This window comes from Apus apus, chromosome 1, assembly GCF_020740795.1.
Source record: "Apus apus isolate bApuApu2 chromosome 1, bApuApu2.pri.cur, whole genome shotgun sequence".
NCBI lineage: Eukaryota > Metazoa > Chordata > Aves > Apodiformes > Apodidae > Apus > Apus apus.
In genome coordinates this window covers 70,266,330-70,337,085 of record NC_067282.1, presented here as the reverse complement: position 1 = coordinate 70,337,085, position 70,756 = coordinate 70,266,330, and the positions used below count along the sequence as shown (strand labels likewise).

Sequence of the window (70,756 nt, the reverse complement as noted above, 5' to 3'; positions counted from 1 at the left end):
AACGACTCCGCCGAGGTAAGCAGCCTTGACAATATAACCCTTCTCCAGGTAGCACGGGCAGGGGGGTACTGAAATGAAAAAAAAAAAAAACAACACCAAACAACACACACACACACCAAAAAAAAACAACAACAAAACAAAAAACCTTTCTCTGGCTCAGCTCTCCAAAAGCCGCCTGGGTAAACCCAAACAGAAGGGGAAAATTCAGCACACACCGCAGAGAAACCTTTAAACAACTTTCTCCAGGAACCACTTCTGCCATTGCTCCTTTCCACGCAATCCCTCTGCAAATCCTCCCTCAGTTAGTGTGCTTTCGCATAAACCCCATCACTTGGATCTAAGCTGAAAGGTGAATTTAAACCTTCCCTTTTCATTCCTCCCTCCCCCGTTAAATCGCTGATCCCTGACCTGCGCGCTGGCCGGGTTATTCCCTGCCGTTGCTTTGTGGGCCTAACGCTCCTTATTAAAAATAGAAGAGCAAGCGCTTCCGATGGCCCTGGCAAGCGGCAGCCCTTTTCCGGGGAAGTCAGCGCCCTGCTATCCCCTTCCTGAGACCTTTTCTGCTGCCCGCCCTGGGGGGGTCGAGCCCCGGCTCCTGGCCGAGCCCCGCCGCCTGGCCACGCGTGTCGCCGCGTGGGGGGAGGCTTGGCTCTACCTTGCCTGGGAAGTGTTCCTCCTGCCCGTAGTTTCGTGCATTGTTGTTGTTATTATCATCATCATCATCATCACCATCATCATCATCAATCCATTTTTCCCAATCGGGTCTGAGACCCGAGGTGGGGGGTGTTTTGCCTGGAAACTTCAGGTGGAGATACTTGGCGATCAGAATTCGGGGGAAGGAGGGGAGGCCATGCACCCTCCTCCCTCAGGCGCTCTCCCCACCTCTCCCGACACCCCAAGCCCTGCGCGCACACACACACGTTTCTGTCCAAGGTTATTCCCTGCTTGCCTGATGTATTGTTTTATTACATGCCGGCATGTCCACGGAAGCGCTCGGGTTTGTGTTGCTGTCTACATGACAGATGGTGCTCTGTGAGGCCGCAAGAAGATACGATTCAATTTTCTTTTGAAAGGCACGTTCGCGTTTATTTATTTATTTATTTATTTACACCTCCCCCCCACCCCCGCTTTTCGCGCTGGGAGGGGAAAGAGGAGGGAAAATTTAAAGGCATGGAAAAAGTTCGGCCGCCGCTTTGGCTTCTGTTAAAATCCCACGCTTAAAAAAACCGGAGAATCTCCCAAACGTTGATCGCTGGCGAAGTCACTACCTGCACAATTATCTGTGGGAAAGGAAAAAAAAAAATAAATAAAATAAATAGGCAGAAAAATAAAAAGACGGGGGGAGAGCCCAGCAGATACAGCAGGTCGCGTAGTTTTCACTGGGGAAATAAATTTCCCCACCGGCCTTGTTATGTCTGGGGAGCCTTGAGCTGTACGTTTAAAAGCATCATCATGTCTGTAGCTCGGATCCCAAAGATGGTCACCGAAAAAGAGGTGGTTAAGCCGAGGCTGGCAGGGAACGAAATCCGATATTAAAACCGGGGGCGGGAAAGAAAAAAAAATATATCGACCTAATCTTGAAACACTGGATATTAGCTGGTTTGGGAATATATGTGATATCTATCATTGCTTTATAATTTAATTGCTTTTCGGGCCTGTTCCTGCGCCCCAGCAAGCGTGGGGAATAACTGGAGGAAGGATATTGGGTTGAAGCTGCCGTCAGACCCTAGAAACGGGATGGCAGGTGTCAGAGCACACGTCAACCCAGCCGCGCGGTCGCTCCCGCAGCGCTCCCTGAAGGAGCAGCTCCCGCTCCCGCTGCTCCCGGCTCTCCTGATGCCCCGGCCGGGCGGAGCGGGGCTGCGGGGGCCGAAATGTCCCCGTTCCTCCTCCCCGTGCCCCTTGTCCCTGTGCCCACCCCCCGCCCCACTGGGGTCCAGGTGATGAACCGCTCTCTCTGCTTCTCTGTCCCGGGAAGGCTCCTCCGCCCCCTCCAAGATGATGCTCAGCCCGGACCAAGCTGCCGACTCCGACCACCCCTCCTCGGCGCCCTCCGACCCGGAGTCCCTGGGCGGCGCGGACGCCCAGGCGCTCGGCTGCTGCGTCTCCGACCCGGAGCCCGCCGAGGGCGGCGGCGGGGGCGGCGGGGAAGGCCGCGGCGGGGGCGGCGGGGAGGCCCGCGGCGGGGTCCGGCCGGGGCTGCACCCCCCGCCGCTCAGCCGGGAGGAGAAGCGGCGGCGGCGCCGCGCCACGGCCAAGTACCGCTCGGCCCACGCCACGCGTGAGCGGATCCGAGTGGAGGCCTTCAACCTGGCCTTCGCCGAGCTGCGCAAGCTGCTGCCCACCCTGCCCCCCGACAAGAAGCTCTCCAAGATCGAGATTCTGCGCCTGGCCATCTGCTACATCTCCTATCTCAACCACGTCCTGGACGTGTAGCGCCCGACGGGCCCCCCCCCGTCCCGCGGCACCCGCACCCCCCGTCCCGCACCACCGGGCCCGGGGGCGAGGGCAGCGGCTCCCGCAGCCCCTTGTCCTCTCTTCCCGAGGGTGCGACCCGTTTTGGGTTCGTTGTTTGTTTTTTTTTCCGAGAGAAATGTTAAAACCGGATTGTCTCTTCAGGCTGTCAAGTGCCCCTTTTATATATATATCCAAAAACATCTACTTGTGACCTTAAACGTGTGACCCGTGGGTGCGGTTAAAAAAATAACTATTTTTTATTTATGGTAGAAGGAGTTGACAATTTATTTTTTCCAAGATTTATTTATTTTTCAGAGTGGTGGCAATTTTACTTTGGATACTTTGTGCCAATTGGTTTCTATAGTCGAGTGTTTACACTTTCTCCCGTGGAACATTATGTTTATGAGTGTTTGTTGGGATCAATACTGTGTTCCTTTACCCTTTTTTTAAAGTTCATTTTTTCCCTCCGATTATATTGCACTTGTGTACTACAAACCTCCCCTTCTTCCCTGTTTACAAGTATATTTTATATATATCAAGGCATTTGTTCTTGACCTTTTTTTTTTTTAATTTTGCTTTTTTCGTGTGGGATCGACGACCACTAGCACTTAACTAGAAAAAGTTTTTTTTTAAACAAAACAAACAACTTGTTGTTATTCTGATCTATAGTTACGTCTGAAAAGTACTTTGCAAATCGTTTATAAGGGAAGTAGTTTCTTTGTGGGTGTATATGTGTGTGTGCCTATACATGCATGTGTGTGGGAGTGAGCGTGGGTGTGTATGTGTGTGGTATATTTTTAGGAAAGGACGTTTTTCCTAAATAAAAAAAAAAAAAAGAAAAAAAAGAGGGGAAAAAATAAAAAGAAAAGTAAATCCAGGACTGCTTTCCTTTGTGACAACCAAAAAAAATATTCTATAACCTGAAAATGTTTCATGTCCTTTGCTGTGAATCTCTTAAGACAAGAAGAACATTTTACGGATGAAAGAAGAAAAAAAAAAACACATCTGCTATCCAAAGATTTTAGTCTTTTTCAGGGTTTTTTTGTGTGTCTCTGTTGCTTTATATAATGCAATATTTTGTAGTGAAAATAGATAAATCTGGTTTCTATCTGATGCGTTTTTCATATCTCTCATGAATGGTGAACTGTTTTGCATATAAATAAAAGTATCAAATAAAAGCTGTTTTTTCCTAATTATTTTTCCCTGCTGGTCTTTCTGTAAGATGGAGGCCTGATGCCCTTACGAATATGGACTGCAAAGCCTCCTGAAGTCGTGAGTGGGAAAGCTCCAACAGGTCACCTGGGGAGCCTCAGCCTGCAGCCCCTCCACCACTGCTCCCCTCCTCCAGCTGCTCTTAGCTGGCTGTGTCCCCCCCAGTGGAGGGAGCACAAGGCCCTCTCTTCCACTTTCTCCTGGTCACGACTGGCATCTGGTCACACATTGCAAACAAAGTTCAGGCTGTAAAATCAAATCCCATGCTTGCAAGCACCTGCTTTACCGTGTTGCTCTCTGATAGGTCTGACCTCGCAACCAAAATGATAGTGTTTTGTCCTGCCCGAGCGCGCTGGATTTTCTTTCTCTTGTTCAAATTCAGGTTTGATCTCTCTCTGGCCAGGTCCAATTCTACTTGGAACCAAGTAAAAATCCTGGGCCCTTCCTCTATTTTTGAAAACCACAACCATGTGCCTTCATAGCCAAGGCTTAACTACCAAAGCTTGTCATTTGGAACACGGCACAGATACAGACTCCAAAACAAACAGTTTATTACCTGAGTAACGTGACACCTCTGTGCCATCTCATTTATTAAATCCTTCTCTTGTTTACTGCAAGGGGTTAATTTCCCCTATAATTTGAATATTGCCATTGACTCGGGTGTCTGCCTTGTCCATTGTTACTTGCTGGAGAGATAAAACCCTCCCCCTCCTCCCATTTTTATGGCTGACACTTTGCACAGTGGTTTAATTAAGTGTGGGCTTGACCAGCTGAAAAGCTCCATGCAGAAAACCTGTCAGAGAGGCTGTTAATTCCACTTTCTACCCGTGCACGCTTCCCACTTCCCAAGGGAACACATGTGGGGCTGGTAGTTGGATGCACGATTTTCAAATCCTGCACCTTTCTGGGCTGAAATAACTCCACCAACTTTGGAGCTCGTTTTCTTTGGGACAGGCTTGTTCCTTCTGTCAGCATCTGGACACTGGGTCAAGCTCAATGCTAATTGGCTGAGCGATATTATAAATCCCACCACCCAGGCAGCCTTCATGCTACCAACACTCGGGAGGACTTTGTTCATTAAAATATTAACATATCCTTTCCTTCTCAAATGTGGAAGGCACATTTTAGGGAAGAGAGTGCTCTGCATTGCCTTATTACAGTGTGTGCAGTCACTGGTGGTTGATTCAAGCCCACAGAGCATGGAATAAGGAGCTGTGAACCCAGTGTCCACCCAGCCGCATTTTCCCCTCTGGGTGTGTTGCAAACATATCAGGTCACAGGTTGAGAGATGCTCAAGTCAGGTCCCTGCAGGGAACATTGCTGAAGACCCAGCACCAGTCATTAGCCCAGGGCCTCAAGGCCCTAGTCATGAAACCCTGCGCCTGAGTGAGAAGTCACTAAGCCCCCTGTACTGTGAGCATAGGAGAGTGTAGCGTGAAAATGTCTGGGAACAGCTCAGGTTTGGAAGTAAGACTATCCCTGGGTCATCCCTTTCCTACCACCCTCTGGGACACTGGAGAGCCTGCATGAACTCAGAGAGATTGCAGGAAGGGCTTTGCTTTTGGTGCTATCCACAGGACTGACTCCCAGGTTTAACCTCCAAGACGGGCAGGAAACTTGACTCGAAGGTGTGTCCTTTTCTTCCAAATGTTCATCTGATGGAGGAAATTGCTTCTCCCTACAAGCCCTGTCTCACTTCCATCTGCTCACCACCTTGCTTATACCCTCTCATGACACCAGCCCAACCACTTCTGTTTTTCCTGCTGGCATCAGGTAGGAAACCCATTTTCATCTAGCAGTTAATGACTGTTGAAAACAAAATAGAGGTTTTGCTCCCCCACCCCTGTTTTTGTTCTTGAGAAAGATATGAGTAGAATGTACAAGCTACAAGGCCAATGCAGTAGAAAGGCTGTATGGCTAAATGCTCAACAGTGTGGATTTATGAAGATCAGGTAAACAACTTTAACTACATCTCGTTGCAGGTCTGCACTAGATAGCAATAAAGTCTAATTATATAATCAAAGTCACTTTGCCTACTTCTATGTTCCCTTAGTGATACAGGAATGAACGACCTTGAATAATAATATTACAGGAGGAATGGGGTGGAACTGCTCAGTGGAAGTTATATATCATGCACAGCCAGTCCAACAATTGTCAGGGAAGAAAGACAGAGTTAATATTTCCTCTATTGTTAGGGTCTAAAGGTAAATTAAAGATACATTTAGATACCATTCATTCACATTTAAAGGAAAGCTCATCCTAGAAACCATGAAAGAAGGCATATACCAAGACAGGAAAGTCAGAGCCCTACCTCTGAACCTTTAGCTCAGGCTGAAAGAGGTGCTTGAAGCCTGACTCAATCCCAGATATGAAACATGGCACGGAAACCTCCAGTATTCACAGGGAGGAAGTACTTCCAATGGATAGTACAAGAGATATCCAGCACACCCTTAGCATAGGGTGTCAACAACTGTTATGACATATTTGCAGACCTGTATGAACATACACATGCAATACATATTCACATCACTGTAATTAGGAAAAAGGGCATCTAATGCCTTCATCTGAACCCTGGGAATGGATCCTGACCCTGACACAGCAAACAAGGACAGACTGCAAACCAAAAGCAACTTCTACAAACAGGTGTACTGATTTCCATGGGACTTTGCAGCTAAGGGGGAACTATTTCTATGAGTATTCTATACTTCTCTCAGAGAGCAAAACTTCTAGAGCACAGAATATTCCAAAATATAGACTTGCATTTATTGGATAGGCATATTAAATATGCGACAGACTTGCTATCAGATCAGCATATACACAAAGAAGGATTTCTAGACACAGACCATCACTCACCAGCAAAGTGTGTGGCATGTGTGCGTTCAGGATCACCACTACTCATCAGCCACAAAGTAATGCCTTACTGCTTGCATTAGAGAGGGGGTGAGCCGAGCAGGGTATTACAACTGATTCTTAAAGCAGAGAAATTCTGAGGGTCTTGGATGTGATTTGATCACTTTGCTGTATTTCTAGAAAACAGCATGTGTGCATATTGGAGAGAGAGACTGGGGGGGAGGAGGGGATGCTGTATATGAAATCCAACAAAGAAATTGATCTTGTCCATTATATAACCATGAAGAAATACCAGTGACATTCTATCTATTCATGTATCTATCCATCTAGCCATCTCGTAACCCAATTAACCCAGTCCTTTTAGGGTGAATAAATGTGTTCAAATATCAGCCATTATTTTTTCAGTACTCTCAATTTATTCTCCAGGGTGGGACGGATCAATAACCACAATAGCAACCGACCCAAAAGGAAAAGGCAATCTCCTGGCACTTCTTATTTACTTCTTCAGAGGCAATTTTGTTTTTCCTGCCTCTTCCCCTGGTGGCGGATTTTGCCTTTCCTGCCCAGAATGGCCATGTTTTGATTGTTGTTGTTGTTTGGTTTTTTTTTTTATCCTTGGCTTTATTTGCATGTGGGCTTCAGATTCGTCTTTGGCTCCTTGCACGGTTTGGGATGAGACCCTCCCGTCCCCAGAGAGGGGGGCAGGTGTTGCTCCAGTCGAGCGAATGGAACCAAATTACAGGACCGTCTGTCGCCTCCTCTGGGAGCCGGCGGAGGGAGGGGAAGAAGGGGAGGGGAGCGGGATGCCGTATGACAGAAAAGAAAAGCAGAACATCATACTGATGCCGATAAGGGCTTGAAAACATGAGTCACCCCAACCCACGGCCCCACCCAAAACCAGGCAGCAGCCACCTGAAAGGGAAATGTCAGGAGCAGAGGCAGAAATAAATTGAGTCACTGGGCTGGAATAACTCGGGCTTAACATGAAAGAGAGCTCAGAGCCTGTCCACTTTTCAGACACACAAGAGGAGGCACAAAGTTTGGCCAGCTAATTCCGCTGTTTTCTCAGCTCCCTGCTGAGAGGGCGTTTAGATGCCCCCTCCTCTGTCCCCCCCAAGTGCAGGCTCCACTGCCCACCGTCGCTCCAAACCAGCTCCTCATGGCTCTGCAAGCAGCTCCTCGTCTGCCCTCCTGCCTCCTCTCCCTCTAGCTGCTCCTCCTGGCCTCCCCACAGCCACCCTTCCCTTTTCTCCACCACCGCAAGCCCAAGCTGGTCCTTGCTTCCACAGGGAGCTGCTTAGTGCTCCACCCGAGGGGCAGAGGAACAGGGCTGGTCTCTCACTGCTTCTCTAATCTGTGCAGACTTTTACCCAATCAGTCTGAGAGAGCAGGTGATGTTACAGAAGTTGCACTCTTCTCATACCTTCCTGGCTGCTTCAGGGATTCTTAGCAATGCAATAATTTAATAAAACTCCCCCCAGTCCCCTCCTTGTTTTCAGTGCTTTGTCCTCCCAAGCTTTCCTACACACACACAGATTTGTGTGTGCAATGATAGCTCTTGGAGTGGCAGGGCACAGAGTCCCGTGGAAAGCAACAGGTGACAGTTGTTCTGTTCTTCCTCACTGAAACATGAATATGGTCAGACAAGGGAAAGATGCTCTGGGGAGAATTCAAAAGAGACGTGGGAGAAGGGATGAAAAAAGGTGTCACTCAAAGCGCTTAAATCAAAGCAAAAGCAGCACAGGGTGAAAGAGAGAAAGGCAGAAGAAGCCAGGTCACGCAGATGGAGGTTCCACATCAGTCAGAGAATGGACATACTGGGAGGGATTTTGCATGAGGCTGGTGGGGTGTATAAGGGAAGCTGGGGCATATGCAGGTGGAACAATGAGCAAAAAAAGTACATGAGAAGGCAGGCAACAAACATGAGAAAAGGTGAGAGCAAAAGGTTTGAGGAAAGGGAAGGATATGAGCACTTGGGTAGAGCTGCCAGTATGGGCAGAAGATGCTCTGGCAAGCCAGAGGCAGCATAGCAGCTTACTTGGGGTTCAGAAGGGAGTTCAATCCAGGAACAGACTGATACCAGGCAGGGGGGGAATTGGAAGGAGTCATTAATTAGACATTCCAGACTCCTGAAGAGAGATCACGATAACTTTAATCATGGTCAGAGGGATGGACTGGTGTAGAAACATTTTTTCAAGGACCAAAAGACAAGGGGTTTGTCATATAACATCTATCTTTCAGGTAAATCCTCTGTCTTTTTCCGTGCTCAAAACTATTCTGTGCATGGAAATGGCAGAAAGATTTGCAAATCCCAGGCCTAGAGTTCAGCACAGGCTTACAGACAAGATAAACACAAAGAGAGAAAGAAAAGAAAGGCAGAGCATAGCAGAAGAGAGCAGAATTCAACCATGTGCAGACACAATATTCTAAGACAACTCCTTCCCACATCTCAGTCTCAGTATTCCCAACATCAAGGGTCTTCTGTTCATTTAAGCAATTTGAAGATTTAAGTCAGGCTTCAAGACTTATCCCAGAAATAGGGTAGAGCCACAAACCTGTATTGGACTTTTGTTATTCCAGATAATACAGACAAGGGCTGACCATGAAAAATTGCAGAAGGACTGTGCAAGACTGATAAAATAGCACAAGAAATTCAATCTAAATAAAGTGATAAAGTGATGCATGCAGGGAAGAACATTTCTAACTTCACGTGTAACTGATAGGTCCTGAGCCAACCACAGAAGCAAGATCTTGTAGTTATGATATATTGTCTCACGATAACATCAGCTTGTTCTTGGGGGAATGGAAAAAGAAAATGAAATGTTAGATACTATTACCTTTGGAGAGAGAAAAGAGCAGGAAGAGAATAAGGCAGAGAACATCATTATGCCATAGCAAAAACTGAAAGTAACTTTGTATTCTGAACAGGATGTGCAGCTCTGGTCCTCTGGTTTTTCAGTAAGAATACAGTAAAAGTCCAAAAGCATCTGAAAATGGCAGCAAGGATAGCCCAAAGCACGGAATAGCTCCCTTACAAGAAAAGACTAAGTGAAAAGGACTGAGTCAGTGGTGATTTTACAGAAAGCTATTGTATCCCAGTTAAGAAGTGGATGGAAGAAAGGGATCAGTTTTTCCCTGTCTCAGTATAATTTGATAGCAGGAGGTGTCAAATTAAACTGTTTGGTAACATGTTCAAAACAAACAAAAGGAGGTGTCTCGTCGCACCATGTGCAGTAAAGCTGTGGAGCTTCTGCCTTGGGATGCTGTGAAAGCAAAAATATTCTAGAAGTTCAAGGACAGAAGCTCACAGAAGATAAATTTGCTGAGGATTTTTAAACATGTTGAAGTTGCTTCCAACTCAGGCTCTCCTCAAACCATAAATGGCTGAAGGCCAGCAGACTTCTAGCAGGGATTATCATATATACCTCCGCTGCTGTGATATTCTCCAGAAACACGGGTTTGGCCCCTGTTGGAACTGGGATGCTGGGTTAGATGGATGCTCAGTCTGGCTCAGTGCAACTGCTCCTATGTACATCTTCATGATCTGAAGGAAATGGATCTTTGACAGATGACAACTTCTTTCAAGCCTCAGTATCTTTGGTCCTCAACACAAAAGCTCTTTGTATGGTAAGTCTCCATGACAAGATGATGATCTTTTGGATTGGGAGGGAGTAGGACTTGTTGCCTGGGGCAATAAGCAAAACAAATGGGGTTCTCTTGAAAGCCAAAAGTGTTGGAGTCTGATGTCAGATCCATAAAGGTAAATCTAGAGTAGTTTCACTGATCTCAAGGGAATTTCTTAGGATTATCACCAGAGTAACACTCCTAAGAAGGATACTGAAGATAATGACGATCATGGTACAGTAGGATGGTCATATGCAGGGTGGAATTGTGCCTTGAATTCGGTCCCAACCTTCTTGTTCTGACACTTTTTTCAGTCCTCACTTGGGCAGGATTACTTTCTGAACAGGTAGGTCCTATTAGTCAAGGTCACGAGTTCTTACCTTGCTTGAATTACCCCAAGCAAGCCTAAGCTCAGGAGAACCTAAATAAAACTAATCTAGCAATTGGTCCTAGATGACAACTGGAAGTGTTTAAAGAAAGGAAGGACTAATAAGAGACTTGAGAGTTTAGATTCAGCCATCCTAGTCATCAAAACCTACCAAAATTTGACATAGTTTAGATTAAAGCTCCAGGAGGGAGAAAGAAATAAGGAAGAGAAAAAAGAAGGGGAGGTTAAAATGGTGACATAACAAAGAGAAATGAGAACAGGGGAGTACATGGACTATGGGAGGAACATCTTCTAAGAAATTCAAAGGTGTCCCGGACAGACAAACAGTCATGTAGTGACACCATATGTAGTTATCCAGACAACCCCAGTATAAACAGACCAGCTTAAATTTTGTGGTCAAGGGCCATCTCCAGTATGAGCCCAGTCTTGCTTCTCAGCTAGGTGTGGAGTCTCCAAAAGTGGTTTGGGGATGCTCAATCCTGATTTCTTGATAAGTAAACAGAACATAAAAAGGATCCAGAATTTCAGAAACCATCTTTAAAGGCAAAAATCACTTTCCTGTACATAATAATATGTCTGTTTCAAAGTCTAAACTCTCTAGTTCAGCCTGTATCAGAAAAAGAATGGTTTTCAAAAAAAGTATGTTATAAAATCTGCAAAGCAGCCCCCCTGGCTCTCCCAGTCTGGGACTCCTGACACGTAGCTCATCAATACCAAAGGATTTCTTGAGAAGGAACTACCAGATTTCTTGACCCATGAAGTAGCATCAGACAATGTACAAAATAAATCAGTGCATGACTTCCCTACTTCATTCACCCTGTAACAGTATCCAAGATTTGATCCTTACTCTGTAAAAGTGAATTTACCTCACTTAACCTTTTATTGAATCACTCTTAAAGCAGCTCTCAATGGTAGGTTTACAGTGCATACTTGACTTACTGACACTCATAATACCCCTTCCCTATAATTTCAAGACATTCCGAACTCTTGCTACCAAACAACTTGCTTCTCAGTAGTATACAAAAGGTGAAGAATGAAAAAAGGTTCAGAGTACAGATTTACAAGATCCTAGAGCACATAGTGTTATCAGGGGCTAGGGTCAAGTCCCATCAGTTCCACAGGGATTCCAGCACCAGGCTGCACTGCAGCCAAAGGGTAGAACCTCTTTGTAACCTTTTTAACCATGCAGATGGTGTCAGTAGTCTCCTCAATAATTCTATCACAAATAGAGGTTCAGGTGAGAGCCAGTACAGTATGAGCTATTGAGGCAGACCCTAGAGGGATGAGTATTTCAAAGTCTCAGAATCTGAAACCTGAGGGGCATCCATCAGCAGTCTCAGAAGACAACCAAAGGGCTAAATGCATGGTGAAGCTTGCATACAGTCTAAAACACAGTCTCTCTAAGGTAGGGTTAAGCCACAATGGCTGGATGGCACAGAGAAACCTGTTCTGCTTGCTAGCATAAACAAGCAGTAATAGTATTCTTTGCCTTTCTCCTCAGACAAACCACATTTAATTACTATGCGTCCAAGTTGCAGTAATCTGGATGCAGATGGATCTGAAATAAATTGAAAGGAAAAGGATTTTACGTGACAATGTAGAAAGGAAAAGCATATCAAGATAAAGATGACTAGGTGGATTGGAAGAATCTTGTAAAAGATAATTGCATTCAAAACAATAGTGTCATCAGCAGGGGAATTTCTGTCAAGTGAAAGTTATACCATGGCCACACTCAGAAAAATGTCCACAGTAGGGTCCTTCTTATTGTGCATGGTGGCTCCTGGAGTTTCTCTAAGTTGCAGCTTCTGGCTTGGCTGACACCAGCAAAGCCATTTGTCTGAATCTCCAAATCTTGCAGCCAGTCTGGTATTTCTTTGTGTCTCACATCCTCCTGGGAGACAACATATGCTTCCCTTTTCCACCCTTTACGTGTTTAGATTGCAAACACTCTGTCAGCAGTTTAAGGACCCAACCTACCCAATGAGAGGATCTGCAACCTGCCCAGTCCCACCCTGTCTCTGAGGGTGACCAATCCCACCTAGCTCCATCCCACCATGAGAAATATATAAACCCTTGGCTAACACAGGTGCTGGCTTAGTCCCGTGAGGTGACTGAGCTATTCTGGTATGTGCCTCTGGAGAAATAAACACTGGCTCTTACTGTTTTAGAGCAGTTGTACAAGAGTCTAATCACTGTTTCTAGCAGTGACATCTAAAGGAGAAAAAGGGAGCTGAGCAGGACTGTGTTCGTCCATCTGTAGTCAGCCAGCTTGTTAAGGTGTCATTAGATCCATGCACCAGACTAGGAGCCAGCTTTCAAGCAGTTCAACACCCAGGCTGTTTTGATCCAGAGCTGTGAGTTAACCTCTGCTTTACTGCTCACCACTGAGTTAAGACAGCAGAAACTAATTACTTAGTGAGAGCATAAGGTTGCACCCTTGAGCTAGCACTCAGAAGCAAGGACATCACCATCATCCACTTCTGGAGTGCATGGTACAGTATGATACGAGTCTCCACATGTGCTGCACCACAGCTGTTCTTGCCTTCTTGTCTCAAAAGCCAGTTACTGACATGGTTCATCCTATAACAGGAACCCTGTTTGACATCCTTGCAGCACAGAACTTCAAATAAATACCTGCAAAAACCAGAAGTATCCACTGAGTCTCTGGATTAGTTTGTCCAACAATGCTGAGTCTGTTGTGTCTCCAGGTCTCCTTTGAGAGACCAACAACATGGCTGTTAAGCAGCAGTAAGTCTGCTTGTTCTGGTCACATTACTTCATCTCTCTCATCTTGATTCTACTGTCCTTCTCTGAGGCCCTTCCAGAAAAGATGGCTGCCTCTCTCCAGCCCTATTTTTACTGGTGGTGTGAGAAAATGCTCTTTATTTCTTCACTGTAGGCATCTATGTGACAAGACTATTTGACAACAGTAGTGGTAGGGCTAATCTTGTTTGTAATTTTTCCTCCTATCATAAGGAGCAACTCTTGTGTCCCTAAATCACATATTAATTGTTTTATCTTGGCTTTTTGCATCTTAGAGTCCCCATGGACTCTGATTCTGAGCATTTTTATTAGCATTTTTCTTGTTTCTCAGTTTTCTATTGACCATGTGACAACCCACACTATTGTGGTACCACTTTGAACGGCAATAGTGCTGAGCATCCATCCAAAACTGGATCTGTGTCTTTCTTCAAGAAGTACCTTACTAGCCAATCCAATAGATTGGGGAATACAGACATCTTTGTGTCAGGTATGTTGCATCCAAGAAAAATCACTTTCATGCACATAGAATCCTCTTGATTGCTGACAGACAGTTTTTGAACAGGTCCTTTATACCTTTTCAGAGTCTGCAATCTTTACGGGATGAGTTTGTACTTCATAGTCTTGTTCACTCCATAAACCTTAGGCACAGTTGGTGCCCAGAGCCTCTGATTCCTCATTTTGGGCATCTCACAGTTATATTTACTTGCCTTCCTGTTGGGATAACAGGACGTTGACTGGCACATTCACTGAGCTGTAACCTTGCTGCCATCCTCCTGTTACCAGAGCCCATTACATTCTGCAGAGATACCTGTGCTGGGGCCCAGCTGAAGTACAGGCTTGACATAAACAGCAACTTCCTCAACGTTTCCAAAATTTGATTAATCTATGTCATACCCTTGGTGCTCAATATGGACATTTCAAACCTTGCTCTACTTTTTCTCCATGGTGTTTCACACAGACCCGTGTTTCTGTTCATACTTCACTCACAGTGATCTTACCATTTCAGTCATGGTAACCCTGCTACCTCTGTTCATTTTCTCTAAATATTTGACTAGCTTCATCTGCCTCCTTGATGCCACTGGCCTTCTGATGCCAGCATGAAATATGTTTGGCTCTTTCTTAAAAAAAAATATTTCAGCTTCTGAATACCTTTGATGTATCCCTTTGAACATATTTCTCTTGCCTACCAGGCTGTGTTAACTTGTCTTTCAGGCACATCATTTCCATCCAAAGAAACATATGGGTTTTTCTTCTTCAGATGGAAACTCTGGCTTTTTCCAAAGTTGCTCCAAGAAATCAGTCATCTGGTCTTCCCCGTATCAACTTATCACCTCTGTAGACCTAGGTATCTTTATGCCACCAGCTTTGCTACTGTTTTCCTGGGAGGGGGGTAAGATGTGAAGCACAGCCTGAACGACTAGAAAGGCTGTTGAACATATGTCCATGTGCACTCTGTTTTTCTAAAGCCTTGTGCTGGAAGCCTGTTGATACATCAAGTTCAGGTAATAAATCTGAGGATCACTAAAACTGTTTCTGATGGATTACAGTAAAAAAGATTCCCTTTAGTTTATTTGTTTCACATAGAATCATCTGATAGAATCATAAAGTGGTTTGGGTTGGAAGAGATCTTAAAGACCACCTGGTCCCAACTCCCCTGCCAGGAGCAGGGACACCTTCCACTAGACCATGTTCCTCAAGGCTCCATACAACATCCTTGAAGACTTCCAGGGAGGGGGCAGCCACAACTTCCCAGAAAAATCCTGTGCCAGTGTCTCACTACCCTACAAGTAAAGAATTTCTTCCTAATATCTAATCTAAATCTACCCCCTTTCAACCTAAAACTGTTATCCATCATTCTATCACTACATGGCCTCGTAAAAAGTCCCTCCCCAGCTTTCATGTAGGCCCCATTTAGGTACTGAAAGGCTGCTTTAAGGTCTCCAATAATCAAGAACTAAAGGAAGAATCTTATGAATTTCACCTATGACAGCGAATATACCAACTTCACTGACTTTCTCCTTGCACAGCAACTCCTGAAGCTGTAAGTCGATCAAACTACGCTTTTGGTCACTGGTGAAATGCAAAAGAAACTTTCCTGTGAATGCCTCTCAGCTGTATTCCCATGCTCCACACTCCATGTTCTCTTATGGTACCCAGCACCAAAGCAGCCCCGCACGGTTAAGGACCTTGTAAGGAAAACGCAGCTCAAGACTGCACACTCTTTTGCTCCACAGGGGTGGGTAACACACAGACGCATGCATGCCAGGGGTAGGTAGACAACCCGGCTGTTAAAGTCTGACAAAACTCTATTGGGCAAGTGCAAATGAGATTTACTCTGGTTTTCTTTGGTGACTCACAATCTGGCCAAACTGGGACAGTTTTTCAGGATATGACAGAAGTCATATCCCCCAGAGTGGAGGCCCTTTCAAGCCAAATTTCTAGTTGCTGCTCCACAGAAGCTTTAGAACTTCATAAAGAGAGGCACTGTGAGTCAATTTTAAACTACAGATACATCTGTTTCTTTTTCTCTAGCCTTGTTCCTAGGAACTGCTTTTGAACAGCTTCAGATTAAACTCAGCTCCCCCAGTCCAAACCACCAGAGACATCCATCACGGCAGATCTCAGTCTCAAGGCTTATACTTGGCTAGCTTGTAGAGACTGGGAAAAGATTCTTATAAATGCAACCAGCCTTGTAGAAAGCGTTGTTAAAACCTGTGTTTTCTTGGTTTCTACAAAGAGCTGCAGCAGGAAGCAAAGAGAGGAGCTGAAAGCATCAACCTATTGATCTATACCTATCTGCAATGCTAAGAGTACTATTTCTGCCACATTCATTTTTCTGTCTTTTCAGTAAACCAGCTACTACCGTGATCTCTTCTCCTTTCAACCGCTGCATGCACCCACCAGAGTAATAATCCCTGGAAACCACCTCTTGCGGTTGCCTGATGGATTAATCCAGCAGAGGCAAGTCCTGCTAATGTATCAATAGTGAGCCATCAGGCCGGGCTCAAGGGGTCTGCTTCTGGAATGATAGACAAGAGAGCAGCTATAGCGTCCACTCGACGTGCCAGATGGATCCCCTGTGAGAAGAGGTGAGGAGATGACAGGGGATGTGCTGCCCCATGCAAATTTCCTACGTTATATTAGCCACCAGTGTCTGTGTGCAGGTTGCTCCCGATTGCTAGGATTCAAAAAGAAAGGGACAGGGCTGGCCATTCCTATGATCCCTACACCATGTTTATTTTCACCCTGGAGCAGAATAACTGATGACTGCTAGAATCAAACCACTCCTGTCTGAATGGAGCATGTACCTGCCTCACTTGGAGATATATATGCCAACCAAGGGAGGTTTCATCCATAAGGAAACCGCTCCACCTGTGCGACTGAAAGGAGATGTGAGACACTTAGAAAGATTTCTAAAGCTTATGTGGGCATAACCACCACTTATACTAATTGCTTTTTTAGATGTATTTGTTGGCATTTCCATTGACACGAAAAGATCAGCTTCAGCTTGTTCATTGGTTTTGAGCAGTTTCATTGTTTCATTTTTTTTTGGTTCCATCTCTTTGAGCTAGTGGGAGTCCAGCACCCCACTGCTCGGCACCCACACACAGCTCAATAAACCTGCTGGATTGGTAGGGGATGATGGACATATTTGATGGGATCTGTTGTGTGTCACTTCTGAAAATGAGGCAGAGCCACTAACACAGCCCTAGAAATTGAAACTTTAAATTACTGCTTCTGAAATTTTTTGCCAGGACCAGATTCTGTGTTTTGCAAAACTCTCTCTTCTCCTCCCCAAGACTTACTGTGACCTTCCTGTGTTTATTGCCACCTGGTTGCAATCAGTTCTCTTGGTGAACTTTAACCATCCTACACCGATTACTCGTGTGCTACCTGCTCACTGGCAAACAATCAGTGAATCTCATTTCTTTGCTCGCCAAAGATTCCCCTGCCTTCCTTTCCATCACTACGTTTCTGGAATGCCTTTTCCTCCTTTTTATTTTAGTCCTGGGTGTCCCCTGAGCTCCGTGATTGCATTTAAAACAGACACAACGACATTATGAAGCATTAAACTAATGGCATTTGAGACCATTTTTCTCCCGTAAACCATTACGATGTCCCTGGAACGGCTGGCAGAGCGCTGAGCACCAGTGCTGCCATCCAGGGCTGCATCCCTCTCTGCCACTCGCTCCCTGCTTTGGGATTCAAGGTGCCATCTCTCCTGCTACTCTCACTGTAACAGGCCCCCAGAAAGCTGTTTTGATCTTCAGATGAGTTGTTTGGCACGACCATAATGACAAATATGTGAATGGGGGGTTAACCATGAATTGCAAAGTACCCATCAAATCCCCAAGGCGGAGAGGAATATATCGTCCTTCACACCCTTTTGATGTATAGTTAATTACACGAATCTGGAACTGTTACCATGTGCAAACACAGTGAAAATTGACTTTATAAGCTGAGCTTGGCCCCTCTGCATATGTCACTCGCTCACCCAATACCGTGCTCTGTCTGCACACACACAAATATATAATCAATCAGTGCTGCTTCATAGTCCTTTTTTATAACCCAGCCTTCTAAAACGTTACAGGGATAGAACGGAATGTAGCATTCTTCAGGCCTGATGCAGCTTTTTTCAAAAGAAGAAAAAAACAAACTTATTTCATATTGGTTGTTCTTTCTCTTGCCTGAATAAAAGCTTTAGCACAGCTTGAAAGGGTTGCATGTGCTGAAATGTAGCCCAAGGATATGTGTTATTATCCATCCCCTCTTGACCAGCAGGGTCTCGGCTCTCTCTCCCTTTCAGCCTTTTGTTTGAACAGATGGGATTGGGGAACGAAGGGAAAGAAAGGCAGTCTGTTCTCATTAACTCTCCCAGTACACAAACACAAACCTGAGCACAGGGGACCTACAGAACAGGACTGCTTCCACTCCATACACATCCACTGAGACCATATGTACCCGCACACAAAGGCAGACAGAAGACCCACATTGAGCCAGCTACTAGGCACTTACCCAGGATGACTCCTCACCAACTAATTAAAATTTTTTTTTCTGTTCAAAAGACCTCATAGATCATCTTGTTTTTATTCAGCTGCACAATTTTAAAAATAACCTTCAACCGATGTGGTGTTGAGGCTGTTTTAAAAGAAAGATAGTCATCAAATCAGCCTACAACCTGGGCTGGGAACATTTGTTGTGTCTTGGTCTGATTTGAGGTATGTGAAGAGGTTTCAGGCTGAATCTGCCAGACCAGGGATGAGGTTCATTCTGCCCAACTTCTTGGCAAGGGCCAAGGCTTTGTCTTCTGGAAAAGGTGCTCAGAAACCTGCTGTTTGCAATGATGGACTATCTGTCCTTTGAGAACAGCTCTTCAACAAATTCTGCAGCCAGGGTTGACTGTAATACTTAAAAGTTGAGCTCTTCTGTTTCCATCATGGCTCTTGCACATATTTCATATTTCCATTCTAGTGGAAGGTTTCCCTGCCCTTGGCAGGGAGGTTGGAACTAGATGGTCTTTAATGGGCAGCATGTCAGGAAACATCTTTTTTCAGCAAAGCTTGACTCCTTACTTTGAAGAAGGACAAAGCACCCACAAGCTCTGCAGCCTGGTGGCTCACCACCCTTTGGCAGCTGAGAACAGGTGACAGACCACAGCTCATGAAAAACCCAAAGCCACTTCAATTAGTTTGACTTGCGAAGATGGGGAGGGGGAGGCAGGCTCCTCAGCACCTTGCTGCACACCACATATCCATCTCGGGTGCAGGACACACACAGATGGCTGCTGTGGCATGACTAAGCTCATGGCACACAGCAACTCATGACTCTGCTGTACTGCAGCCACACATTGGGATCAGACCATGGTTGGAGTCGCAGCAGAACACGTCTCTGCCCAAGTACTGCAAGCTCCTCCAGATAGAGAGCTTCTCCTGCTGCCCTTCTTGGGTGCTGATCCTCACCATAGTGTGGGAAGGGTTTTTGGGCAACTTTGATCTCAGCGCCTTCTCCTTCCTCGCCAGATCAGCTCTGGCTCTGTGTGTGCTCACCTGCCCTTCTCCGCTCTAAGAGGGTCAGGCCTGAATGGAAGATGTGCCAGATGTCTGCAGCTGCCTAATAAGAAGCCCTCAAATCAGAAGCATAAAGGGCATTTGGTGGCTCTGAAATAAGGACCGGTGAAAATGAGTACAGTCAGGAACCAATTCCCCAAGTAGGGTCCTTGGCTAATGTCCCTGATTGATCTTTGTATTTGATCATATTCCCCTGGACCCCCCACTATACCCTAACGAATATCATGTCTTTATTTAGCTGTTGGATAACGAGGTGAGTGAAGCTCCAGAGCAGCTCTCCTCCAGCTGCAGTAGGCTGCTGTGCACTGGAGACATGGCAGACTCATTCCTCCAGTGTACAAGGAAACACCCATGTATTACCTCCAGCATCAGGAAGATCTATATTTCATTACAGCCCCGGGCATTTGACATGTAGTTTCAAGAAAAGAGAGCTGTCATTTTTTCCCCAGGTATTGCGAGCCTAGGGAACACAGACCAGAAAATGAAGTGGTTCTCCCCGCAGGGCTGTTTGCAGAAAGATCACAGGGGGGGCATGGTGGAGAAGCATTAGTGCCTCTGCTCGCAAGCTCTCACGTGCTCTCTGGGCATGCAGAGGCAGGTTTCCATAGCCGCACACCTCCTTGGAACATCATCCCAGCCACATGTGCTCTTCAGGTTATTACCAAAAGATGAGTGGCTGGCAAGGGACCCTCTGCCGACTTCTTTCCATGCACAGTTGCCCAGTTTTCACAAATAAGAGCAGCAGGGGCACAGCCCAAATGCAGCCCCCCTGCTACCCCATCCATGGACAGGCACAGAGTGAGCTAAAGTTTTCCAGGTGGCTCTGTGGGTGTTGGGTTCAGGCTGCACAGGAGCTACACCACAACGGTGGAGGCCTCTGGGCTACCTCCACGGCGAGCCACCTCAGGCCCAACTGCTCTCATTAGCTGAAGCACAGCTTGTGTTCTGAAGCAGCACAGTCACTTCAGCACAGTGCAGAGCACAGCTAATAAACCTTGATGGGCCCAAACCAGCAGCAAGCAGGCACAGCACAGCCCTCCTTGGATCACTGCCAGTCAAGACAGCATGAGTAGCATGGCAAAAGGAGCCAGGGCCAGAATACATCACTTGGTACAAAGCAATGTCCAAAAGAAACCCCTGCCTGTCTCTGCAGCACATCTCCCAGCCCTCCCAGCCCAGGGTTGGGGTGGCAACGCACCAATACCTGCAGTTAGCAACATTCCCCCTAAGGTCTGCCCACACCTCACAGGCAACAAACAGCTTTAATTGTGCAGCACTTTTAGACAGGCAAGGGTTAGCAGAAGAGAGCAAACCACCAACCACCATGTTCAGCAGCCTGTAAGAACAGCATCATTATCACTAACCTGATGCTTTGCCCATTAATGCATGGCACCAAAAAGAGAAAATAGATCCTGCTCTTAAAACCCCAGGCAGCCAACCAAGGAATAGAGCCCCTCAAGCTTTTTAAAGCAAAACACTTGAAGTTTGGGCTTTGCACAGCTCAGCAGCTTTCACTCTTCCCAGAACGAATGGCAATACTTTCAGCCACATCATTGCAACCTGTTTACAAGGAAAGAAAATAAAAACAACTCAACAATAAAAAATAATCAAAACTTAACAGTCAGAAGGGTCAGCTAAAGTCCAGGAGGCCTGAGGCTCCTTAGTTTTCCTCTGTCTTTTTGAAAGAGGCAATTCTACAAATTTAACTCTTGCTTTCACCCCATACCAGAAAAGCAGCCTGGAATTTGAAGTTTCACATCTAGCAAAAACCCTTTGCAAAGACACGAGTTTCAGATCAATGAAAATATTCTTTTCACCTTAAAAAGAACCCAAACCTAATTGACGAGCTGCTTGAAAATGAAATATTGAAACAAAGCATTTCAATAACTTGGAGATATTCCATCTTTAGATTACCTATAGGGGAAACACTGCCTGTGTACAATCAAAAGGAGCTCACAGGGCAGCTGCAAAGACAGCAAACAGCTTGGGCTGTGAATGGTCCTCCTTCAGTTGTGCTGTGTCATAGGAAGACTGGTCAGACTCCTCTCTGTGGGTATTTCCAAAGTGTCCCAAAACTGTAAGCCTGATAGATACAAAGTGATCCTCCACCTGGTAGCTATACCTTTTTCCTGCGCACCTGCTGCTAGCCAAGCTTGGACATGGGATGTGGAAGGACAGCTCTTTGGTCCAATGAAGCACAATGGAGTCTCCTTCAGACCATCTGTGCCTCAGAGCACAGGACAGCGCTGTGGCATCCAAGCTTGCAGTGCCATGGGAGAGACCAGCCTGTGTCAGGCTGTGTCCTGGTGCCACCAGACAGCTGCTGCTTAAGCTCCATCCTTTGACACTTGCTTGGGTCAGCAGCTGTTGGTGGCTGGATGCACCTTGCTGTACCCCAGCTCTCACATCATTTCAGATGCCTGGAACAGAAAAACGGACCAACACTCAAGGTACCACCACCAGTGGAGATGTGAGGGCCAAATCCCAAAAGCCAGCTAGCAGTGGGGGACCACCAATGCCATGGGGACTCAGGGCCAAGGAGCACTCCTGGTGGTGCCTGTGTGATCTGTCAGTGTAGATGTACCTGTTTATACCCAGCTGAAAAGGACCAAGGGATTACAAGTGGACGCCAAGCAGAGTGACCTCACTGCAAATAATGCCATCCCCATACTGGACTACCTTAGGAAGAAGGTGGCAAGCAGATCCAGACAAGTTACTATCCGAATCTGCTCAGTGCTGGTGAGCTGCACCTAGATATTTTGTCTTGTTTGGAGTTCCCCAGTTACAGAGGGATGTCAAAAAACTTGGAAGCATCAACCAAGATGTAACCTGTGAGCAGGCTGCAGGAGATGGGCTTGCACTCTGGTAAAGAGAGACTACTAGGCAATGTAGTAGCAGCCTTCACTTACTTCAAAGTGAGCTCCAAAGACAATGGTGCCAAACTCACACAGCCCTACTCACCCACAGGGAGACGATGTGGAGAAGCTAGAGGGGGAGACTTCAATGTGACAGTTCCTAAAAACAGGCGGAGCCATTCAGGAGCCAGAGCTACTGCAGGCAGAATGTGACTGCCCTCTGTAAGTTTTTCCTGGGATCAATAGCCAAGGTCTCAGTTCAAGTCAAAGGTCAAGTGTTTTCACTGAGATTTAGAACTTGGGATAACTCCTCTGTGAAAGAGAGGCTGCTCCAGAAATATCTCAGCTGTGCAGGAATGCTTTTCAACCAGTTCTGGCTCTAGTTTTGCATTATTTCACTCCATCTCCCTGCATAATTCCCTTCCAAACAAATGTGGCACCATGACCATCATAATTCATCTACAGTGTTTAAACTTGGATCACAGCTAATACAAAGGGGCTGATGGCAGCAAGTAAAACACCATATGTTAATTAGCTTTGAAAATTGCACAAGTCCAAAGCCAAAAATTCCCTTCATCTGAACTCTGCAGAACTGCTGATGTGGATGGAGATCTGAATCTTCTGTCTGTCTGGTCCAAGTGCTCCTAAGTGGCAATCCACAATTGATGGGGGAGGATGGGCTGGTGTCTGGATTGCAACTGCCAGCTGCTGCCAGTTCCCAGTACTTTAACTCTGTCCAGCCTGCCACTTGCTCTCTTATCACTGAAATAGCTGAAACTGAGATGTTCGGCCTGAACAGATCTTTAGCTTTGCTGCTTCAACCAGTTTCTACCTGACTCCTCACTCTTGCTTCTAGTTACACGGAAAACCAAGGCACCCAGTACAGCTATGGCACGGGCTGGCACAGACTGGAGCTTAGGTGCCAAGCTGTGAAAGAAAGGGGAAACTGAGGTGGGTAAGGAGGTCCACCTGAAGATGGGCTCCACCTCACTCCTTGCTCCAGGGCCCAGATCCATGTCATCAGTAATCACAAGAGCTGAGCTCCCCAGCAAGCTACCTCTACAAGTCTGCATTCAAGACTTACGTGTGAACGTGATTTAGAGTCCTCAAGAAAAACATGGTCCTTTGGTCTCAGATGGTGGGTGCACAGGGAGGACAGTGGAGAGAACAAGCAGCCCTCCTTGCAATCCTAAATGAAATAGGAGGGCTGGGCAGCAGAAGTACTGGCAGGAGGAGCAGCAGCCCCTCCATGCTGTCTGGACTATTTCCCTGAAGGGACGGCAAGGCCTGTGTAATCAGGCTCAGCTGGTAATCAGACGAAGTCCAAACTAGCATAAAGACTAAATTATCCCTCAGTTCTTCCAGCTCAGGGGAAAGGATATTGATAGGGGAGGCGAGGATGGCTGCTGGACTGCAGCTGCCAGCAGCCGCCCATGCAGACAGATCAACATCATTCCACCTAACCTGCCCCTCGCCCCGTTGTCATTCAAATTGCCGGTGCCTGGCCCACAGGGCCATGCAAATCTCTCCTCAGCCCCACAGCAGCATAGCTGCGGGCACCCTGCGGCCCTCGGGGGGGGACGGGAAATAAAGCCATCTGTGCTCACTGAGAGCTCCCTGAAGAACCCGCTGCTTGCTCACTCATGCGGTTCACCCCGACTTTCTCCTCTCTCTCTGGTTGCCCGTCTGCAAAAAGGGGGAGTGATGCCAGGCTGTCTGGGTCTGGGTAGTCTAGGCTAAACCTGAGCCTAACTGGCTGAGTGACCTTGTTTCCATCAGTGCTGGAAGAGTGTGCAAAATTCTGTTGTAGGAAAGGTACAGGTCTGCTTTGCTGGTGGATTCGGCCTTGGGAGAAGCCTTTATCATACTCTTAAACCCCAGCAGACACCCATTCCCACCTGTTCAAAAATCACAGCCCTCAGAATTACACAAACGTGTTTAAATAATGAGATTAACTTAACAGTTTTAAACAGAAAGAGGATAGATTAAGATTAGATATGAGGAAGAAATTCTTCACTGTGAGCTACTGGCACAAGTTTCCCACGGAACCTGTGGTGCCCCCTCCCTGGAAGTGTTCAAGGCCAGGCTGGATGGGGCCCCGAGCAACCTGGTCTAGTGCAAGGTGTCTCTGCCCACAAGGAGGGGTTGGAACTAAATGATCTTCAAGGTCCCTTCCCACACAAACTACCCTGTGATTCTATGATCTCTGCGTATGTTTTGGGTTGGGAGGGGGGCGAGTTTTTATGCTTTGGTTTCTGGACCTTTAAAACCCTGTCACGGATCACGACTTCCAGCTGCGCTCTGCAACCGCTGGGGCTGGGAGGGGAACCTTACGTTTTAAAAATGGAAAGCAAGGACCTGAATTTTCCTGCAGCGGACACCTCCCAAGCCCTCTTGACTCTGGGCCCCTCCACCTCACATAGCAGCCACCCTGTTGGCTGTGCAAACGCTGCCTTCACAGAACCACCCTGGCTGCAAAAGACCTTCAAGGAAGACCATCCATCCAGCTGTTCACCTAACACCGACCAGTCCTTAACTAAACCACATCCCGAAGTACTATGCCCATATGGCAAATGCCTCCAGGGGTGGCGACTCCCTGTTGGCCTGGGCAGCCCGTTCGAATGCCCGATAACCCTTTTCCGTGAAGAAATTACTCCGAACATCCAACCTAAACTTCCCCCTCCCTGCTTTAACCCCCTGGCTAAAGCTCCCACCCCGAGGCCGGGGGAAGGTCCATCGCGGAGCGGCAGCGCCACCTGGCGGCCGCAGGCGGCGGCGGCAGCTCCAGTGCCCGGGCGGCGGGAAGGGGCTGCGGGGGGTGGCGGGACGCGGGGCTCTGCGGGGACACCAGGGGCACCGGAGGGGCGGGCCGCGGCCCTGGCACTGCCGGGAAGCCGGGAAGGGAGAGAACTACGGCCTCTCTTTGCTGAGCGGCGGGTTCCTGAGGAAACGCCTCTGGGTAGTGACCCCAACAAGGGGTGATCCAATAGCTTCTGAGTTGCTGGGTGATTTTATCTAAAATGGATGAAAAGGGGAGAGTTTAAAAACAAACAAACAACAAAAAAAAAATCCCCCCCAAAAACAAACAAACAAACAACAACAACAAACGTGAAGTAAAGCCTAGGGGATTAGGAAGGAAAGGTGGCCGGGCAGAGGTAGAAGCCTTGTTACAGCTTGTGTTACTGAGCTGCTCTGTGAGCTCAGCCCGCCTTTGGGGTGATGTCTTCCCCTCAGAAACACGCTCCCAGAAACACGCTCCTAATCCTGACAAGGCAGGGCATTGTCTGCGTTGCCTCACGAGAAACCAGCGTCTCTGTGTCTGCGGGACAGGAACATAATTTCTGCATCCTCATGCACGTCCCTCGCTGTTTCCTGCATCAACTGGGGCAGCAGCTCTCTCGGTCCTGCGTCTGTGCAGCGCCTGGCACTGCAGATGTCTCACTCTCCCATTAGGGCTCCTCCACGCTCTGGGAATGTGAGTGAGAGATCCTTCTTTGCTGTGGCGCTGTTTCAAGAAGAAAACCATGCAGGTGAAGGGAGAGAAGATAAGGACAGCAAGCTGCAGGGAGCAAGAGGGCAACTTCATTGGGAAGATGTGGTCATCCCATAATTTACTTTGCCTGTGTCAGAGGAGATGGAGAGATCTGTCCCTGTCTCCTGCAGTGGCAGGCACACCTTCACCTAAGTGACGTGAGGGCCTGTATCCCACTGGACTCGGGGGCCACCAGCTCAGTCTGATGACCCATTCACACTGCAGTAACTGTGCTCAGTCTTCTTTCTGACAGCTGAACCTCAGCCACTTTTGAGCTTCAGTGTTTCGGTCCTAGACCTCTGCAAGCAGTCTGCAGGAGACCTACAAGAAGCCGTGGTCTTGATCAGCTACAGAAGGCACCCCAGAAGAGAGGTCATTAACTAGAAATTGCTGATGTGTATATATATAGCTGGTAGTTTTGCAAAAAAACTGTTGCTGAATGCTTCTGATCAGCCCAGCCCATCCATAACTTATCAGCCACTGATAGGAAAAAAAATAATAATAAAAAAAGAGCAGAATTCCCTTACATTAATTGCACTGTGTCATCTGACAAGCTCTATCTAGCTATATCTTGAAGAGCCTTCAGGAGTTGGGCTCTGATCCAGGAAAACAGTGACCCACATGCTTAACTTCCAACGCAAGGGCAGAACTAACGAGATGCAAAATTAAGCACAGGCCTAAGTGTTTTTGCTGGGTTCAGGGCTATACAGGCTAATACTTCAGAGAAGGTCAATGTCTTGCAGTGTGTCAGCATCAGCAGGGAGACAGAGGGAATGCTGCCTCCTAATTTTACTTATGCTAATTAATTCCACACCTGTGTCCAGTAATTTACAGCAAAAAAAAAGCCAACCTACTATCACTGGGTAGCTAAAGATAGCAGCTGGTCATCGTGTCTGGTTCACTAGAGTTCAATTAGGTGGTCTCTCAGGGTCTGAGGGCCGTGGGCAGGTTCCTGGTACCCTAACCCCACCCCTGGGTATCAGAGTCCCTAGGTTTCCTTCACAATATTCCCAGTGGATACAGAGGTTTCGGGTCTGATAGTCAAGCAGTGGTCTCCCAGCTCTCATCTGAGATGCAGGTTAAGTACAAGAAGGAAATTTGTGATAAAAGTTAAAGTATTGCAATTTAAAAGGTCACCAGAAAAATTTTCACTGTTTTATCTGAACTCTTTTGTCAATTTAAAAGACAACGTAGAGTCCTTTATGTTACAGAAACTGTGCCTTCTGTCACTGGAGGATTTTGGCTGGATACTTTTTGAGTAGCACTTCAACTAATGTGATCGAGGGTCTGCCTGAGATGATTCTTAGGTACTCTTCCTTTTTTTGGCATGTGCAAATCTTTGGGTTTGTGCTGTCAGTGTAAACGATGCCATTCAGCCACATACTTCCTCCTATGTTCACAGTGCATGAAAGTCAAGAGGCCTTAAGGACTTGAGGTCTCCAGCAGATTTGCAAAATGTTAACTGCATCAGTGAATCAGGCCCTGTCCTGAGTCATTTGGCTGCCTAAATCTGTTTTGTGGATCTAATCTGGACAAACAGTAACCAGAATGAACTGTGGGAGTGACAAAATAATAGAAGTTTCTCACCTTCACAAGACTAAACTTAAGTATCTAATTGCCTGTTTAAACACTGAAAGTCTGCTACTTGTAAAGGAAATAGTGATCCAGAAATGACAGCAGCCTGAAATTGGTCTTTGAAAGGGCATTGTGTTTATAAATCTGCAGGCTTTAACTCAGCCAAAATAGTAATATAACTAGTCCAGAAAACATTACTTTGTGGCAAGGCAGCAGTTTGTAGCTTGGTCAAAATGTCCCGGATAGCGTAAGGAATGGTCAATACTCATCCTGGGAATCTTTCCCTCTGCACTGGATTGCAGTGGGAAGAAAGAGAGAAAAGAGAGAAAAGAAGAGAGAAAGGAGAGGAGAGGAGAGGAGAGGAGAGGAGAGGAGAGGAGAGGAGAGGAGAGGGAAGAAAAGAGAGAAAGAGAGAAAGAGGGAAGGAAGGAAGGAAGGAAGGAAGGAAGGAAGGAAGGAAGGAAGGAAGGAAGGAAGGAAGGAAGGAAGGAAGGAAGGAAGGAAGGAAGGAAGGAAGGAAGGAAGGAAGGAAGGAAGGAAGGAAGGAAGGAAGGAAGGAAGGAAGGAAGGAAGGAAGGAAGGAAGGAAGGAAGGAAGGAAGGAAGGAAGGAAGGAAGGAAAGGGAAGGAGGGAGAAAAAACAACCCACATAGGGAAAAAAAAAAAAGACAAGCAAAGATCTGGATGAAGGAATAATCAGGATCCATTATACTTACTAAAATAAAGCTACCTTTCTTTCCTGCTGCAGCGCAAACTGCTGTGCTAGATCATTTTAAATCCTCTTTTCACATATGACATTTGCCTAACTGCGCTAACTAACAGTAACTCCAGCTCAAATTACTCCATCCCTGCCACGTATATCCACACCTGCTAATCTGGGGGGCTTTGTAGGAGCTTAGCTGCAGCCTTCAGCGTGCAGATGGTGCACAGAGCCATGAGGTGTGGCTCCCGAGAGGCGGAAGAGCCCAGTTTGCAGTGCTGGTTTCTGGCACTGCATATTTGCTGGGAGGAAGAAGAGGACGAAGAACACCATCGACGTACAGCCTCACGTCTTACCTAAAACATGTCCCATCCTCCAATCTGACTTGTATCTCCTGCCCACCCAAACGCCCCCCATTCCAGCCTTCACTAGGTCCGTAGCACTCACTAAGGGACCTATTGAGAGCTGCATAGTAGTTTGCTCTTCCGGTAAAACTGTGAGGAATATCTGAATGGTGGCATCTGATGGTCTAATCTCTTCGGCACAACTCTGCTTGGAGTGTATCATGTTGTACAGCAGCTATCCAAGTAAGTCCAAAGTCATCTTTGCTGAACTTAGAGAAGAAGGGCCCAAGCCATATCCAGTGCAGGAGCCATACCCAGGTTCTAGAGATTCTCCTTACTAGTTGTGCTCACTAAAATGCACCTGAAGAAGACAACTCTTCACTGGCCTGGAGGCAGCCTGCCTCCTAGGGGCTTGTAGTGGCTCAGGCTTTCCCTGCATCACTAGAGAAAGCCACACATCTCCTAGAGCTTACACTAGAAACAAAGCACCCTATCTCCTGCACACAGGATTTGCCCAGTCCCCTTTCCCCTGCTGTGACCCCCACTCAGCCAACCCCAGGTCCTGCCTGCCAGCGGGTGGGAGGCCTCTTGGCACAGGGAGATGGAAACAGGAGCACACGGTGTGGAATGACTCCCTGGGCTGGGGAAGAGCTGACCTCTGCAAGCTGGCACGTTGCAACCAAGGCAAGCATTATAAATACAAGTGATCCCAGCAGCCCTTTATGGAAGCCACGGCACAGGCTGCAGCTTGGGGTTGCTGCCAGGTGGTGCTTGTCTGGAAAACTCAGGTTAGAAAGAAAAGCAAAGCCATGCTCCATGTGCTGGCCATGGGCTTGGAGATACACAGCTACTGCCTTTCCTCCTGGAGAGAGCTGCCTGCCTGGTTTTGAGCGTGTAGGGTTATTTTTGTTGTTGTTTGCATCCCACGACAGGGCTGGTGCAGGAGGCTGTTGCTGGTGTCTCTTCTTTCTAGCAGGACTCCTCTGAGCATTCAGCCTCACTAGATGGAGCCTCAGCCTCCACCTCCCAACCTCCCACCATAAGGGTCAGAAGTGCTCTGTCCCAGGAAGAGGAGATTTTTCAGCAACACAGGCTAGTGTCTCTTCAAGCATGGGTGACAATTGCTAAGTCAAGGTGCAAAAAGATTCAAAAGGAGCCCTGAGATATTTCCTCCAGCCAAAAAGCTGCCAGCCATCTGTAATTGCTCATAGCAGCCCATTTTCAGTAAGGCAGAGACATGCAGTTTTTGGCCATCCCTAAGGAGGGAGGTGAGGTCTCCACCTCTTTGCTGACTTCCACTGTATAATCATACAGTTTGATTTTCAGGTCCTGCAGTGGCTCTTGATGGCAGGATTAAAACCACTACTGAAGCATTTCAGCTTCTATTTTTCAAATAGGAAAGTTTTAATAGAGAAGTTTTTCCCTCTTTTGTGACTGTGGGTAAAAGCTAGAGCACAGGCACCCAGAAGCTGCCACACTGGGGAAAAAATATCACAAGCAAGGCACTTCTCAGACCTCCTAGTTTCTAGGCTGACTTAATGATGAGGGAAGAGAATACCACAGTCATTACTTCTGAATGCTTGGGAATGCTGTGTAACTGGACCCCAGCTACATAACAGTATCTACGATAGGTTTGTTGCCAGTAGAACTTGTTCACACAGAAGAATTTGAATTTTAAAATTGTGTGACATAAAAAAAAAAAAAAAATAAAAAAGGCATGGCTAGAGCATGCATAAAGAATTGCCTGTAAGACATTGGAACTGGAAGGCTATTCACCCTAGAAATGCACATGCTGGCGGGTGTCGACAGGAGAGAGATTCAGTGTCATCCCAGACTGTACTTAGTCCTGTAAGAGAAGAGGGATGTCAAAATGGAGCAGAAATTCAAGAGCAGCAAATCCTTTCTGTCCCCTTACAAAATTAAGGAGAGCACTAAGCTTGTCTGTCTCATCATCTGAAAGGAATGAGGTTCCTGGTGACACAGTGAGCTCACCCCAGCTCTTCCCAGCCCTGCCAGCTGCGCCCCAGCAGGTGTCAGAGTGCGGGGCCCTGGAGGATAGAGGGGGAAGGTTTTGAGGGGCAGCACAGGAGGACAGGAGTGAAAAAGAAACTGAACTGCCACTGTAGTGTAACAGGTGTAAATCTGCTGGGCACAGCTCTGTCAGCAGCAGCCGGCGCCATGCAGCTAAATTAAACACCCCTCCAATCATCAAGATGTTATTAAATACACTAGTGCAGTCATGGCTAGGAGAAACCCAAGGTGCAAGTGGCATCCCAGACCTGGTCACCCCAACCCTGCCTAGTGCAGGGTCCTTGTTTTAGACCCTGGCCCTGGAGGGCTGGGTGGAAGCAGCGTTGGTGGTTAATGCACACCTGGGCACCTGCAAGCAGTGACACAGACATATGCTCGGACATACTAATCATGGCCAAAGCTAGACAGGAGTCCTGTGATCCCACCTCCTCTAAGGAAAAGGTAAGGGACCAACAGAAATGGCCAGACTGTATGTGCCTCAAGGGTTTCCAGAAGGGAACTCACTGGGTCAGACCATGTGGTTTATCTCTTTTACATTATTATTAGTAATTATATTATTAGTAATTGCCAAGGTCCTTGGGCCAGAGCTCAGCATGCACCCTTTCACATCACACCCCCTCTCACAGGAGTAGCACTGGGTGCCTTCACGCCATCTCAGGGCTTGGCTCTGGATCACCAGGTTTTCACAGAGATCACCCAGAACTCATCTCTCATCGTCTCTCAGGGGCACATGTCTGGCTGAGTCTCTGAAACAGCTCTCCTGAAAATTCAGCCAGATCAGTTGTGTCCCCTTCTCCAGCTCTGCAGTATGCCAGAAATCTTCAGGAGTACAGGCCTGGCCCAGGCTCGCTGCCTGCCTAAAGCCCCATCACTCTAGTGCCCAAGCATCATGCAACCTTTTCGAGACCTCACTGACATGGTTCAGATAGAGAACTGGGACATGGAGGGATTTTTCTGAAGGCCCATGGGAAGCCTGTGGGAGTGGACACTTTAATGTCCATATCCTACCCCCAGCTGCCTCTTGTCCCACTGTAAGGTGGCACAGAGCAACATTGATGTCTAAAAAAGACATGGCTTTTTTGAAATGTCAGTGAGCAGAGACATTACATGGCTCAGAGGGAGTCAGGACTTCCGAGACCTCTCACAGACCTTCGCTTTACAACTTCTATATAACTTTGTGTAAGTGCTTTTTTCTGTGCTGAGTTTGATTTTTCTCATCAAAAAGTGTCTGTGTGTCAGAAAACAGGAGGAGAAGGATTTGTAGCATCTTATCACATGGCAGGTCTCGGGACACTTCAGTCAAAAAATACAAAGATCTCAGGCAGTCTAAAAATGGGTAAAAAATGGAAGGGAGTGCAAATGATACAACTTCTCTGCCTTGTGCTTGCCACACTGACATGACTGCACTGGAGTACAGGCAATGTAAAGCACCATAAAGGACTTACCTTTCAGGGCTGAAGGGAAGGGAAAGAAAGTGAGGTTTTCTCACACTGCAGAGTTTTACTCGAGATTATAGTGATCCACTTAGTTTTCTTAGAAAGGTTCAGTTCATCTCTGAGGCTTCCACCCTAATGACAGCAGTATGCTCAAAGTTATTAAGAGCTGTGACCTTGCTTGGCTAGCCGGTGGCAAAAGGCATATTTTCTGAATACTCCTATCTTGTAAAACATACAAGGTTTTAGAAGCTTGAAAGAGATTAGCTAAAGCAGAACCTTAAATCCTGCAGCCCTGAAAAAAAGGCTCACCGAAGCATTTGGATCAGCAGCGGCTGGGGACTTCTTTTACTGCATGAGCTAGAAAGGACAATGAAGGTGAGAACAGCAGCGTGGAGTGTGGCTGCAGCAGCCAGGAGGGAGGAGCAGCAAGTGGATATCCCAAATTTCTAATACAAGTAAAAAAAAAAAATGAACTAGGTTTTTATTTATCCTGCGTCCCCATTCTGCATTTCTTTAGGCCTGAAGTGAAGGGCTGAGATGGTACTCTTTTGAGCACTTCTGCTGCTTTTCTGTCACTGGCTACCTATCCTCACACAATTCAAAGAAACAAAGTAAAATCCTACTTCAATGCCTGTCAGGGGTGGTTTTGCAACGTATTTCCCCAGAGCCAGGATTTTGCTCAATGAATGTACCCCAAAGAGCGTAGGATAGTGGATAAATCAACAGAAAGCTTTTCCTTTAATTCTCTCTTTTTTTTTTTTTTTTTTTCCTGAAGTTTTGGGGCCAATTCTGAAGGTTGTTTGAATGACATGGACAGCTGCCCAGGTGGATGGGCATTGAGCCCTATCAGCTCAGTTTCTCAGAGAGCTTTCAAGTGGATGGTGAGGTGGTTCACCGTGGAAGAGCATCATACTGATTTATTGAGGCAAGACTTAAGGACACTTCTTGAGGATGGTTGAGGAGTCAGAATTGGGAGGCTGAGCCTTGCAGACAACTTATATCAGATACTAACAGATGCCAGCTTAGCCAGGGAATAAACTGAAGGCCAAATGTCGCAGGACATAGAGCTGACCATGTCATTCCTTCAAATGGCACTGGCCACAGAAACAGATGTGTTGCAACCCTGGGCAACTAAATGGGATCAGGAAGACCTTGGACTATGCAGAAATAGAGGACAAAGCATTTGTAGTGAACCTGTGAATACAAAAGCCAAGATTTCACAGAAAAGCTCTTTGTCCCCCTCATCCTTCCCTGCTACGGGGAACTGCTATTGCTCCTACTCTCTGGGGGAGGATCTAGCACACAAAGACACCTTTTGTCAGTGTTGTGTAGAAATGGGCTTTCAACAAAACTCAGGTTCCCCAAATCCATTACGTCTACAGACTGCCATTTTCTTGACAGTGATCCTGCCCCTAAATGTCTGCTGGATTTAGCACTAACAGTCCCACTGAGGTTTTGAGTGGAGAGGTGAAGAGGTGGACTGTCCAGTGACCATGACATGCAGTGTCTGCCATAGGAATTCTCTTCAAAGCAGAGATGAAGCCTAACAGTCACAGATCTTTGCTACTCATGCCCTGAGCAGATAAAATACATGTATCTGGGGCTAACAAGGCAACATCTTTCGTGAATAAAAAGCCTTCCCCTCCCTCTTTTTTGATTGCAAAAAGAGGAGAAAATGAAAATTGGATTGTGTCTATTTTTAGGCAGATTAAAAAGTTATTCAGACTAGAGAGAAAGTGCCTCAAAAATAGCTTGAGCGATATGAAAGTGGAGCAATTGCTGAAGATCTACAAGAATAAAAGGAGGGCAAAAGCCTGGGAAACCAGTTTTGAAGTAGCTGTGAACATTTCATTTTTACAGCCCTGTCTGATGTGTGCCTGCTTTAAAAGACACTCTGATGCCAGCAGAAGCCTGCTCCTGCACCCAAATCCATTTGCATCCTTCAAAGGCAGCCAGCCAGCCTGGTGTGTGCCTGGTCATCCCACAAGTTCAGCTGTGCATTTTACAGCTTACACATTCAGCAAAATCCTAGCCAGCCATTGCCACCCACTGTGACACAAGTCTTTTGTCTCTCACTGAAAGCAATTGGACATACCCAGGTTTGTCATATCTCCCTCTAGAAATGACTGCTCCTGAAGGTTGACTCCACTTGTAGCGTATTTCTGTCTTGCTCTGGCTTCTCCCCACATTTCTTAGGCTTCATCATTAGGACTTCAAGTTGCAGGCAAACGCTGAACTTCTGAAAAGGCATGAGGAGGCTTAGGAAAAAAGGCAGACCTGGAAACTGTTGCCCACAGGATTTTTGTCAGTATGTTGTTGGCTGTTCAGGTTGAAAGTGAAAGCTGAGGGCATGTGTGCTCTGAAGTCACCCAGGAGATGGGTATCATCTGCCCAGGGAAGCAGTGGAGTCACCACCTCTGGAGGTGTCTAAAAGACACATAGATGTGGTGCTTAGGAACACGGTTTAGTGGTGGACTTGGTAGTGTGCTAGGATAATGATTGGACTTGATGACCTTAAAGGTCTTTTCCAACCTAAATGATTCTGTGATTCCATAACTGCTAAGTAACCTTTGCATTTCACCCCAAATATTGAAATAATCCCAGACATACAATTAAACAGCAACATCTGGTTGGGGTGAGAGTTGCATGCACCAAGGAGGGACATCACCTCTTCCCCCATGTGGATAGAGCAAGGCTGCGATGGAGCACCGTGCAAGGAGGAGACCTGATGAGGCCACAGGTCTGCTCATCACCTTGGGGGTGGGGAAGGGGGTGGGGGGGGTAGACCCATGCCTCCTGCCAAGCTCTTCCTTGCCAGCCCCTCAGCGTGCCTTCTCCAGCAGATCCGCGTCAGCACCGGGGCTGGCGTGCAGCCATCTGGCCTGGCTCCACCTGCCTGTCGCTGCCACTCACGGGGCAGGAGTGACACCCCTCTCAGAGGAGGGCAAGAGGGGCAAGACTGTGCCACCAAACTGCTCTCCCCCAGCAGTGTGCTGCAGGTGACACAGAAAAGCAGCAGCTGGTGGCAGAGGCCCCCCCCCCCAGGGAACAGTCACTGTTCCTGAGAAAGGAAGAGGAAGGAATATGTGGGATCACTTGCTGGGAATTGCAACAGGGTTGTGGAAAAAAAAACCTCTCTGGGCCAACAGGCAGGTCCCATCGGCTGGGAGGCCAGCAGAGATGGTGGCATCTGTCCATTATCTTCAGGAGAGCCCCTAGACATCAGCCTGGGCACGTGGCTCCTGCCCTTCATCCCCCCTTAGTACCATAAGGCTTTAACCCCTCTCCAGCAACATACGTGGCCTGGTAACTGCTGTGGGCATGGGAGGTTGCAACATAAGCTGTCTTCTGCTTCAGGATTACAGGTCCAAGGGGCAACAATCCTCCTGGTGCCCTGCCAGCAGAGAAGGGGCTTCAGAAAAGAGCTTAAATGTCAACCAGCAGCTCCAGCTGGTGCATTAGGCAAGTGGAGGAGGAGGAGGGAGTCCCATGAGCACTCACCTCCTTTGCTGCTGAGGAAATGGGACTTTTCCTCCATCGGTGCAGCTGAGGCTCTAAAACAGTTTAACCTGGGATCTGTTATCAAAAGCCTAATCACTGTGATGCCCAAGGGGTTTTGAAGAGAGATACCCTTATTTCAAAAATGCAGTAAATACCTTCTATTTTTGTTAAGCCCTAGTAGGACAGGCTGTGCCTTGGCTCTCTGCACGTGTGAAGTCTGCCCCTTGCAAACCCAGCCTGCGTATTCCCAGCATCCACATCTTCCACTCCCTCTCTCTTGCTCACTCCCTCTCTCTTGCTCGCTCCCTCTCTCTCAGATGATGCAGCGTGCCAGCAAGTCCCTCAATGGTGTCATATCTGTCCTTTTTATTCATTGCAGGGTTTATTTTTAGCCCGAAACAACTGCTTCCTAAAAATGGAGTTCCTAATGACACGGGAGCTGGACACAGCTATGTAAGGTATCCAGGGCTAGGCCTGACAGCTTCTCCTGTCTGTCTCTTTGTTGTGAGTCCAGGACAGCAGAGTTTGCTGATCCCCAGCAGCCTTGCAGAGTTTGGGCTGATCACTAGGAAGGCAGCAGAAAGAGAAACTCAGTTCGAACTTCACTTGGAGACTTTGGTCTCCCCCTGTTCCCAAATTAAGAAGGAGGGAGACGTTTACCCTTCCTCCACTGCACTCCCAGGGCTCCCCCATGAAGGCGACTTGCTGGATCCTGGCAGGTTTTTACCTGCTTTTCTGCTGCAAGGCAGAAGAGGGACTGAACTTCCCCACTTATGATGGGAAAGACCGAGTGATTGACCTGAACGAGAAGAACTACAAGCAGGCCCTGAAGAAGTACGACATGCTCTGCCTGCTCTTCCACGAGCCTGTGAGCTCTGACAAGGTCGCCCAGAGGCAGTTCCAGATGACAGAGATGGTCCTGGAGGTAAGTCCCTCTGTGTGTCCCGGGGTCAATACCATCGCATTGTGCGGAGCCATGGAGAGGAGCCACGGGATGGGACAGTCAAAGGGTCTTGTTTAGGGGGTCACTGAGCCCCTAAAAGTTTAGGTTTGTTTACTTGGTTAGCTCCTGAGTGATGGTAAACCCAGGAAAAAGCCCTTTTTGTGTTCTTCTGAGTTGTTTGCTGGGCAACAGTTTTTCTGGATTGCGCGTCAGAAACCCAGGCAATAGCGAGTACCCTTGCAGACCTCAGCAATGTGAATTCAGCTCATCATCAGCACAGACCCGAGTCCATAGCTTGAGATTTTTTGATCCTTTCTTATTCTCTGCAAGGCAGTATCCCCCTTGTATTTTTCTATCCCACTACGAGTAAGCAGCCAAGCACCTTACCAAACTGTGCTGCAACCTGGTGTCCTAGTTCCCCATCTCAAAAGCTCCCTGTTCATGCAGCATTATATCCCCTTTTGTTTTTCTGGCACTTAGAATCAGTCTGTAGCTGCCTGTTACTATGACCACTCCTTTGCTGGAAAAAAAAAGAAAAAAGTTGTTAATTCTTTGGTGAAAGAATGAGTAATTAATCCTCAGTAAAATAAATAATGGTAAATATTGTGAAGTATATTTATAGCATTATTTTTTGTAGTGTAGCTGTAATTTAGGGAATCATACAGCTGCAAGCCTGGATTGTTATGTGCTTGTTTCTTACCAGAGGCTTAGAAATAGTCCCTCTTAACTGAAAGACACATTGGGAAAGAAAGTGAGAATTGCAGAAGAAACACAGATGCTTTATTTATCAGATCTAGAGAGAAAATGCATTGCACCCCTAGGAGTGTAGCAAAAGTGAATTAGAAAATACACTTGCTGAGGGCTAGGACCTTAAAAATTCCAGTATCAAGTTCAAAGTCTACTGATCTTCTCAGCAAGCCTGACAACAGGAAAGATTTAAAAACTAACCAGATTTTACTGACTTGTCAGGAAAGAGTTACTTGCTCCAGGTGAGCAAGGAAATAACATTTGGCGAAGACAAAAAAAATAATGCTGGAACTCCAGTTGAAATTATTCTGGTTGGTAGTATAATGGGGTTGTTATTTAATAGGATAGCTATTTTCTGCTCAATAGATGGCAAGTGGTTGCTAAATACGTATTTTTAGAAATCTGACAGAAGCAGGTAGCTGTTGTGCTCTATCAGTTTCAGTCCCCATGACACCCATATCCATGTTAGCAATCAAGCTGCATGAGGGGTGCAATGGCTACAAACACAACCTGGTTTAAAGCTTTATTTCACAAGGTTTGGTTGAGCAGTGAGTACAGTAGCTTAGGACTCTGGTGGTTTGGTTTCCAGCTGCCTCTCTGCCACAGTCTTATGATGTGACCTTGGGCAAAAGGCTGAGGATTAGATCCACAGCAGACTTTACATAATTGTAGTGCTCCAGCCCACTAATGCTCAGCTTCCAGCTAACTGTGCCGCACAGCCACCTGCACTTGTGGCTTTGACCTCAACATTTCCCAAGCATTTGCAATGCTGATTCAGTGCATGTCTCCAAGCTTGACAGTCACCCACACACACACCCTGGACTGGGACCTGCAGCAGCAGCAATCTGACAGCTCAAGGAGAATAGCAGTCTGCAGGCTGAACACTCCTTTGCCTCTGTCACCTGAGGGAATCAGATGGTGAGAGGGGCTCTGGAAGCAAGGGAGAAGATAGGATGTGTTTCATCCTGCAGAGGACACAGCCCAGCAAGGTGCTGGTGCTCCCAGTTTCGGTTCTAACTCAACCATGGTGGCACACGTGAAAGGAGAGGGCAAACCAGGTTGTAATCTGCTCCCCCTTGTGACAGCATTCACCTCCCTCATCTCAAACCACAACGTGTTGTGCTGTGGGGGTCACTCTCAACTTCCCCTTCCAGGGTGCATCCCACTATGGGACTTCACCACATGTTCACTAGGACAAGCAGAGGGAAAATAACGTCTCCAGTAGCTCCGTGGCTGAGGTGTGGAGCTATTCACCCAGGAGAGGAGCAGCCTGGGATCGGTCACCCTGGAGGCAGTCAGCAGCTGAACCCAGCTCTCCTGTAATCTGAGCAAGTACTTGGAGCAGTGAGCTGCTGGCTAGGCACAGGAGCAGTGACAGGGCCTTTACTTCCAGCCAAACCTGAGAAAAGTTCACTCAGGAAGGTTTTGTGTATCTGATTTCAGTAGAGGGTTCAGGGCTCTGAGTGCTGGAGGCCCTTTAGGTCAGAAATAATGTATTTAAAAGGCAAACACTCCAGCCCTTGCTGTTGTTTGCTGGCCACCCTGGGGGGTTCCCGCTGTAGCGTGCTGCGTGTGGTAAAACGGACTATCTCGTGGTTTTTTCCATCTTACTGTACTCAGAATTTACTAACTGACTTACAACAAGAGGTGTTGCTTCTGCAGCCTGGGAAACATCATGTCCTTAGCCTCCCATCCATAAAATGGCACTAGTCTCTATCACTAGGAGTAGTAAGCAGTCTTCATGCAAAACGTCGGCGGGTGTGGAGCTAAGCAACTACCTGAACTGGGTGGTTCAGGGTTTTTATGTCCTATTGCTTGAATAACATGACTGAATGTATGTGCAGATGGGAGGGAATGGGCATAATGGATGTTAAATCCAGAAAAAACCCAAATAATCTACCCTTTCTGTTTCTCCCACATATGCCTTATAAGAAATGTATCATTCCAAAGACCAAAGACCAAAGACCTGAAGAAATACCTTAGATACCAAGAAAACAACAAGAGAGATCCAGTGTCTGAGTTCCTGCAAATTTTCTGGGAGAAACTCCTAGATGTGTTCAGGTGATGGATGGTACATTGCTGAAGCAAGCAAAAGTCCCAGAAGTGCTAATCAGTTCCTTCTTGACTCCACATCCAGCCACCAGTTTAAGCTTCAGCATGCAGAAAAAATCCACAGCTATAAAGTTCCCAAGAAAGGAAAGATGAATGTAGACAACACTCCTCCAATCTAGAAGTGTATTGTCCATCAACCATGAGCATGGTTTCCTTGAAATATACAGCTGGTGGTCAGTAACAAGTTCTGACGGGGGCTCCTCCCATGAGTGAGGAGCCCACGAGGCTCTCTTATGCCTGGCTCCTTTGTTGTCTAACAGAGGTTTGGCCCTTGTGGTGGCACTTCCTTCTTTCAGAGCACTTCAATCTCTTCCCTTCCAAGTCCTTGCTCTTCATGAAACTTGCAGTGGCTTTATTATGCTGAGATCCCTGCCTCTGGACAATTTGGCTGAAAAGGGCCCAAAACTAGAAAAATATTAAGGGAGTCAGCTGATAGACCTGGAAGGAGAGGGAAGCGAATCACAGGGGTCTCGTAGCCTTAGGAAATCAAGCAGAAAACCTGACGGCACATGAATAAAGCTATGCACATATTTAAGGACTTTACCAAAACCTCACCACAAACAGTAGACTGAGGAGAAAGTGATGTGACAGGAAAAATTCCCCTTCCCAGGACATAATTCCAGCATGCAGGACTGACTGACACTGCTGAAGCACACCAGCTATTACCAGAGAAGGGGTGCCATCGCAAAGCTGGTATTACAGTGGGACAGCACACAGGGTCTTCAGCTTCCCACACCCAGGTGCAGTGGGAGCTGTGACCAGATTGCCATGCAGCCTAGTGTCCCTTTCCAGTTTAGAAAGGGAATGAAGTTGAAGACCATCATGCAGCAGCCCTGACAGCTCCTGCCACCCACATTGCTGAGTGCCACCTGGTGAGGACAGGGTCTGGGGCCATCTGAGCTCTTCAGGAGGACCAGCACCTTTCTTTGGACCACCCTTTATGCGTGACAACAGCTCCAAGGATGGTATTGCCAGGCCCTCAGGTTGGGGTGGGAAAGCTGAGGGCTGTTGGGTTAGTCTGTCAGGAAAATAGTTAAATCAATGATGGGAGAAGCAGCTGCTCACTGCTTTCCAGATAAGGTGGAAAGGGGCTGGGGAGGATTGTTAGAAGACAATCCAGGGCAGAGATATCAGGAGCACAGGCTGGTTCACAGTGTAGGTTAAAGGGTTCTTCTCCTTTGCTTGCCTTTCTTCTACAAACCCACTCTGCACCACTGACTGCTGAAAATCACTTGATGTGGGAAAAGCCTCCATGCAAGGCAAAGCAGAGGTGGAACCAGACAGTCCCAGAGCTAACAGTAGCTATTTCTACTCTGGCAATGTTTAAAAGAGCCCTGCATGCCCCATGGGGTGGGCACAGTGAAAAAGTAGATGAAATAGCCAGGCACAAGGCTTCACAATAATTTTTTGACAGACAAGTAAGAAAGACAGCTATTTGTCTTTAAAAGGGCTCAGCTTTAATAAAGCAGAGGCAAAAGAGGAAAAGACCAAAGCAACGAAGCTGAGAAATACCTAGTCTGCTTTTCTTCTACTCTGTAGCTCCCCTTACCATGTTTCATACTGTCTCACAACACTGCTTCTCAGACCTCCTCCCTTCTCCCTCTCAGCTCTGAATGTCTTAAATATTGGGATAGTTTCGCCTTCCAGTGGGCCAGCCCCTGTCCCTTGGAATCATGTAGCACAGTGCCCCTGGGCTGCAAATTCATGGATAACTGCCCTAGCAAAAATGAGTAGGATGAGAGGTAAGAGAAAAGGCATGTGGTACTCTCTTTTCCAGATGAGGTCCAGGATCTGCCCAGCTTCTAGCAACAAATGGCAGAACAAAGTGAAACTCCTTAACATATATGGTGGGTTCTGTAACACCAGGGACAATTTCTCCTACAAACCTGGGAATATAAATCCATGAGATTGCATTGCATGAGATCCTCCCAGTGCCCAGGGACAGCCAGTAGCCACCTGTGGTGTAAGAGGGAGAGGTAGATTTTTAATCCAGTAAAAGGCAAGGGTTAAACTGGGTCTGCCTCCCAGTTCACTTGAAAACAATAATTTATTTTCAAGTGTTGAAAATACTGCAGCTTCCAGCTCATGATCAAAAAACTGGTGCAAGATCAGCTGGTTTTGGTGTACTTCCACCACATGGTCTTGAAGTCTCATGAGAACAATATATAGCAAGAAGTCCTTCTCTGCTTCTGATGCAACACAGAAAAAAAGGGTTACAAGTTTGGGTCTGTGTAGTTTATCCCAGAAATTCATAGGAACCCATGTCTAGGTAGAGTGTATATATGAATGTAAACAGAAAACGACAAAACCAAGCCCTTTCCTTAAGCACCCTTCTCTGTTTGTTTCACAGACAGATTCCAGTCTTTTTCTTTAAAAATGGTTGTGTTCATGAGACAGTGCCTCCACACAACTTCCTGGGCTGGGCAGACACATTATACAAGACATATTCACTCAGTGTCACAGAAACTGTCAGGTCTCTGCAGAAGAAGTTCTCAGGGTGAGAGATGAGGCACACATGGCTGGATAGGTATGTGCAAGGGCCTCGTGCACACCTGTACTAAAAAAGGTGGTTTGGTTTCCATGGCTACTAAAGCAAGTGGCTTCCACTATAGACAAGTTAATGCAAAACTAAGGAAGGGAAGAGAAAGAAAAGGAAAAACTTGTACTGATTACTTTGTCCTTTGTGACCACGTATGTAGGTCTCAGTTCATCAACAGCCAGCAGAGCACTGATTTTTAGAAGTAGCACCTAGGAGGATTTTACTCACTGAATGTCACAATTTCACTCATGGATTCCAGTCCAAAAAACAAGTCAGAGAGCTCCTCATTTCACAGATGGGCGCATTGACATCCCAGGGACAAGGATGTAGTTTGGTCTTCCTGTATAACAGTGGCAGAAACAATTTACAAGGCTGCCTTACCTGTTAGTGCCCAGATTCTTTCTTTAAGTCCCTCCATCAGCTCCCAGCAGTGAGTTTGGACTGGCTGCATGAGCAGCATCTAGCATAAGACCCCACTTTCAATGCCATTCTGCTCTTTGAAAGACACTTTTATCAAAGACTAAAGTATGATTGGAGAGAGGTGTGCTGACAGCAGTTTTCAGAGCAGAGACTAGCTGTAATCCCAGGATCTAAGGAAAAATAAAACTGTTTTAATCCAGAGACCATACTTTTATCCAAATGTCACCTGAAAGCACGGCAGACCCCCTTGAGCTTGGGTGTGCTTGTTGACACAGTGCAAGGCCAAGCCTGCTCAGGCTTTCCTGGCTTTCTAAGCCCTGGTGCAAGGAGGTCTTCCCACTGTCCCACTGGAGAATTGCATGGAGACTTCTTCTGTGTCTCCCCTCCCTTAGAAAGGCAATTGAGGTAAAACATTGAATAGCCCAGTCTCTTAGGTTTGAGCCATCCTGCCATGCTAGTCAGCTTCCCAAAAACTTGCCAAAGAGGGTTTCCTGTGCCTTCCTGTTGGGCTGGTTTCTGGGAGGCAGGGTCTCACTCATGTATAACAAGGTGGCCAAGCCTGGGGGCTCAAAAGAACTAGCTTGAGCTCACACTCAGTGGACCTGTGAGGTGTTTATAGTAATCGTTTCATGTTCTCCATCCTGGAATTTGACACTTCTCAGGAGACTTCCCATGGGCTGGGGCAGCTGTTCCTCTGCCATGCAGACCAGGTATGGTGGGCCATGCTTTGCTTGCCCACTGTGACCTTACTTTGAAGCTTGGCCTGCCAGTGCCCTTCATCTAAACCAAACTAATCAAAGCCCATGACTGCCCTTCCTCCATGCCCGAGCTTCATTTGTGGAGAGAGTGGAAAGGGGATACAATAATTTTCTTTAAACACCCAAGAGGGAGAAGAGCTATTTAAGCATAAAGCCTAAGGACACATGGGCTAAGAATAAACCAAGTCTGGAAACTAGGAAGTCCCTAATCACCGGAGGAGGAAGACGTCAAGGGAAAAACAGCCCAACAAGTTTTAAATGGACATTGACTGCTTTGTGACAGATATTAAATGACACAGTCCTGGGTTTGATGACCAAAAATGTCCTTTTGCAGCCTCTGTACCTAAATAACAGGCACTCAGTCAAGGAATCCATGGCCTAGGAAAGAAGTCACTTAGCCAGGTCCAGGCTCTCATTTCTATTATTATTTTTTTTTCTCCTTTGCACATTGGGATTTACCTACATACATGAGATGAAACCTTGCCCAAGGAAATAGAGCGAGCAGCAGTGGGGAAGAACTCCATTCCTGGGGGAGGGCCTGGAAGCAGGTTTTCACTCCTCCCCTTCCCAGCACCCCGGGAGGGCCAGAACTTCCCCCCCTCAGGATTGCTGATGGTGCTCATTCCTGCCCTCTCTCTGGCACAGATTTGGCAAAGGCCAGCTGCCATACATGATATGTGATTTTTCTGGGACTGTCTGGCCCTGGCAGCAGACAGGACTGCTGTCAGCTAGCAAACCTCTGACACCTCAAACCCTGCACAAAGATGTCTGAGTGTTTCTAAAGCTCCCCTCAGTTCTTATTTCTCTCTGCTCACTGCTTGGGTAAAAGGCCTTTCTTTCCTCAAGGATGCCTCCGTTCCCTCAGGACCCCCCACTCTGATCCTTCCCACTGATGCAAGGTGGGAGCTCCCAGCTCCTGCCTGTAGCATCCCAGAATCTTTGGAGTTTCAGAGGCACTGGTTCACACCCACTCGGTCAGAAACAAAAAAGATCTGGCTTGTTCCTGGGAGCTGGAGGCGTAGGAATGCCATGGACAATGGTCTGTGGAGGTGAATGGGCTGAATTTCAAGCATGCTTCCCTCCCCCAGCACCTACTGAAAGGAGCTGGCTTGTGCCATGCATGAGCTTCTTGGCAGCATCCAGCCAACAGTTTCAAAGCAAATTCTCTGAGGCCAGAAGGACAACAAGGCAGCGATGGCCACACTTTTGTCAAGGACAGCCCCAAGATTGCTCCTCTGGTCTCTGTTTTGTCAAAGGGGATCTTAGTGGGGTAGCCCTGGGGGACCTTCCCAGACCCCAGCACCCAGGTCAGTAGATGCATACACGCATGCCCAAGCTGTCCTGGGCATGCAAGCTGCCCAGCTGAGTCAGCAGAACATCTGTAGTGCAGCACCCGTGAGGGCTGGATGGGAGCAGTGGCAGGTGGTCCCTGCACCCATGGGTGCTTGGCGGCACAGGCATGGGCCCCAGTTAGCTCATGGCTGGGGAGGCTGCACCTTGGCTTACAGCTCACTAAAATTAGGGATGCCCAGTGAGGATAAAAATACAGCCCGAACTATGTGAAACCTTTGGGGAGGCAGCCAAAGAACACATCATGTATCTGACCGGCCTGAGCGGCAATTAAAGCCCCAGCACCGTGTTCTGGAGCGTTACCTGTGAAAGCCACCTCCACGGGAGTGACCTTTGGATGTTTCATATTTGGAGACTTGCCTTTTAGTCTGAGGAGCAGTGACCCCCTGGGAGAGCAGGTTCAGCAATAAACAGCCACTCCAGGCAGCTCAGGTGGTGGAAAAGAGCAGGGAGGTGGCACCAAGGTGCTCTCCCCAGGTCCCTCTACCAGAGGAGCGGCTCTTCTGGTGGCAGGTGCTCAGCAGGCTTCTGCCCCTTCTCTTTGACCACCACTGTTCTTCAGGACCTGCAATTCACCAGCCTGAATTATGCAAGAACCCAAAATATTGCTGGGTGGGCTACGCAAGGTGATGCTAGAGGAGAGAGCAAAGCATTAGGAAGGAGAGAGATCCCCCTTTGCTCTCCAACAAACTGTCCACCAGCTCAAACAACAGAGAAGCCAACCACAGAGTCCTGCACAAGGATTCAAAGTTTTGGGGGAAATATCCTGTACTTTTGTAATTTCCTCCTGCTGTTTCTGAAAATAAAACCCTAACACTTTGGAATATAAAATAATATAAAATAATCATAATTTCATCAGCCAGGTTCTGACCATCAACATAAAATGTATTCTTTAAGAGAGTAATGAGAGAAAGAGCAGAGAAGTGTAGACTACTTGAGGGATGTTCCCTTATCATCCCCTGTTGCTCTCCTCCTTGCATTGCTTGAGTTTTGTTTTTCCACCACTGTCAGCTAGAGAAGCAGAAAGGTCCCCATGATTAAGAGAAGTTTACTCATGATGGCTCTCACAGAGACCCAGATGTCCCCAGTACCTTCTGGCCTGGCCTGGGCCTCTGGAGGAAATGAGCCTTACTGTCTGCGGGAGCTCCAAGCAGGTGCTAGAGAAGTGAGAAGAAAATCCAGGGCACAAAGCCATAATGAGGTTCCAGAATGAAAAAATGACCATGCTGAGACACCTATCCCTCCCACCCCCATTTGTAACCTCTGCTGGATTTTCTCTGCCATTTAGCAACAAAACTGACACCAAAAGCAAGGATCTGCACAATCACTGTTGTTTGCAGCTGCAACAGGATCGTGGCCAGGCAGCCTGTCATCTTTTTACTGGTGACACTTCTGTTGCTCAATAACTTAGGATTTCAGACTGACCTTGTGGAACTTCTTAAATCTCCCAAAACCTTCCTAGGATCACACCTAAATTCAGATGAGTATGGTAGGTGTGAAGCTGAGATGTTCTGGCAGGGAGTTATTTCTCTCCATTCCCATTACTCAGCTTGCTGGTGACTATTGAAACCACCCAAGATGAGGTGGTTCTTGCTTATTTGGTGTTACCTAAGTTTCACTTTGGGCTGGCACCTCTCACACATCCAGAATGCCATGCTTACCCAAATCCATGTATGGCTATTAGCTGAGGTAAGTGGGGAAAAGGAGGAGTGCTCCCGAACTCCCACCTCCTTTTCCCAAGGTTGCATAGGACACAGCTTGTCATCCTGTGTCTAGAAAGTGTGCATTGCAAAGTCTTCAACCACCTGAGTGGAAGACTGCAAACTGTGCCTGGGATATGAGCTTACAAGTGACTGTGGTCTTTGCTCGCAGACTAAGCCAGCTCTGCATGCCCAAAGCTCATGCTGTACCTCAGGGACTGCATGACCAGTTTGGTCCAGTTCTTCTAGGGCAGTTTCTCCCCTCCATCTCCCTGTGCAGCTGTTGAAGTTAAATTACTCACTATAGAGGCTGACACAAAGACAAGGGCTCTGGCTGGCCAGGACTTCAAGCAATATGAATTTAAAAGGAGGAGAAGGAGGAGGAGGGGCTGTGTTCTTACATTACAGCCACCTCTATCCCAAGGTCCCAAGCCAAGAGGATTTTCAAGATTAGAAACATTATCTGCATTCAAATCCCACTAGCATTATGGAATCAGAAAATACTGTAAGGGGATATATAAATGCTTGATACTGTAATGAGCAGGGGACAACTAGCCAAGCTGCCATGCCTCTGGCATACTCTATATTTTGCTGCCTTAAGGAGGTTCAGATATAGGTGTGGGAATAGGTCCGTATCTAAGCACTGGTCAGACTCACCTGCTGCAGTGGAAAGCAGGGAAAGCAAGGACAGGAGCCTTGCAGAGCTGGTACATGAAATGACCACCATAGGCACAGACACCTTGCAAAGGTCTCCTGCCTCTGGATGCTGCCACAGGGGAAAGATCTCCCGAGACTCTCGTGTTGCATGAAGATTTCCCCAGGATAGGACCCCTGTGCTCTGCAGAGGGGCTGTACTTCTCACCTCATGATCTCATTAGTATGAAAGTCCCAGGGAAGGAGGCAGGCTGCTCACAGAGCCCTCAGCTCCATCCCCACGGAGACAGGTACACACACGCTCTCCTATACACACATACGCTGGTGCACAGCATCTCTCAGGACAAGGCTCTTTAAAGGAACATCTCCAAACACTCATACCCATGGTACACACCCCTCCTAGAGACAGTCTTGCTAGACACAGCCATACAAGCCCTGTCACACCAACAGGCACACCTCCAGCACTAGGGTGACCTTTTTTTGCCCACTGAGCCATAATGAAGCTCACACTCCCACAATCACACACAGAGAGGTTTTCATCCTGTCACCCACATTTTCTAGACATGTTTGCTCTTTCCCAGCAAGCACCCATGCTCACAGCTACATGGCTGCACACAAAGCCCTCCAAAGAGCTACCCTGGATAGGTTGCATGCTCACATACATTACTCCCAACCAAAGCCTCCTCCCTCACAAACATCCCCACTCACACCCAACTAATTGTCTGTAGCAGGTGTTGGAACCTCACACGATGAAGGCACATTTCTGAGCTTCTTCAGACACCCCCAAGAAACCCTAACCTTCTCCTGTGTGCAGGAGTCAAGAACTATTTGGCTTAAACTGCCTTGACTTCATCTGGCACATGGCTATCATAGCTGTAAGTAAATAGCTACACCAAGTATGGACTGAACATGACTGGACAGTCTTCTTCCCCTGGGCATTTTGTGGTTTACTTTTGGTCACAGTGAAGCCAGAGCCTCAAGTGTTGACTCTGTGGAACCTCTTGCTGCTCTGCATAACTGCCAACAAGCAGGAACTTGCTGACAGTGTCCCCTAAAGCCAATGATCCTGCAGGCTCCATCCTTTTGTCCAGTAGGAGCACATCCTCAAAACAGCACAGAAAACAGCTTCTCCCATCATACCCACTTGCAGATGTCTAGGGAGCTCACAAGAGGTGTCCATCTCTCCCTTCTTTAATGGGTGTTAGCGGCTCTCAACTGCTCTAACGTGGACGGCCATGGCCTGAGCCAGGAGATGAGATGCCAAATGAGTCAGACCAGTGCTCAGATGCCTTACTGATGGATGTGCAAATACAGACCAGTGCTCTGCCCCGTTCAGGTTGTATCCCCTGTATGCCTGAGCCCTGAACGTGCAGCCTCACCTTTATTTCAAAGCACTAGCAGAGAAAAGAGCAGTGAGACCGTGTGTTTTCCGCATAACATGGAGAACCCCCTTTGTCCCCACATGGTGGCACTTCCCCCTAAAGGCCACAGGCCAGTGGCCGTAAGGGGATTAAGGTTGCAGTGATGCTGTGATGGCTAGTGAAGAACATGTGCTTCTGGAGGGCTTTGGGACAGGGCTGGGGACATGTCTTTAGTGGAAAGGAGAAGGAAAGGAGAAGACAACCATGTTCTCCATCACTCCCCTCTGCCCAAGCAAGGTCCCTGAGCCCTGCCCCCTGCAGTCTCTCCCAGGATCTTGAAGAAGGGCTGGGCGCAGCCCACATGGGGAGCTGACTGACCCCACGATGCCCTGGGGTGCAGGCAAGGGGGCTGCCCCACCGCTTTTGCTCCCCGAGGCCTTTCATTGCCACTCGCTCCCGGCCGGCCAGGCGCAGGAGGAGGTTATTTATAGCGGGGAGCCGGGGCCGCTGGGCCGCGGGGGCAGCGCCGCCGGGTGACATTCAAACCGGTTTTGAGGTATGGGGGGGGTGGTGCCAAAATGGGTCCTGGGGTAGGGGAGGGTGGCATTCCTCATAAATCAACCCACCATCCCTCTGGCTGCGGCTTTTCTGCTGCCTGCCCCCTCTCCAGCCTCCCACTGCCGAGTGCAGGCAGCTGTGCCCTAATAGGGACGTTCCTGTCCGGGAGGCCCCCAACCTCTTATCCCCATCATCCCCCCTCCAACCAGCAGGTTTCAGAGGGAGGAGAGCAAGAAGACCATCAGCATCAGAGGCATTCACATAGCAGGGGGCTCTTACAGCTGCTTGGTGGTCTCAGAGCATCATTAGCACCTTGTAGGGTCTCTGGCATGTTTGTGGTGGGGCTGAGTCAGTCATCTGGTGGGTAAGGGGGCTCACTTCCCAGGGTCACTGCATCTCTTACGGAGCCCATCTGGAATTCACAGGGTCTCACCCGGGGCTACTCCCACTGCAGGGCACTTGCAGAGCGTATCTCCTTTCCTCACATATCTATTTTCACAAAACAGGCAGGAACTTGATATCTTCAAGAGGCCCCTTCTTCAAAAATGGTGGGAACAGGGGGCAGTGGTTTCTCAAGCTGTGAGGAGGTAAACATGAGTATGGCTGGGATTAGCCTCCTTTCCTTAGGAAAAGGAGCAGACCAAGACCTGGGGGGAGGGGATGGAGGGCAGTGATTGAAGCCTGGACAGGAGACATGCCTTAAAGCATTTCACAGGAGAAGTAACTGCCTTTGCAAAGCCAGGAGTCCCTCTGCTTCATTTTGCTGGGAGCCTGCTTTAGCCATCCCATCACAGGTACGAAGGAAACGTGATGCTGCAGTGCTCTGCATCCCCTCCAGTTTGCTGCCTGGCACCAAGCACTCTCAGAGTTAAAATATCCGTGGTGCCCACACGTCACATGTCTCCTCAGAAGGCCAGCAAGGCACGAGGCAGGAGACAGCTTTTGCTTTCTGTCAGTGGCACAGGTCCTTCTCCTAGCCATGCTCACTGCTTTGGTGTCCTCAGTTTGGCCAGGAAGCCTCTCCCGGTGCCTCAGTGTCAAACAGCAGTAAGCAGCACGTGGTGTCTCCAGTAAACTTGGTGCTGCGACACAGTGGGAAGAAACCCAACCCTTGTGACCTCTGGGCAGTGTTATCTCAGCAGGAATGCAGCAGGCAATGCACCCCACCCACTGGTGCTGCCTGAAAGCAGAATATGGGTCACTTGTGACTGTTGTGCCATGCTAGCAGGGCATGATGCCCTTTGGCTACTCTGTGGTGTTAATGCTGCTAACATTGGGCTCTCTGGTTGCTCCCACAGCTGGCAGCTCAGGTCCTGGAACCCAGGAGCATTGGCTTTGGGATGGTGGACTCCAAGAAGGACGCCAAACTTGCTAAAAAGCTAGGTGAGTCCCGTATCTGGTACCTTTGGAATAGCTTTGAGAGGGTTTTGGAGTGATGCCCAACAGACAGCCCCTTAGAGGACAGCCAAATCCTTGTCACCAGGATGGGGAGGGTGCTGGTGGCAATTGCATACTGACCACCTGACCACCCCAATGTGGGCAGGATCAAGTCGAGGAGCAAGGATGAGAAGGGTGAGCCAATACCCTTTCAGCAAAAAGCTTCCTGGCTGAGAGTGCCAAAAAAACCCCAAACTAAGTGAAAAAGAAAGCCAGTTCATGCCACAGCAATGGCAGGAGGGAACCTCACAGCCTGCTGAGCAGAAACCGTAGATGGAGAAACTGTGTCATGGAGTAGCTCTGTGCTCTTCCTGCACAGACAGGTCTGGCAGAGCGGTGCAGAACCAAAACCTACTGGACATCATAGAGGTCCCCAAATGTCACCAGCCCCATGGTCAAGTGACCCCTGAGCCACTAACAGGGGACTCACAGCCTTGCTATGATTTGGCAACCAGGTGCCAACCCTTCCTCACTTGCTCCCCAGAGCAGAAGAGGAAAACTCCTGTAAAGCTGAACAGCTACTGCATTGCCAACCCCTGGAAACAGCTGCCTTCCAGAGGCTGGTGATTCCTTCATCTGCCCACAAAGCAGTATAGAAATACTGTGGCACATAAATACAACAGCACAAAAAAAATACCACTAGATTTAGGGGCAGAGACTGTTAAAGCATACTGGACTGCATCGTGGACTGTAACTTTCCTAAATCAGAGGCTGGTAGAAGCTAAACTAAAGCTGAGAGCTTCTGCCCCAGCTTTACAAACAAACAAAGAAACAAACTACCAACCGCCCGGACCTGTGGTTCCCTGCCACCATGCACTGCAGCAGCTTAGTGCTGCTGATTCTGGAGCTTCCACCAAGAGACTGTGGCACCCAGTCCTCAGTCCAGGGATAACATCATTCAAATCTGGCAGCTTTCCACCTGTGGCATCTCTGTTGTAGGTTTCTAACCCTTTTGCCAAGGCTAGCTAGGCCACAGAGAGTCTGAAGCTCGCTTTCCCTTCCAGCTCACTGTTTATGTTCACATAGTTCAGCCTTCTCCGGGCAAACAGCAAGGCCCACACCAAAATCCGTTTTCCATCTAGTGTCAGGTTGTCCAAGCTTGGGATGTCTGTTAAAGCCCAGTACTATTTTCTGCAAGAAAGACAGCCAAGCTAAAAACAAGTTCCCAGTACAGAATTTTTCCAACTGTGACCAAATTGTGACCTGAACAAAGAAGTTCAACATTAAGGAAGAAGCTAGAGCAAGTTCTGGCAGAGGTCTGTCCCTCGTGCCATGAAACATCAGACAGGAGATTATTCAAGTTGTTTTTAACTGGACCAACTCAGCACATTGGCAGTGGTATTTTCCCAGGAGGTGTTGCTAGAATAATAAGCAAGATATTCTGTAGTACAAATGCTTTTAGTGGCCTGTTGACCACACTATGTTTCCTCTCTCCTTCTTGCAGGTTTGGTTGAAGAGGGGAGTCTCTATGTCTTTAAGGATGAGCGGTTGATTGAATTTGATGGGGAACTGGCCACAGATGTCTTGGTGGAATTCCTCTTGGATGTAAGCACAGATGAGCTCAGAGCTAGATAAAGTCTCTCAGAGAAGACCTTTCAAATACTCACTTTTCTAAAAATCACAGGTTTATCTTTATTTGAAATTCCATCACCATTTGCTACACACTGTTAGCTGTGACCCTTGCTAGCTTCCCAAATACTTTTCTGACCATGAGTTCCAGGAAAGCTGGTACCTTTATATGCCACTAACCACTTACATCTTTAAGACATTTTGCCCTCTTTCCTGTTTATGGAGTGTTTGGTTGGAAGCAAGCAACAATCCCACATAACTGCTAGTCACCACCTCAGTTAGCAAGCTGGAATGTGGCACTTTTATTTGCAAAATCTTTCACTTTTTTTTTTTTAGAGTAATTTTTAAAAAAAACAAAGCATCCAAGAAGTAGAATACCCATAGAACCACTAAAATGAGCTCAATTCATTAAAAAGGTGTATGGTGCAAACTATTTCCTGTTTCTAGGCACAAACAACTTACTGTACTGCTGTGTCTTCAGTGAACTCACCAAACTGCACTGCCATGAGTTAGGGAAGAGCTGAGGACCTAGCAGTGCTCTTGGGTCATTTTATGCACAGGCACATGTATTTACTCACTCTTGTGCATAAATGTGGAAGTGATGCTGACTCCCTCACCAACATGTGGCACTTCAGTCTACATTTTATTCCAACAGTCCAGAAATGTGGTCTTTGCTTTGTAGTGAAACCATTTTGCAGTGTCTTTGCTTTTGTTTGAGATAAGGCTCCCTTTATGAGCAGCCATGCAATATTGTAGGTGAGGGAGGTAAGACAAGCAGCAGAGCTGGCAGGGTTTGTCCCCCAGGGTGGCAGGTTGCCTAAATGGTGACCTGTGCTACAGGAGTGGCAAAAAGCATGCCTGGGAAAGAGAAACAGCTTCCTAGGACCTCAGCTCTTCCATGGCAATGTCTGTGGCTGCATGTGTCAGGTACTGTGGCCAGAACACACGTAAGTCACTTCAGGGACAGGAGCAGGAGTCTTGCCCCAACCAGGAGGCCCACAGGCAGGACAGGGCTCTGGCTGTGACCTCAGCAGTGGTAGGATGCCTGGTTCCCATGGCTCAGGCCACTATGGCTGCAGGGAGCTGCCCACACTCCTCTGGACACAGCAGAGGCACAGCCACATGCTGGAGCATCATTCACAAGGGGTGCAGCGTAAGGCACTTGGTGAGGTTTTGTTTGCTGTGCTTTGTGGTGGGCTGCTGAAAGAATCGTGTTTGGTGCACAAAGGAGGAAAGAAAGGATTTCTGTGTGTGTGTTTTCCACTCAAGAGGGAAAATACCCAGTAAAGCAGGGAAATAAAAACAAACACATCTGTGGTGCCCCAGCAGCCTGCTCTCAGAGGACAACAAACCCAGAGGTGCTCTACTCCTCTGCAGGCTGTACAGTGGCCTGCCTGCCTTTTTTTCTCTAGTGAAGCCAAAACTGAATTACACCAGTATTGCTGGGCAAAATAACCAGATCAAATCTTTTCACCAGCAGTGGCTAGTGAAGAAAACAGAAACAAAGTTTAGACTAAGGACAGGCTGAAGCAACAGATACATCTTCCAACTTCTTCATCAACTGTGTGACATATCTGGGGCCAAAGCATGGGTTTAACCCATTCTGCATAAGAGGAACAGCCAGGAAAATTCACATCCAGACTTGCCACTGTTCCGAAGTGTTGTTTGGCCACACTCTAGCATGCTGGTTGTCTTCCGAGAGCAAGTTCCTTGCAGCAACCTCTTGCAGCAAATGACCATTAAAAACAAATATATCCACAATTCACAAAAGCTCACAGTCTCCATACCAGCCCCTTTCAACTGCTCTCCCTCTTCCTCAGCTTCTCTGAATCTGGTTGCAATTGCTACTCTTTATCTCACATCAAGCAGGTCCCTCAGTATCCATTGAGGTTATCCAGATCTCTCTCAGCTTCCTTTTTGATGCTTCAAGTGAACGTACTAATGACTCCCTCTGAAGGTGACCTGCATCTCTCAGATCTTCACAGTAAGGCAGAGAGCACTAAGTAGGGTTTGCAACAGCAGAGAAATTCGGTGACCTCTTTCTCCCCGCTTAGGCTGCTAGTGACACACTCTTCAGGCATAGGTGAGTGCTGCAAATCGTTGTGTTATCAAATGCATTTGTCATGGCAGCTGCTGGAAGACCCTGTGGAGATCATAAACAGCAAGCTGGAGCTTCAGGCCTTTGACCAAATCGATGATGAAATCAAACTCATTGGCTACTTCAAAGGAGAAGACTCTGAACGTAAGATGAACTTGTTCCTCATGGGTTTAGAGCCCAGCTGGGCACCAGGCATTGGTTCTTCTGCATGAACGTTAAGGGTGGGGGGTATATGGCAGGCTGTGACCATGCCAAAGTCCTTCTGCAAGCCCAGTCTCCTCTGCCAGCCCTGAGCACTTTCCCTGCTCCCCGAGCAATACTGGTAGTGTCCACCTCACACTTTCCAGGCTTGCATGTAGCAAAAAGACAAGTATTCATACCTGGATGAGCAATGCATCACCAGGTCTGCTGCACTACAACAGCCCATCCACCTCTCCCTCAGATTTCTCACCTGCTGAAAATGGTCTGCAGGGCAGCTCGGGCAGGGGTGTGCCCTAATGATGTTCAGTAATAACTATTTTGAAGAAAGGTGGGAAATACCTGTTGTAAAGAGCTCCCACCAGGTTGAGACCATCCTTTCTAACCCCAGCTGAGGACATGATACCAGTAGCAGTAAAAACATACCTCATTCTTGCCCTCTCCTCCTGTTTGTAAACCCTGAAAGGGTGGAAGAAACATAGTGCTGTCATCTGATGGATTTTGCAATAATTTGGAATGGGTTGCCCAGTGAAGCTGTGGATGCCCCCTCCCTGAAATTGTTCAAAGCTGGGTTGGATGGGTCTTGAGCAACCTGGTCTAGTGGAAGGTGATCCTGCCCATGCAGGGGAGTTGAAAATAGATTAACTTTTAGGTCCTTCCTAACCCAAAATATTCTGTGATTCTATGAATTTATATTTGTTCTTCCCTAGTGCCTTTTGTGCTGATCAGAGTGTGGCCAGAAGACTGTGAAATCATTTCTTCATTCCTGTTTTGTCCTTCCAGATTACAAGGCATTTGAAGAAGCTGCAGAACACTTCCAGCCATACATCAAGTTCTTTGCCACCTTTGACAAAGGGGTAAGCATCCATGGAGCTCACCCATTTTGCAAAGGCTCAGTATGCTCCCAGATTTAATACTTGGTTTCAGCTTCTCATTTTCAGCATTCCTGTAATTTGTGGTATCAGTGTCCACATTTGGCTTTGGCCCTGTCACAAGATAAAAGGCCATTCCTGCAGCATGGAGGACGGTCCTGGTCTGGGTTCAGAAACCAGCCCCATTAGGTTTGTGGGACATTGACTTTGCCCTTGATGGTCCAGTAGTGTAGAGAACATCAATATTTTTTTAATGCAATAAAAGTTCCATTCATATTTTGTTGGCCACCCCTAAGAGTGCATGCACTGAAAGAGAGCAAGCACTCTTGACCTTAGCTCTGCAACTGGGAGAGATGCTGGGTAGGCTAAGAGACATGTCAGGTTCACTCACCTCTGACCATCTGTGCTGCAACAGGTTGCCAAGAAGCTAGGTCTGAAGATGAACGAGGTGGACTTCTATGAACCATTTATGGATGAGCCTGTTCACATCCCTGATAAACCTTACACAGAAGAGGAGCTGGTTGACTTTGTGAAGGAGCACAAAAGGTATGCAGCATACAGAACACCCCTGGCCATGGGAAGAGGGTAAAGCTATCTGTCATTGCAGGCTTACCCCTCTAGGGCATCCCTCTCAGTAAAAGTTAGGATGACAACCACCTGATGGTGATTTGCAGACCCAGGTTTAAGAATTTTCATCGGTCTTTCCTACTCCCAGAGGTGCAAGTAACTGTGCCACATTCAGAGCTCAACACCATGGGGCTGTGACAGCACAACTTCCCTCCTCCTCCCTGGTGAGTCCTTCCTCAAAAAGCAGGGAGGCATCCAGGCAGTGGAGAGTGGAAACCTTGTCCTACTTACCCATGCTTTTAATTTAGGTCTGTACGGAATAGGATCTCCTAGGACTCTCAAGCCAAACCCAAATTTTGTCCAGGCCACTCCCTCCCCAAAACAGCTTCAGTAGTGGGTATATCCCTCTCCTGATATCAGATATATCTGTAGGTGGTTCTGAGCTCAGACCAAACTCAGGGGAACTGTGATGGACCAAGAATCTCCTGCTGACAGCATGGGCAGAGAGGAAGCTGCTGCTGTTATGGTTGTGTTAGTCCTCATCTGTAAAGGTGCTGAGCACTTACAATGTTTGATCAAGTCAGTGGGAGCTGTGGATGCTCCATGCTTTTTGTGATCAGGGTTACTGCACAGTCATTTAGGGACTCGGCCACCAACTGTCTGGAAACAACTGGAAAGCCTGACCCCATGTAAAAGCACAGGTTTGAACATAAAGGCACAAGAACTATGAGGTGCTGTATTTTTACACCCTTAAAAATATAGCACAGGTTAGTCATGCAGGCTCTCTGCTGCTCTTGCATCTGCATTTCCTAGGACACATTCAAGGGACCAGAAAAGAGTTCAAGAAAAGCAGGGTCATCAATACTGTTAGGGGAGCCCAACCCAGGCTGAGCTGGAGGTTGGTGCTCACACTGAGAGGGCTTGGAGACAGAAGATATCTCCAGAGTCTGCGAGTCACCAGACTTGGAAAAAGATCTCTGGGTTTTTTTCTGAAATATGAAGGGGTTCTCTATCTCCCATATACTCACAGGTCATTTTGCTGACCTCCTAGAGTTTTTGGCTTCAGTCCCTCCCATCTTTCTTCCCAAGCTCTTTCTGTCAGGCAGCAGTGTCAGGAGGCTGATTAAACACGGTCAGCTAAGTGCTAGCCTAATAAAGGCAAGCCCTCCACTAGCACAAAATTGCGGTGGAAACCCCCCAAGACTTACATGTTTCAAGATGCTACATTGTGCTGGGTAGGAGCAGGGGGTTGGGCCATCTATTCTCTAAGTGCCAAGGCTCAGAAGGGAGTTAAAAGGAACCTCATTAAATCAGATGCCTGAAATCCCAAACCTGGTAAAGTGCTACCATGGCAGGGGAAAAACCCTGGGATGATAGTGATACCTTCCCAGAAGTTAATACTGAGTCTCTCGGACTAGAAGTGCTTCTCCCTGCCGTGCCACCAGTGAAGGACCTAAAGCCAAAAACTGGAAGTGGAATTAGTCAGACACAGAGATGATTTGGCCTGTAAAGAATAGCAAAGCAACCTCAGCAGCTGCCATGTGCTGGTTCACTGTAGACAACTCAGCAGGATCTTCTGCGCTGCAGGAAGGTGTAGAAGGTGTCCACCCCTTCACACAGCAGATTTTCTCTCTTCACTCCAGCCAGCAGGCATGGGCTATCTCCCCACTGGCACTCTTCCATCCTGCAGAAGGACCCCTGTCATATCACTGGGGAAAGCTCCCAGTGCTCAGCAGTTTCCAGGCTCTTTGGCATGCTTAAAACAGCCCTTCCAAATAGGGCTCCCCACTGCTGTGCCCAGGTGGGCTTCACAACCTCTTCCTCCAGCCCTGCGTGGAAATCAGTATTTGCTGAGATCTCACTGCAGTCTCGAGGCAGGAACTGAAGCAGATGCCCAGGAGGAGTCTGTAAACAGCTTCTGGGCTGATGTTTCTCTGGGCAGCTGCAGGCAGTGGTGGGAAAGTTCAGTCTCTCCCGAGCAGGTCAGGGAGCCGGTGTTCAGCACAGTGGGGTGACTCGTGCAAGGTCAATAGGTGTCCAGCTTGGGATGGTGGCTGGGCACCATGACACCGAGGTCTCAGCCCAGATTTTGCTCTCAGTTGCACAAATACAAATGGCATGGTAGTTCCTCTGCCTTCAGCAAGAGGCCTCTGGGTTTACGCCTGTTTCACATGAAAAATGCAGGGGATGGACACCACTCCCCTCAACCCATTCTCTGTAGTTGTGGTATAGCAACATGGGGGCTGAATTCTGCTCCCTTTTGTTCACCTAAACCACACTCACCTCACTCCCTCCAGCACGGGGGAGTAAATTGGGTAAATCTTGAGTAACTCCCCAACAAATAGTACAGATGGGTATGATCAAACCCTCCCCACCAAATTTCCTTTCTCCCACAGCTGCCCCCACAGAACAGCTAAGGAAAGCATCTTGAAAGCCAGGCACAAGTACATAATATGCATTCACCTGATGTAATCTACAGTTTCTGACAATCAGCAATGAGGAGACTTGCTGGATCAAAAATTGTAATCCTGATCTTGTGCTTTGTGGCTATTTCTTCAATTTCTATAGCCATTTTTTACCTCCTTTCTATTTTGATGCTGAAAGTATCAAATTGTATTGAGTTCAGTGGCTGAATTACGCATTACATCAAAAGATCAGTCTTATTTTTGGAGTTTATACCTGCTACCTAATAACATGACTGTGTGCCAACTAGCTCTTATGTTAGGAGGAACAATGACTAGCCATTCCCTATTTCACCTTTTTTTTTTTTTATCACCCTTAATTTTTTAGACCACATGCCAATACCCTCTTCATTCACCTCTTTTACAAGATAAAGAGTTCTCATCTATTTAATCTTCCCCAAACAGAGGTCATTCCATATCTTCATCCACTGCTCCCATGTTTCCATGTCCCTTTTTTAGTGTCTCATACAATTTCTGTGGTGGAATGACCAGAACCACAAATACATTCACTGTGGGCGTGCATAGTGTAGTTGTCCACTGCTATAATGGTATGATGTCCTTTCCCAACTATTTGTAGCCCTCTTTTTGCCTTTCACCTTTGGAGCTGATGCCTTCTCAATTTGTGACACCTGTGCCCCTTTCCTGAGAGGCAATAATTAATTATAACTAATTTAGAGCCCATTGTTGCATCTGTATAATCAGGGTTGTTTTTCTGCAAGTGCTTTGGTATTCTGCAAGTGCTTTACTTCCTATGTCTATCACACAGACACTCAGATCTCAGGAGAATCCTCTGTATCTCATCAGTCAAGCCTGTGCTAGTTGTCTTAAGAATCAGATGTGATAAGGAAATTCTGCCATATTCCTATTTATCTTTTTTTTTTTTTTTCACATTATATGAGAACATGTTATGCTCATATGTTATCGTGCTAAAGCATATGAATCTTAATTGGTTCATTCCCTCCATCATGAAAACTGGCCATGCATCTCCATCTTTCCTTCTGCAGTGGCATCAATCCACAGGAGGACCTCTCCTCTGAACTAACTGCAGCTTTGTTTCTCTGAGAACCTTTTGTAAGGGACCCTATCCCATGAAGGCAGTTTACTGCATTGATCAGCATAGCATTGCCCACCCGCAGACTTGGTCTGGGAACTCCAGCAGACCCATAGCCATGATTTTCCTCTTAAAGGTCTTGTGTATCTTGTCCTATCACATCACAGTCCTTCAAATGTCTGTTAACTCCACTTTTTTTGGTGGCATATTGCCCATAAAGAAGTCAGTATTCTAAATCTGGTTTCTCAGGTCTCTCAAAAATGCTCCTGTCTCCACAGCTCTGACAGAAAAGCAAACCAAAGCAACAGGCTACACATCTCATTGATGCCACCTGGTCCTGGCAATATGCTACTCCCTTTGCCAATTTGTTCTAGGACCTCATCGACTGACCCTTCACTTTGCAACAGCTCCTGGGGCTGGTCTATCAGGGAGAACCCCTCTGCTGGGGGAACCTCAGAGTTCCCTGATGCCAGAGTGAACAGCGGCGCAAAGGATAACTTGTGCTTGTCTGCTGTGGCCTTGCATTCCTTGGATGCCTTTTTCACACCCCAGTCACTTCTCAGCCTTTCAGGCTCTCTGACAGGCTTCCTGCTATGGATATGTCTGAAAACACTTACTACTTCTTTTTTTATTTTAATTTTTTTCCTTTTTGGAATACTTCTCAAAAAATTTGTTCTGGCTAATCATACAGTTTAAATTTTCTCTACCAGCTGTTATCATGATCTAAATATTCTTGCCAGAGGTTATTTTGTGTTCTTTGCTTCAGCAGAGTTTGGAAGGATTACTGTGATGGAATTATGCCGGGGTAAAAACAGGAGAAAAGGGAACAAAGGCCAGTAGGAATGTCCCAGTGGCTGCAATACACAACTGAATGAGTCACCTTGTGCACTCAGCATAGAGAGAGCACTCTGCTATGTATGGGGCTAATTCACCAGCGTACACCAGCACAGAGAGGCATCTCATCTTCCCAAGCACAAGTAGTGTCTGCTGTGATTCCAGTGGGGGCAAGGGCAGGGTTTTGTCACCATAAGTTAAAGCATAAGTTGACCTACTGTGCACCCATGCTTAGATTCAAAACTTGGTGGCTGACGGTGCTGACTCCAGCCACAAACCAGATGTGTCACGGTGACCTTTTCCGTGACGCCAGCAGAGTCATGTGTGATGGTGCTGGAGGCATCCTCAAAGAGCTTTTCTGTCTTCCTTTCAGGGCCACCTTGAGGAAACTGCGCCCAGAGGACATGTTTGAGACGTGGGTAAGCGTGCGCGGGTGGGAAGCCTAGTGTTCCCTGCTATCTTCCGACAAGAAACCACTGCTCTAAGGCTCCAGCCTCTGGCTGGGCAGAACATTATCTTTCCTTCCTTGCAAAGCCACTTTCCCTCCTCTAGGAAGAAGGGAAAGTCTTGTCTGTGAAGCCCAGTTCCTGGATTCAGATGATGTGCTGAAATGCTTTGCTCGTCAGCAGTGGACAGCTGAGCTGGGTCTTGTTTGCTCCACAGAGAGAACAGGGAAAGCTAACCAAGTGTGCCAGGCAGGTGTTGAGCTCCGTAGCAGCCCTGATATAACTATGGAGAGCACCACTACCAAGGGTTCTTTATCTTACTAACAGGTATCAGTGCTGGCAGTGGGTTGACTTCACTGGCTTGCTCACTGGGCAAGCTACAGAGGTTGTACTGGATGGATGACTTGTGGAAATTGTACAATTAAAAACGCAGGCAAGGGTTATTTATATAGACTCAGTTAATTATACAGATTACAGAGCAAATTGTGCACTGGCTGCACTTATCATGGTGTGACCAAGCTGCAAGTCAGTGACTGTGAGGAGCTGATGAGCAGTTCGGCACCAATCACACGCAGAGGGCTCTTCTGGTCTTCAATCTCAGAGGAAAAGGGGAAGGGTGAAAATGAAAGAAAAATCACACATAACAAGTTATCCCTCCACTGTGAATGAATACTCTCTTAATAGGCAGGCAGGGACCTTCGAGTGCCAGCTGAATGCTAAAACCAAAGCTGAACAGGTGCTTTGCAAACACTAAGGAAGATGCAGTCATTCCTCCAAGAAAGCTTGGCACATTTATAACAGCACGCAGTTGCCTCCTTTCTTGGCTGTGTAACATGAAACACTGCAAGACTCAAAAGCACCAAAAACCTTGGGAGCCTTTAATACAACAAGACAAGAGGTAATAAAACTAAATCAGGAGTTATGAGTCACTTAGGCACGACCGCTTTTCATTTGCTTTTTGAAATACAGACTCTGTATAGAAGATAACTTCCTAAAGCCATTCAAGTCCCTAAAAGCTTTTTCATGGGGCTTCAGTGGGACCCAAATTTCACATGCTGTTGTTTTGCTTTTGTACTGAATCAATTCTAAAATAGCCTTGGGGAAAGTATGAATTGTCAGAGATGGAATGTTCGCTTTACCAGCAGCTTGGGAATGCAGAGCTTGGCTCTGCTAATAGCAGGAGACTCATACCTGCAGGTGACAATGGGCAGGATTCTGATCTCACTGCAAGTTCAGACCGTCCCCAGTGCCTTCACTGGAGTTACTCCAGTTTTGTTTGCTGCCTATATATAATATAGCTATATTATATATATATATTTATATATATATATATACACATACACCTATACAATATATAATATATATATAGCATACATACATATGTATTTCTATATATGTAATCATATATCCCATATATATTATTTTTCTGTCTGACAATGCTGTGGACAAATATGGTAAAAAAAGCAACAGTGTACATTTTTCTAGCTCTAAGTGGTTTGAATCCCAAGTAAATCTGCATAGAATGCACTGGTGAAAATGTATTCCCCACAGATGCCAGCAAAGGCCCTGCATCTGCTATTGTTTTTAGAGATAATGTTTTCCACTTAATCTTTCCGGGGTTTTTCCTTTCAGTTTTTGATAGTGGCTTTGTCACCTCTGAGCTCAGAAGGGAAAAGAAATTAGCATTTAGATGGGAATTTTTTCTTGCCTTAAAACCAATTGAAATGGAGACCGGGACCAGCAGCGGGTGAGGAAGGCGAAGCTGATCCGTGGGATAATTCAAAGATGACATTCATAGTAGGTGGATGATGAACTGGCCAACAGATCCATTGGCCTTTGCCACTATCATTACCCGTTACTCAAGTGTCTCATGGAGAAACGCAGTCCAGCAGGCTGTCATTTCTGTCCTCCACTTATTGGAGCCCTGAAATGAGCCTCCCACTCCCCCTTGGGGACCATGACCTAGAGCAGAGACCTTTCACCTCCTGAAAGGCATCCAAGTGAGCCACCTTGCCTCTCATGTTGTGAGGAAACCTCCTTTGCTGTCCCTGAAGGAGCATGGTTGGCATCTGAGTATAGTGGTAGATATTTTTTTCCCTGCAAACCATCCCCTGACAACTGCAAGTTTGTGAGGGTAGGTGGCCCTGGGCATGGAGAGTGAGCTCATATTCCCATGCTAGAGAGCCCTCAGCCTTCTTTGCAGGAAAGGTTTTGCCCCACACCATCAGAAGACCTCTTGCCTTTGCTATCATGGTGCCCACCTCTTTTTTAGGGCTTCAGTACTTAGTGCCTCCACAATTCAGCCTCAGCTCCCATTTCTGGTGTCTTGGTGGGGCTCCAGTCAAGCTTCCCTTTGCAATGGTCCTGTTTATTTGAAGGCATCCCACCACTCATCATCTCCAGCACACACCTGGACTCTGTGCTCCCTCCTTAGCCCATCAGTAATAATATTTTTGTTTGTTTCCAGGAGGATGACATGGAGGGAATCCACATTGTGGCCTTTGCCGAAGAAGATGACCCAGGTAGGAGGCAGTTTTCTTCCTTGTGTGACACTCCATCACTCAAGATTTGTTTTGTTTGCGTTGTGGAACCCCATGCCCTGGCAGGGAGCCCCAGCTTGTAGGAATGGGGATCTGGGAGGCTTCTGGGTGTTTGTGTGAGCGAGTGTGCTCATCGGGATTCAAATTCTGGATATAAATGGCTGGCTAGGAAAAAGATGCCATGCCTTCCACTCCAGCACCAGGATTTGCTCCCTAACTCTGTGTGGCTACAGGAAAGTGCTGAGGGCTGTGTGGGTGATGGGCATACAGGAAACCTGTAAGCATAAGCTCCTGAAAAGCCAAGGCATTGGTGCTTCTTGGCACCATCAGCGTGCCGAAAAGCTTTGGCCTCTCGGGGGCTCAGTTCCTCCCTCGTCACAAGAAAATAGTGACATTGTTCCACTCCACAGAAGGATTACGAGACTTAATTCATGTGTAACTAATTTCAATACCCGGGGAGGATGCTCAAAATTAAAAGCTTTATTATCACCAGCAAGAGCTGGGAGACAGCATTTTAATGAGAACTATAAACAACTCCTGTGTTTGCACAGGGGGGTGAAGTTGAAAACCCCGCAAGCAAAGAGTGCTGGTGTGCTTGCAGGAGAGGGCTGCAGTGGTTCATGTATCATTTCAGATGGTTTTGAGTTCCTGGAAATCCTGAAGCAGGTTGCCAGGGACAACACTGATAATCCTGACCTGAGTATTGTCTGGATTGACCCTGACGACTTTCCTCTGGTGAGTGGCAGGGGCTCTTTGGCTTTCTTGGTTTAATTAATGGATGGGGTGGTGGGATGTATGCACAAGTGCAGGAATTGCCCAGGAAATTTGACACAGGGAAGGATGGAAAACTGGACCACAGGTGATCACTGGGAGCTGCTCATTGGGGTCTGGCTCTCACTGGAAGCTGCTCATTGGGGTCTGCCTCTCATGACACTGGTGTCTTGGGAACACCCCCAGAGTCAGCACTTTCCTTTGCTCCATGTGGCAGCCTGAGCTTGTGTTCAGCCTCTCTGCTCTCCTGTGCACTCATTGACACTCGGTTCCCACACCACAGCCCAGCCAGCTGAATCAATGCCATGGGGCACTGCAAACACCCTTGTCTGAGCTTTGTTTCTCTCTCCTGCAGCTGATCACTTACTGGGAGAAGACCTTCAAGATCGACCTGTTCAGACCACAGATCGGGGTGGTGAATGTGACAGATGTGAGTAGCACGTGCCCAGAAAATCCAGCCAACCCAAGATTAGGGTGCTAGAAAGGACAGCACTGAAGTCATCAGTGGGATGACTGCTGAATCAGTGGGACTTCTGCTGTTAAGTGGAAATAGACTAGGTTTCTAGAGTGTAAAGACCTCACCATTCCCACATGCAGCTGGGTTTGTAACACAGAATCATTTTGGTTGGAAAAGACCTTCAAGATCATCAAGTCCAACCGTTGACCCAGCACTGCCAAGCCCACTGCTAAGCCACATCCCTAAGTACCACATCTACATGTCTTTTAAATACCTCCAGGGACGGTGACTCCACCAGTTCCCTGGGCAGCCTGTTCCAGTGCCCAACAACCCTCTATGTGAAGAAATTTTTCCTCCTGCAACGTCAGGCTTCAGGGCTTCGGTCTGAGCATATTTCTGCTCCTGAGTTGTACATAAACCACATCTGTCGAGGACAGGACCAGGACTTGTGGTCTGAGCTTCAGGGCTTTGTCTGGTTTTGTTTCTAAGATCTCAAATTTCCACCCCAACCTTCAGCATGCACCATTGTGCCCTGCTCTGGCTGAACCTGGGTGGGCTTATGGAGGAAAAGTGTGTGTGTAGGGGGCGAAAGCAAGCCGTGTAGGTGAATTGAAGAGCAGAAAGGAGAGGATGTTTTTGTAGCAGGAGCAGAATGATCCAGGTTGAGTGTAGGAGGGAAAGATGGTCGCCTACAGATGACAGGGAAAAACTGCACAGCTTGAAAAAAAAAACACAAAATAAATATGCAGACTTAATAAGCTTATTACATAAACTGATAACGGAGGGACGCTGCTGGGGCAAAAGAAGTATACTGAAGGTCATCCAGGCCCTCCTACTCCTAAGACACTGCCACACAGATGCTGCTGGAGGGATCTTGGTGGGAAGAGGGGGCATGTCCACCCCATGCCCAGGGGCAGGGAAGGGCCTCCACACTCTCCCAAAGCTGGCAGCCTTGCAGAGGGAGAGCTGCACAGGCAGGTGCTGCCTTGGCACGGCGTCGTGGTGGTGGCCCCCACAGAACCCACAGCTGTGCTGTCAGGCCAGCTTTCCTAGCAGCTACTGTTTTCACCACAGTTGCCTTCAAGCCTACAAACCATGGGGCTGATGTCAGGTTGCCTGCATGCTGTGAGCTTGTAAGGCAGGTGGGAAGGCGGCCCATCTGACAGCTACCAGCAGGGATCTGGGGAGACCTGCTGAGTGCAATGTAATGGGTATCATGGCTCTGACACAAGTATGGAGAGAAACCATTTTTCTTCTCTCTGAGAAAAACAGTCAGATGATCAGAAAGCATGTAACACAGCACACTCCAGCCCAGTTCACTATTACCTGAGTTTATTTTTTTATGATTAAGTGTTGGGTGTTTTAATGTCTTTAAAATTAACTTGTGTGGGTATATCAGTGTCTCTGGAAGCTGAAATCTCTCCATTGAAGAAGTGTTTGTAATTTGGTGCTTGGCTTCATGTTTGAAATTTCAGCTGTATGGGAATCTGATGTTTCATTAGAAGAGAGCAGAGAGGGACTTGAGTTGGTCCTGGCTCCACCACCAGCTGTGCTCCTGGCCCCCACGTCCTCTCTCCTGTACCTCCCCAGAAAGAGGGACAGCAAGGGAGTAATAGATGATGGTGCCTCCTGTTATAACAAATGCTGCAAGACCATAAGATGGGAAATGTAATAGGGAAGGCAAAGTGATGGTGTTATGAAGAAAGTGGAGGCCCTGAATCTTGCCCAGCCCATTGAGGGAAATGCAAGGCTGGCTTGGGAGTCATGGAATTGATGCAGCACTGGCTGGATGTGAGCAGTGCTCTAACTGTAATAGAGCAGCATCTGCCAGACCTTGGGACAGACACCTAAAGACTGGAGCCCCAGTGGGTCTTGTTAATGGCCAGACAAAAGGGAAGAGGTCCAAGATAGCATCTGTCACCTAAAAATTAACAGGCAAGTCAGAAATAGAGCCCAATTCTTCCAGTCTTTTGCCCTTATTACTAGTCCACAGTATCTCCCTTTATTATATTTACTGCAGTTGGCCATGTTTAAGTCATGTCAAAGCTGCATTAAACAGCTCTCAATGGGAATTCCTGGAAGTAGGATTGCCAGTGGCAAGAGAATCATATAGGAAGCAGAATAAGGCAGGAACATATGCCTTATTATCCAGCAGTCACTCAGAGGCCTGTAAAAATTCATGCATTATTTAGCTTTGATAGAGTAAATTTTTCAGGCTGTTGATGATACTATTTGCAGGTTTTATTTCATTCCTCTTAAGTCTGTTTTCTGTTCCTCAAGAGAGAGATATAAGAAAGTTTTATGTTGGTGGGTGATATCTAAAACAAACACTGAGGTCATTTCATTATTTCAGTGTTACATCACTGCATTCAGCCAAGTTACACAGGTACAAAGCAAGGCTTACACATCAGAGTAAAAATAAACAGTGCTGTTTGCTTCAGTGGACATGACCCTTCTGACCCTGTCGCTTCTCTAAAAACCTGCCAACACAAACACCAGAGCTCCCAGCAGCCCCCATGGGCCCATCACATCGCAGCAGCACAGGACTAGGGCCATGACACGCTACAAAATATTGCTGCTTTATTTGCCCAGCATCTCCTCTAGGTGCAACGGGCCCACTCGCGTTCCCCTCATTTAGAGGTGTCCCTTTTTTGCTGCCCAAACCTTCCTGAGGTTGGGGACAGGGTCATTTGCATGAAGCAGAGCTGCATGCATCTCTGTGGCTCTTTTTTATTACAGCTGTGGTATTTCAGGAGGAAAATACTGTAAGGAAGAAACAGCTTTCCCTGAGCAAAAACTGGCCTGGCTTTTTAGCAAGCCATACAACAAAGAAAATGAGGTGCCACAGAGTGGAAGGGAGGAGAGGCACAGCTGCAGAAGCCAGTAGTTATCTTCTGACATAGGAAAAGCACTTGTCTCTGCAACATCAAATGCTGAACGAGATCACCTCACAGCACCTCTGTGAAACAGGAGCCAGTGAAGGGAAAAGGGCTTAGCCAGGCATTTACACAAGGAACCTATAGCAAAGCAGGGAGAAAACCTTTCATTCCCAGGTTTCAGAGACCATCTAAAACTATGCTTCCTGTCCCTGGCTAATAGCTGCCATTTACACAGCACCTTCTCACCACATTTTAGGTAGCATCTTCTTACTGAACGCTCCAGTCCTCTCCAGTTCATGGAAGTAATGCAGAGAGCTGGAGCGAAAGAGCAGGAGGCACCTGTGGTCCCAGACAGTAGTTTTATTCACCATGCTTTAGCTGGAGCATGGCTGAGATGATCTGAGGAAAGGCACTTCCAAGAGGAACAACCACTATCACATGTGGAGAGTCCAGAGGAACACTCTGAGGCAAAGGTGATGGTAAAAGAGGCAGGGGAGAAGGGGTGCTGAGGGCACAGTGTAAAGGCTCAGAGGTCCCAGAAGGGCTTTGCAAGGAATGAGGGAAATGCTGTGAACTGGACTGATGTGGGGTAGCTGGAAGGGTCTCTTTATGCTCTGCTTACATAGACTTGGAGTCTACAGCACTGGCCAGGCAGGATGAGGACAGTGTATTAAGGGGACCATGCTCTTGCTCACAGGGGTAGGTACTGCAGGACAGAAGCAGGCAGCAGAAACACATCTAACCCAGGGCAAACAGTACCACACACTCATGTAAACCCATTGGCCAGTCCCACCGCCCCTTGCCAGAAGCAAGAGCACTTCAGGGGGAAATGGTAATCCCAGCCTTGGGCTGAGAGACACTGTGGCTGAGCCTGCCCTCAGGCTGTGGCAGAGGGGGAGCCAATGCCACCACCACCCCCTCCACCCCACCTCTGGTTCAACCCTTATCCTACAGGATCAGCAAACCTGCTCTCTTCCCTGTGTCTCTGAGGGTGGCTAATCCCCCATCACCTGTCCTGCAGGCTGACAGCATCTGGATGGAGATCAGCGATGATGACGACCTGCCCACAGCTGAGGAGCTGGAGGACTGGATAGAAGATGTGCTTTCTGGGAAGATAAACACTGAAGACGACGACGACGATGACGACGACGACGACGATGACGACGACAATGATGATGACGATGACGACGACGATGATGACGATGACGACGACGATGATGATTAACTCTGACTCTGTGCAGCTTGACTTGTGGGGGCTGAGAGGCCTCGCCCCGTGGCAGGTCCCTCCAGCAGAAGACCTGTGTTTGAGCGTCAGCAAGCACCGCTGCTCCTCTCCCCACCCTGCCCTGCTCCCCCTGCCCTCGCCGGGACCCCCCAGCCTGATTCTCAGCGGTGCTGAGCCACCAGGACTGCCCCTGCGGCAGCACCGCTGCAAATCATGCCTCCTTAGTAAGGACAATAGGAATCTGCAGGGAATCTGCCCCCAGTGCCCCAGGGCAGGAGGAAACTGCCTGCCTGCTCGCTGCCAGAGGGACACAGGGAGCCAGTTTGTATTTTCCATGCTGATCGGCCCAGCACTTAACATCCAAAGACCAAATCTCGCTTCAAGACATAGGGAAGGCCATTGTGAAGCTGAGTCCTTTTATTAAACACAACGCCCTTTGCAGCTGCTCTGCCAAGACCACTCCATCCTGCAAGTTCTGCTGTGGGAGTCTGTAGCTACTCATTAACATGCTAGGAGCAGAAAAAAAGCTTTGGGAGGGGAGGAAGGTTTCAGGGGTGCTATTTAAGCTTTCAGCGATTCTATGTAACAACAGAATTTTCTTGTCTGGCAGTGCAATGCAAAACCAAACACTATGGTCCCTGTCTGAACCTCTTTCTTCTTGAAAGCTCAGGCCAAAGATAGGGTAAGTGCAAGTGGTCTGATACAGGACATCAAAGCTTGTGAGTTGAGGAACTGCTGGAAAAGCTGATCCAGGTCTGAGCCCAAGCTCTTGAGGCTGAAGATGATAGCTCTGAGCCAAACCATTGGTCTTAACCCCAAAGAAACACCAGAGCAGATGCCAGGCCAGTGCCAAACACCAGCAGCCAGGTCTGGGCTGGGCCTACTTTGTGTTTCAGCTGAACTGCAGTGGGACTGAAAGTGGTGCACAAGAGACAGACAGTATACTTCTGCCAGTGGAAATTTTCATAGGGGCCCACCCTGAAGCTCTCTGATTCCCCATGACCTTTCAGCTTTAGCTGATTTTTAATCCAAAGCCTACCCAGCAGCTTTTCCTATGACCGAGATGTTGGAAGGGAACACATCCATCCAACTATAGTAGATGCTGGAAAATGAAAGTTGGTCAACAAGCAGTGAAACGATTCAAGCTGTTTGGCTTTTAAGTATTTAGTTGCACAGTTACTCCCTGCTTAAGAGACTCAGATGTCCCATGGCAGCCTGCAAGAAGCCTCTTTTGACTGCAGACTGGAAAGGAGCACCGGGCACCAGTTGGCAGTCGAGGGGGTCACTCCCAAAGCCAAGGGTCAGCAGCAACTCAGTCCTGGCGAGTGCAGCACCATCCACGTGCAAGTCACTGCGACAGTGTTAGGTCTCCCTGCTTCCCCATGCCAGCAGATTTCAATTGTCTTAGCTTATTAGGTTTGACAATAGTGCAATGAACGGAGAGTTTGGAGAACGTTTCATCTTTATAAATACAGTTATAAGTATGTTCTCCGGTTGCTCAGACTTGTTAGCATAGGTAGGGTACCCACATCCTCTCTTGCTGCAGACAAATAATTTTGTTCTGACCTTATACTGGCTTAGGTCAAAGGTAAATGATGTTAGGGGAAAAATCAGTCCAAGGGACAGGAGAATTGGAGTTTGTTACACAAATGCGAATCAGCCTGATGAGAAACAAGGTTTACACACTATATTTCCATTATTAGATGAACTGCAAAGCAATATTTTATATACTTTTATTTTTCCTGCCTGTTGATCAGTCTCTTTGACTCTCTCTCTACGTTAGCTGAAATAGAAATTTGAAACTACTGATATAAAAAAGCTGAAGTACTGATATATTCCTAAGTGTGCCATATCCTCTTGGTGGAAAGTGCCAGCATGAACAATACACAGCTGGATATCTCTATATCTCTATGTATATGAATGAATTCTGTGCTTCTATGGTATATGACTGTAGGCCACGTTAGCTCTTCATTGAACACTGAACACTCAGCCCTTGCTTTTCAGGCACAGCTTATTAGAATAGACAGGACAGCAAAGCCTCTATGTCAGCTATTCTCTTTTATATACTTTTCTGCTTCTTTACTATGGATAAGCACTGCCTGGAAGACTTGAACCAAGTGAGTCTGGGGAGACCATCCACCTGGTCACAAGAGGGTTGTGGACAGCTCAGCCCCATCCCAGTGGACCTGCTGGAGACTTCCAGAAGGCTTGAAATGCAGAGTGCTCAGCCTGGAGCTGAGCACTTCACACACTTCTCCTTCACACACCTCTCTCTCCTGGCCAGAGGCCTGCCCAGGTCCTTCCTTCTGAACTTTCCTTTCAGCTTTTTCCTCAAGAGGTTTACTGGGGGACCCTGGCTCAGAGAGAAGGAGCAAGCAGGACACAAGGTCTCCCTGGTGCACATTGGTAAGGAGTGAGAACGGGCAAAAGGAGCAGTTTAGTAGTCTCCTTGTCTGTGACTAATGGACAAATGCCACTTACACTACTCACCTCTGCAAAGTACTTGTTTATCTTTACCCTGGGGCTGTTCCCAGGAGTTAAACTTAACACACAGTTTCACCCTGCATAAGGTAACAGCCTGCACAGGCCCTGCAGCTCCAGATCAGTCACCACAAAGAGTCGTGGGCTTCTATGAACATGAAGAATAAACAAAAAGTTGTTCTACTGCCTTTCCCAACTGGCACAGTCTCCAGACATCCCAATGGCCTCGGTACTCTCCATGTACCTCCCCTCCCACTGTGGATGCCTGTCTGTTCTGATGTGCCTCTCTGCAGATGCTCTAAGAGGCACAGCTTATGCAGGCAGACCCTGCAAACAGCCCTAGGGAGGTGTTTGAGTGCTCAGGCACATACACAAACCAGTGCATCAAGCAA

General features: G+C 47.5%; 2 protein-coding genes and 1 long non-coding RNA gene across 3 annotated transcripts in view; 2 read left to right on the top strand and 1 right to left on the bottom strand.

Annotated features, from left to right (window-relative positions):
• NHLH2 (nescient helix-loop-helix 2) overlaps nt 1–3,100 on the top strand; it is a 3,210-nt gene extending 110 nt beyond the window's left edge. Inside the window, exons 1-2 of the mRNA XM_051625946.1 lie at nt 1–15; nt 1,979–3,100. The exon at nt 1–15 is cut by the window's left edge and continues 110 nt beyond it. Of these exons, the coding sequence (XP_051481906.1) occupies nt 1,999–2,436 (438 nt within the window). The 5' untranslated portion in view covers nt 1–15; nt 1,979–1,998 and the 3' untranslated portion in view covers nt 2,437–3,100. The remainder of the gene's footprint in view (nt 16–1,978) is intronic.
• Nucleotides 3,101–33,943: 30,843 nt separating this feature from the next.
• LOC127386603 (uncharacterized) lies at nt 33,944–35,482 on the bottom strand. The gene is made up of 3 exons (XR_007889941.1): nt 35,336–35,482; nt 35,133–35,228; nt 33,944–34,073 (listed from the first exon to the last, which is right to left on the bottom strand). It is a non-coding gene; the product is annotated as an uncharacterized LOC127386603 (long non-coding RNA).
• Nucleotides 35,483–35,603: 121 nt separating this feature from the next.
• On the top strand, nt 35,604–69,945 carry CASQ2 (calsequestrin 2). Its single transcript, XM_051623900.1, has 11 exons — nt 35,604–36,260; nt 49,776–49,860; nt 51,359–51,459; nt 53,614–53,725; nt 54,563–54,636; nt 55,067–55,197; nt 59,939–59,984; nt 62,479–62,533; nt 63,186–63,286; nt 63,678–63,752; nt 67,680–69,945. The coding sequence occupies exons 1-11, from the start codon at nt 36,027–36,029 to the stop codon at nt 67,881–67,883; spliced, it is 1,218 nt and encodes a 405-aa protein (XP_051479860.1). The 5' UTR covers nt 35,604–36,026; the 3' UTR covers nt 67,884–69,945.
• The last annotated feature ends 811 nt before the right edge of the window (nt 69,946–70,756 follow it).

Excerpts from the sequence above, each read along its gene's own strand:
- CASQ2 (XM_051623900.1), top strand. The coding sequence starts at position 36,027 with ATGAAGGCGACTTGCTGGATCCTGGCAGGTTTTTACCTGCTTTTCTGC. Across the intron at positions 36,261-49,775 it reads TGACAGAGATGGTCCTGGAG|CTGGCAGCTCAGGTCCTGGA; the intron begins GTAAGTCCCTCT and ends TTGCTCCCACAG. Across the intron at positions 63,287-63,677 it reads ACCCTGACGACTTTCCTCTG|CTGATCACTTACTGGGAGAA; the intron begins GTGAGTGGCAGG and ends TCTCTCCTGCAG.